This window comes from Anabrus simplex, chromosome X, assembly GCF_040414725.1.
Source record: "Anabrus simplex isolate iqAnaSimp1 chromosome X, ASM4041472v1, whole genome shotgun sequence".
NCBI lineage: Eukaryota > Metazoa > Arthropoda > Insecta > Orthoptera > Tettigoniidae > Anabrus > Anabrus simplex.
This window is the reverse complement of record NC_090279.1, coordinates 110,636,922-110,709,010: the sequence shown is the minus strand read 5'-3', so window position 1 is coordinate 110,709,010 and position 72,089 is coordinate 110,636,922. Positions and strand designations below refer to the sequence as shown.

Below are 72,089 nucleotides of genomic sequence, written 5' to 3'. Positions count from 1 at the left end.
ATCTGTTTTAAATTGTATTAACAGAGTTTGAATTGAAGAAAATATTACGGTTGGTGTTGCGGGTCCGGTATGCAATGTTAATATTGTGCTTTTTTAATGGTTTAGTGACATTGTGAATAGCTGGCTTGGTGAAAGTAAAAATAGCGATTTTTTTTTTTTTTTTTTTTTTTTTTTTTTTTTTTTTTTTTTTTTTTTTTTTTTTTTTTTCGGGAACTAATGTAGTTGTACTCTTTGTTCTAATTTTATCTATCTTAGGAATCAATGCTAAAAGTTTCATGAAGATTTCCCATTATAAATATGCTTTCAATCTTCCTGTAGTAACAACAGCAACAGTAGCCGCACCTACAACGCCTCCTAGCACTGCATCCCCTCCAATGGCCGACAACTCGCGCAACATCCCGCCTTCCTTTCCCTTTCCGCTAACTTCCCCGCCTCTACAGTCCAATTCGTACAACACACGTAGCAGCAAGTCAGTGACCATCAAACCTCCGTAACCACCAAGGGACTAATCTCCCCTCAATTAACACACGGGTAAGTGCCTTCAATTATTACCTTACAGTAGTACAGCCTTTAAATCCCAGCAACTGACACACATACTGTTCTTCCTTTCTCCTCTTTTTTACAGGATACACCCGATTTATGTTTTTTCACCTACGAGATCAGTAGTTCTCCAGTTGAAGCCCAATATTAACACACTACTACATAAATAATGTTTGAAACACAACGCGAGGCAGTCCCATAAGGTTATTTACGCTGATCCAGACGACGTTTTATCCATCAGTGGAGTTTGTTTTTCAACCAATATATGTGATTTTAGCATACCTCATCATGTTTATTTTATGAAACAACATCACAGTTCATTACAAAAGCTCACCCTTATGTGAATAAGTGTTTTTAATCACAAACAGTCTAATGCCATTGAGTGAAGATTATTATGGTCATTGTTTTATACGAACAACTTATCACTACATATTATAGTAACATTTTCAAGTCATTCATTCCACTTATATATATTACATACATACATTATCATTATAGACTGTTATGCCTTTCAGCGTTCAGTCTGCAAGCCTCTGTGAATTTACTAAACGTCGCCACAATCCTCGATTTGCAACTAGTGTTGTGGCCTCATTTAGTTCTATACCTCTTGTCTTTAAATCATTAGAAACCGAATCTAACCATTGTCGTATTGGTCTACCTCTACTTCTCTTACCCTCCATAGCAGAGTCCATTATTCTCCTAGGTAACCTATCCTCCTCCATTCGCCTCACATGACCCCTCCACCGAAGCCGGTTTATGCGTACAGCTTCATCCATCGAGTTCATTCCTAAATTAGCCTTTATCTCATTCTGAGTACCCTCTGCCATTGTTCCCACCTGTTTGTACCAGCAATAATTCTTGCTACTTTCATGTCCATTACTTCTAACTTATGAATAAGATATCCTGAGTCCACCCTCCCGTAAAGCAAAGTTGGTCTGAAAGCAGACCGATGTAAAGATACCTAGTTTCGTCTGGGTGCTGACTTCCTTCTTACAGAATACTGTTGATCGCAACTGTGAGCTCACTGCATTAGCTTTACGACACCTTGATTAAATCTCACTTACTATATTACCATCCTGGGAGAACACACAACCTAAATACTTGAAATTATCGACCTGTTCTAGCTTTGTATCACCAATCTGACATTCAATTCTGTTGAATTTCTTACCTACTGACATCAATTTAGTCTTCGAGAGGCTAAATTTCATACCATACTCATTGCACCTATTTTCAAGTTCCAAGATATTAGACTGTAAGCTTTCTGCACAATCTGCCATTAAGACCAAGTCGTCAGCATAGGCCAGACTGCTTACTACGTTTCCACCTAACTGAATCCCTCCCTGCCATTTTATACCTTTCAGCAGATGATCTATGTAAACTACAAACAGCAAAGGTGAAAGATTACAGCGTTGTTTAACCCCTGTAAGTACCCTGAACCAAGAACTCATTCTACCATCAATTCTCACTGAAGCCCAATTGTCAACATAAATGCCTTTGATTGCTTTTAATAATCTGCCTTTAATTCCATAGTCCCTCAATATGGCGAAGATCTTTTCCCTTGGTACTCTGTCATATGCTTTCTCTAGATCTACAAAACATAAACACAACTGCCTATTCCTCTCATAGCATTTTTCAATTACCTGGCGCATACTGAAAATCTGATCCTGGCAGCCCCTCTGTGGTCTGAAACCACACTGGTTTTCATCCAGCTTCCTCTCAACGACTGATCGCACCCTCCCTTCCAAGATGCCAGTGAATAGTTTGCCTGGTATACTAATCAATGAGATACCTCAATAGTTGTTGCAATCCTTCCTGTTCCCTTGCTTATAGATAGGTGCAAGTACTGCTTTTGCCCAATCTGAAGGTACCTTACCAACACTCCATACTAATTTTACTACTCTATGAAGCCATTTCATCCCTGCCTTCCCACTATACTTCACCATTTCAGGTCTAATTTCATCTATTCCTGCTGCCTTATGACAATGGAGTTTATTTACCATCCTTTCCACTTCCTCAAGCATAATTACACCAACATCATTTTCCTCCTCCCCATGAGCTTGGCTGTTCACAACACCACCAGGATGATTTCCTTTTACATTGAGAAGATGTTCAAAATATTCCCTCCACCTCTCCAGTGATTCCCTGGGATCTATTATGAGTTCACCTGAATTACTCAAAACACTGTTCATTTCCTTTTTCCCTCCCTTCCTAAGATTCTTTGTTACTGTCCAGAAAGTTTTCCCTGCTGCTTGACCTAGCCTTTCAAGGTTGTTACCAAAATCTTCCCATGACTTCTTTTTGGATTCAACAACTATTTTTTTCGCCCTGTTTCTTTCATCTGCATACAACTCCCTATCTGCCTCGGCCCTTGTTTGGAGCCATTTCTGATAAGCCTTCTTTTTACGTTTACAGGCTGCTCTCACTTCATCATTCCACCAAACTGTTCGCCTTTTCCCATCTTTACACACAGTTGTTCCTAGGCATTCCCTTGCTGTTTCTACTACAGCATCCCTGTATGCCACCCATTCACTTTCTATATCCTGAACCTGCTTACTGTCTACTGTTCGAAACTTCTCACTAATCATATCCATGTACTTCCGTCTAATTTCCTCGTCCTGGAGATTTTTTACCCTTATTCGTTTGCAGACAGATTTCACTTTCTCTACCCTAGGCCTAGGCCTAGAAATACTTAGTTCACTACAGATCAGATAGTGGTCTGTATCATCAAAAAATCTGTGAAAAACTTGTACATTCCTAACAGATTTCCTGAATTCAAAGTCTGTTAAGATATAGTCTATTATGGATCTGGTACCCCTAGCCTCCCATGTGTAGCGGTGAATAGCCTTATGCTTGAAGAATGTTTTCGTAACAGCTAAACCCATACTAGCACAGAAGTCCAGCAAATGCTTCCCATTCCCATAAGCTTCCATATCTTCCCCACATTTACCAATCATCCTTTCATATCCTTCAGCTCTATTCCCAACTCTCGCATTGAAATTGCCCATTAGCACTATTCTATCCTTGCTGTTGACCCTGACCACGATATCACTCAATGCTTCATAAAACTTGTCAACTTCATCCTCATCTGCACCCTCACATGGTGAATACATGGACACAATTCTAGTCCTAATTCCTCCAACTGACAAATCTACCCACATCATTCGCTCATGTACGTGCCTAACATAAACTATGTTCCATGCAATGGTATTCCTGATAAAGAGCCCTACCCCAGATTCTGCCCTTCCCTTTCTAACACCCGTCAGGTACACTTTATAATCTCCTATCTCTTCCTCATTATCTCCCCTTACCCGAATATCACTTACTCCTAGCACATTCAGATGCATCCTCTTTGCTGACTCAGCGAGTTCTACTTTCTTTCTTCCATAAGCTCCATTAATATTGATAGCTCCCCATCGAATTCCATTTCGTTCGCCAATTTGTTTCCAAGGAGTCCCTCACCTGTCAAATGGGAGTGGGACTCCGTTACTCCCATAGGTCCGAGGCTTGCTTAAAATGTTCTGAGCTCGGTCGATTCATGAAGCAGAATGCTACCCTACTTGCACATAGTCCAAGTGAGGATCTCTCCTCCAACGGGTTATGGACCACTTACATTTTAAGCAATTTTAAAGATCATTATTGCGCCGTTCCCGCGTCCAGGCATGGACGCAAGAGATCCAGACTAGCTCTAAGTACAACATTGATTCGATGGCTAAGATCTATGGGTTATGAGTTCTGTAAGAGAAAAACGCTCTGGTCAGTTAATGGCAGATTCTAACCAACGTTGGAAGACGTCTCTTACCCGTTACCAGTTAGATACCATATCCATATTGGTCATTAGAGAAATCGTTGTAGACTTAAGATAGTACGGTCTTACATCTAAAACTTATTCTAGGAAGACATAGAAAGGGTAATGAGGTTCTAATATCCCACATTTATTAAATTATTAAGTCAGACAGTAAAGGAAAATTCATCTTAAATTCAATCGAATGAATATTTCTTGAAGTAAATAACTCTGTATTATTCTTAAAGTCTGTGTTCATCACCAATGTTCCAGAAAGTCATTTCATCTAACCTCTACTGAATCATTAATTCACAGTACAGTGTCGTGACCTCGTTATATCAAAGGTAAGAATGGTTGAACCTACGAAGCTACCGTAATATAAACGCATTCTAGGGCTCCATCACTCCATTTTATAAGTCCTTTGGTCCCTCAAACCCGTAGAATATTAGAAGCAAAGTATTGTACAACATTAGGGAATTATTTATAAAATTAATGGTTTCATTCATATGCAATTCACCTAATAAGTTTGGTAATATTGAATTAAATTAATATAAATGAAATTAAAACATTCGAGTGAATGGTATTGACAAGAAATGAACATTAAAATCAATAACTTTAAAAGTGTTGGATGCATCCATTAAAATAAGAAATAAAGAATTATATCACTTACTATTTACAATGTCTCCGATTAAACTTTCTTGAGAAAAATAAATAACGCATTTGGAATCGTCAAGTAAGTATTCAGATAAGGATTGGAGTCTATGTTGCCTTGATATCAGTTATTCTTCGAACAAATGTGAAATTCAGTTCACTAATACCAACTTCCTACTCATTAAAATGATACATGTTATTAAAGTTACACTAAATGTTTGTATCCATACAGGTTAAAATTCTCAATGAAAATCATCACAATACTTCTCATGACCTGGATTGACTAGTACACTCTCATATACTTTGCCGTTTAAATATTCATATTCATATGCTCAATTGCCTCTTAGTCACTCATATTTCCTTGTGTTATTCACCGTAAGTTAAGCTATGTCCACTGGAAGTCGTAATCACCCTCAAAATAATGTTATCATAAGATTTAAATTATAGACTTAAGATAATATGACCTTAATTCAGGGATAAATATTAATTTAAGTTCGTATTTGGTTGTAAGAATCGTCATCACACATATCCTACTAAGTTATTATCAAACATACTACCAGTGGAAAATTTAGTTGGTTGGAAGACACTATCTTCGACTAAAAATCCTTGTGTGAATATATATGTCACCAGTGATCTGTCTAGTAGCTTGAATATTATCCGAAATAAGGTTATAAACTGTGAGAGTTGTCAAAATTATCCGAAATAATTCATTGAAGGCCTAAGTACAACCATGTCTACCTGCATGATTATTCAGATGATCTCAACATGGAAAATAGTGCTGCCCATCAGCGTCTAGATCATATCCTAAACTACGTGATTCTGCATAAGATTAAGAACTACCGTTTGGAATTGGCAAAGATTCAATGACAATCTCAGAAAACATCACTTGAAAATCACTTCATCTCACCTGTGACAACTATGACTATTCACGTAAAGAAAAATAAATAAATATGACCATCATCCTTACACCATTTCTATAATATGTCAATTATCACTCTTACTTCACGTATAAAAAATCTCTCACTATATTATATGCATATCAATTCATTAAACTGCACGCAAAATGTGCCACGACATTCTTAAAATATCACCTTACTTCCTACCGTCATAGTGTCAAATTTAACATTATAACTCTGAGCAGTACAATGCCTTATTCCTTCATAAACACTTTCTGTATACGATCTCGTACCATGTGACCTTAATTACATTAGTAAACACTCGTATTAATACAAACTTCACACTTTACTCTTCACTCATAATAATAACAACACTAATCATTTACTCTCACATACCACTGGAAACATTACGATCGGAATATCACTCAGTGACCACGCCTACTAATGGATCTGACGTTACACATAGATGAGTACCTACTTCCTACAACCTCACCTAGACGTTTGTCTACGCACTGTCTTCGCACGGAAGTACACATATCAACATTTAATTATAAAAGGTAATGTTCTCTTACTTACGAAAACGACTCAGATAATGGACTTAGCTTGTCTTAAGGTGGTCTCGATGTCTTCTCATCTCCGATCATCTGAGATTAGGATCTCGTCATCTGGTTCCTTCACGAGTGATTGGGTTCATCGTTGCTCCTCACAGCTGATTACTGGTCATCTGGGCTGATTAACATCGTATCGCCTCATCAAGGTCCAAGTAGCGTTGCCTTGCTTCTTTACAGGGTCATAGTGGAGTCTTGTATGTATGGAACAGAGCAACAACAAAATATGTGATTCATTGCAGTCATTCTTCAGTTAATATATCTCTTCGGAAGCTTAAATTGTGTAGGTCCTGTTATGGTACAGTTTAGTTCAATACGACAGCTTCAAATCGGCTAGGATAATTGCTAAGTATTTATTCTGTTTGGAAAATGAAGTTCGCTCCTCTATGTTTTGTTAGTGCAAGTGCACTCACCAGCTGATCAGTAGGTATGCTTACTATTGAGCAGTATCCGATAAATTTATATATGCTCTGCATCAATTCGTGACAATCTGGGTAATCTCCTTTTTATTGTATTTTAAATTTCGCGCAGCGATTAGATCTTGATAATAGATGTTATGCGTGTAGCCGCTGTTTGCTTCGGATAAGGAGATTCTTTCAATCTAGTTCGATGGCTTCTTGCTGCTTCAAGGTCTCATTGTGTAATGAATGATGAGAATTTTTTTTATAATAATAGGTTTAAATAATGTCCATTTGTCATTCTTTTCCTGCGCCTTCTAGACATGGTTCTTTCCGTAACCAACCGATGAAAATAACTACATTTCCGTCCTTATCGACGTTAAATGCATTCACATTAACATCTTAATCGCCGGGACTCCATATTTGTTCCCACCAGCTCGCATAAAGAACTGTGAAACGGCACAATATTTGTTTTAATAGACCAAACATAATCTTATTGATTATTTTTTAATTGTTAACATTCGTATTTTATCAATGTAATATTAGACGTTTTTTCGTTATATATACCGGGATCAGGACCCTGACCCACCATGGATTAAGTTATCCTTAGCTGATGATGCTCACTAAGATTGAGCGAAACATGTCCTACTTGTAATTTCTATTAATTGTTTTATCCTAAATATAAAGGACTATTGTGTATTGGAAAGGTGATTTTATTAATATAATAACTTCTTATTCTGAAATCCATTACAGATTTATAATGTGAAAAAAAAAACATAACTTGTAAACCCTAACAGTCGACTACAACGATGTATCTTAATATATTTTAACAGTACATTATGTTGTTTTCCAGTCCTTGGACTTCAAGTTGTGCAACGATTGAAGAACCACCCTTCTGCTCCCAGCTGAGGAAGGAAGGACCACAGGACCCACCATCAGCACAGAATCTTACAGAAAGCCCAAGATCGCCTTCAATTCAAAACAACGTTAAGCCGTACCCATGCATTATTTGTTCCAAGTATTTCCGGATCAAAAGTCTTTTGAAAGAACATATGCTGTCCCATTCAGAAGACAGACTTTATGTGTGTAGCGAATGTAGTGTGGGATTCAAGAGGAAAAGGAATTTTATTTGTCACATGGCAATTCATAACGGTATTAAGTTATTTAACTGCAGCACTTGTTTCAAAGATTTCCGGACTAAGAAAGACTTGACTGATCATTTGCGTAGCCATTCGGAAGAGAGATCATATACTTGTAATCAGTGTGGTAAGGAATTCAAGAATCGTAGCAGTATAATTTGTCACTTGAAAGTCCACAGTAGTAACCCTCAACTACTTTCGTGAGGTTCACGGAAATGTTTTAATTCGATCAGCCCACACCTCACTTGCATAAGTGGCCTTGAAAACCTGTGTGATTGTGTTACGATCACTCGGAAGAACAGATGTTCAATTAAAATATCGACAATAGCTCAGGGCCATCAAAGAGTAGATTGTTTGATCCATGTTTGGAGGACAAAGTGACTTGCGTTTTACAAAATATCTCAGAAGATGTGCGTAAACTATGATCCTCAGAAACTGAAGATGAAGATTATATCCACAGTGACCATGATGTAATGGAGGAAGAGTTGCCCAACAATCTTCAAACTACTTTGATTTAAGAAATTCCTTCAAATGGTCTTCGACAGAGCGTAAAAGAAATGTTCAAGTTCCAGCTCATAAAAAAGTGAAGATACCATCACTGTATTCCCATGTTTGGCAAAATGAAGAAATGGATCCACTTTCTGTCTGTAAGCTGATTTTGAGTGAAGATGGAACACACAAAATTCTAACCTGGACAAACAAGTAATTAGATATGGTCAGGCAAAAATATATCAAGGAAGACAGGGCAGAAATAAGACCATGTACTGCAGTGGAAATATGTGGTTTACTTGGACTGCTTGTGTATAGCTCAGTTTTCAAATCGAACAATGAGGACATCTGGCTATTTTCTGGTCTATTCTTAATACCCATGGTACAGGAAGAGAAATTTTTATGCTTGGTATGCCCTGTGGAAGGTTTTGGGTATTTTAGAACTGTCTAAAGGCCCTGCACACAGGGACAGTTATGTCAGCCAATGAAATGGGCAGACAGTACACTTACAACGACAGACAGTAATGGCTTCCATTATAATGTTCTAGTAGCAGTGAGAAGCCAGATTTGTGTGGATGTGGTGTGTGTCGGAGGATGCGTGAGAACATCTTGGAGTTCAAGGAAGCTGTTGATAAGGCTGTAAGGGGTATTGTACATAGTTTAAGTGAAGAGCTTCAAGAAATATTTACCAAAATAGGACGTGCTCAGTTAAAGACAGGTTGTGTCATGGAAATCAGCCAGGAGCTTCGTCTGCAATACTTCGGTAGCTTGCTGAGAAAAATCCTCTGGAATATAAAAGAATTATGAGAATGAATGCAGGGCAATTTAACAAACTGTTTAATTTAATTGAACATAAAATAGAAAAAAATGGTATGTTAATGAAAAACACAGTTCCTGCCCCTCCAGAAATAGAGGTTGCCTTATGATAATTACCTAGTGGCAAAAGTTAACAAACTCTAGCAATTACATTTCAAATATGAGCCAGCACCATTTCTAGTTTTATGCCAGAAGTACTTACAGCAATAACAACAGCTTTACAAGAATATGTGAAGGTAAGATCTCTTACAATGCTAACTTGTTAATTTATAGCACAGGGTAGTAGAAAATCCAGACTGGGCCTGTCTTTTGTATCATTTAATAAACATTTGTAAAAGAGTAGAAAATTCTTAGATTGTGTGCTGGTGAGTTCAGAGTAAATAAGTGCAGAATTGTGCATACCTTTTAGGGATAGTCACTCCCATCATCTATGCTAATCATAAAGAGGTGATTATATAAAAAATGTAAATTTTCTTTAGTATAATTTATTATTAAATTAATGTAATTATAATGCTTCCTAAAGTCACAAAACAATATTTGTTTGTCAGGTAATGTCATTTCATTGTAAATTTCTGTAAATAAGATCTCCTTTAGCTATAAATCACCAGCAAAGGATGAAGCTCCAGATAACATCAGAAAAGGTGGTAGGGATTCCAACAATTTCCATCCCTCTTTTGTTAGCATAGATTTAATATTATCCTTGCAAGTAAGTTTGTTCCATATGGGAAGGTCCCTCAACTGACCTGTAACATTTTTTCTGAATACGTCAACCTCCAATCTACGAAAACACTTTTCTGCCTTGTCAATACATCAATTTTATTATATTAACTCCCATTCATGTTTCAGTTGACTGATATGGCCTTGTAATAATACTCAACGTGGCTTAGCTGTGTTGATACTACAACACGGCTGAGAGCAATGGGAAACTTCATCCACATTTAACTCCCGAGGACATGCAGCTCCCACTTTATGAATGATGTATTGATGAAGGCTTCCTCCCGAGTAAAATATTCCAGAGGTGGGAACTACACAAGTGGGGGCGATCATCAGGAAGATGGATACTAACATTTTGCTAGTCGGTGCGTGGAGTGTTAGAAGTTTGAATCGTTGTGTTAGGTTAGAGAATATGAAAAGGGAGATTGATAGACAAAAGTTAGATGTAGTTGGTATAAGTTAAGTACGTTGGCAACAAGAGCAGGATTTTTGGTCAGGCAACTACAGAATTATCAACACAAGATCCAACATGGGAAATGCAGGAGTTGGTTTACTAATGAATATGAAATTAGGGCAGCGAGTAAGCTACTACCAGCGTAGTGAAAGGATTATTGTTGTCAAGATTGACACCAAACCAATGCCCACTACAATAGTGCAAGTCTCTATATGTTCAACGGATGATGAAGGAAATCAAAAGAATATATGAAGAGATAGAAGATTTAGTACAATATGTAAAAAAGCATTTGAGACTATTTCAAGGAAGATGTTGCACAAAGACTAAATGGAAAGGCTGATGGAAACACAGTAGAAGAAGAATGGCCAGTCATGAAGAATACGGTCACTAGGGCTGCTGAAGGGATGTTAGGAAGAAAGGAAAGATCAACTAAGAATCAAATGATAACTGATGATGATGATGATGATGATGATTGTTGTTTAAAGGGGCCTGACATCTAGGTCATCAGCCACTAATGGTACAAAAGAAGATGAAATGTAATGGCAAATTAAAAGTCCAAAATCCTCAACTGACCATAATTCAAAATGTGAGGACGAAGAATGAAGGGATAGATATGAATTTAAAACAATCAGTGGATCCGACCCGCGATGCCTCACATTCACAGAAACTGACGGGAAAAAAACAATAGTAGTACTCACCAAAGGACTGCTTCTGTAGCACAATACTGAATTGATGACTTGTATACTGTAAAGGGGGTCCAAAATCGACGTCATCGGCCCCTCTTAATGGTGCTTATTGCTAGGAAGGTAGAACCATTGAATTTGTCTAATTGAAAGTAGTGTAGACTCACGGTATTCCACACATTATGGTACTACTCACAGGTAATGAAATTAGCACATGTAATACAGACCTGTGGTGGTCACACCTTGCAGTGCCAGTTACAGGCAACGCAAACCTATGGTGTTCATCACGTACGTGTACTAACCACAGGGACTCACACTATCCCGTTGTGTTCCTCATCATAGGCAAGCCAGAACCCTGGTGTCGTTCATATAGTGGTACTAATCGCAGGTACTGTAAAAGCTGACAATGCACTCTGTTGCTACTAATCACAAACCTATTTTGTACCTAACATATTGGTACTACGAGCAAGTAAAAGCATCTCATGGTGTTCTCCACATGGTGGTACTAATTACAAGTAGTCTCATGGTTCTAATTCAATCATCCTTTGATTGCCCGTTTTAGTCACCTCTTATGACAAGCAGGGGATACCGTGGGTGTATTCTTCATCAGCGAGCCCCACCCACAGGGTTCAATGGGCAACTCAACAGATACTAGACCTGATTGATGAACGATGAAAATACAAGAATACAAAAATTAACAGGTCAGAAAAGAATACAGGCGACTAAAAATTAAGTGGATAGGAAGTGCAGGGCAGCTAAGGAAGAATAGCTGAAGGAGAAGTGCAAGATATTGAAAGTAGTATGGTCCTAGAAAAGGTAGATGCTGCATACAGGAAAATCAAGGAAACCTTTGGAGAAAGAAAAATTAGGTGTATGACTATTAAGCACTCAGATGGAAAACCATTTGTAGCAAAGGAAGACAAGGCAGAAAGATGGTAGGAAAATATCCAGCAGTTGTATCAAGGTAAGGACGTAGATGATATGGTTCAGGAACAAGAAGCGGCTGTTGATGGTGATTAAATGGGTGACCCAATTTTGAGGTCAGAATTCAACAGAGCTTTGAGAGATCTAAATAGGAACAAAGCACCTGAAATTGATGACATTCCTTCTAAATTACTGACTGCTTAAGGAGAAACCTGTATGGTGAGGTTATTCCATTTAGTGTGCAAGATGTATGAGAAGTGCCATCCGATTTTCTGCAGAATGTTGTTCTACCTATTCCTAAGAAAGCTGGTGCTGACAAGTGTGAAAACTACCGCACCATTAGTTTAGTATCTCTTGCCTGCAATACTCTAAGACGTATTATTTACAGAAGAATGGAAAGACAAGTTGAAACTGAGCTGTGACAAGATTGATTTGGCTTCAGAAGAAATGTAGGAAAATGTGAAGCAATCCTGACTTTACATCTGATCTTAGAGGATTGAATTAAGAAGGGCAAGCCCACATGCATGGTGTTCGTAGATATAGGAAATGCATTTCATAATGTTGATTAGTCCAAGCTATTTGAGATCCTCAAAGTGATTGTGATCAGATACCGAGAAGGAAGAGTTATCTACAATCTGTATTAAAATCAGTCTGCAGTGATAAGAATCAAGAGCGTTGAAAAAGAAGCAGCAATCCAGATACGAGTGAGGCAAGGTTGCAGTTTGTCCCACTCTACTTTTCAATGCTTATATAGAACAATCAGTAAAGGAAATCAAAGAAGAATTTGGGAAGGGAATCACAATCCAAGGAGAGGAAATCAAAACCCCGAGATTTGCCAATGTTATTTTATCTGAGACCGCAGAAGATCTGGAGAAGTTGCTGAATGGTATGGACAGAGTCTTGGTTGAAGAGTACAAGACAAAAATTAACAAGTCTGAAACAAAAGTAATGAAGTGCAATCGTACAAAGTCAGGTGATGCAGGAAATATTAGATTAGGAAATGAAGTCTTAAAGGAAGTGAATGAATATTGTTACTTGGGTAGTAAAATAACTAACAATGGCAGAAGTAAGGAGGACATAAGATGCAGACTAGCACAAGCAAGGAAGAGCTTTCCTAAGAAAAGAAATTTGCTCACTTCAAACATTGATATAGGAATTAGAAAAATTCTTTTGAAGACTCTTGTTTGTAGCGTGGCATTGTATGGGAGTGAAACATGGACAATAACTCACTCAGAGAGAAAGAGAATAGAAGTTTTTGAAATGTGGTGTTACAGAAGAATGCTGAAGGTGGGGTAGATAGATTGAATCACAAATGAAGAGATACTGATTCGAATTGGTGAGAGGAGATTGTCATGTCTAAACGGACCTAAAATGAGGTTTATAACATGTAATGTCTAAACTTGACGAGAAGAACAGGTAGAATGATAGGACAAAACTTAAGACAACCAGGACTTGTGCAATTAGTTTTTGAGGGAAGTGTAGGGGGTAGAATGGTAGGGGTAGACCAAGGTATGAATATTACCAGCAGATTAGAGCAGATGTAGGATGCAGCTGTTATATAGAAATAAAAATGTTAGCACAGGATAGGGTGGCATGGAGAGCTGCATCAAACCAGTCTATGGACTAATGACTCAAACAACACATGTTTTGAGAGCTCAACTGCTCCCTTCCTCAGTGACGCAAAACATTAAACATAAAAATCCTGAAACATGACACATTTGTACAATACAGTCATCAATAAAACAAATTACACAAAAAAATCCCTTTTGTGTCTAAAATGTTCACTTATTGTTACTATGTCATTTAGTAAGAACTTTAAAATTGTCAAAGGCTGTCTGCTCTGTTCTTGAAAACTTCTCCTTTCCTTATTTACATCTGAAAAAGAAACATTGTCCTTTACTACAAATCTAAATACCACCTTCATAAAATTGAAATAATAGGGATAATGGTCGGAGCTCGTGGGACTGTACCTCGCCACTTTGTCACCATGTGGAAGCGCTTCCTACTTCCAATGAAGCTCATCGCCAAAATTGTGACTCATCCTCTGAGGCTCCGTCAAGGTCATGTGACATCACGTGTACAGCTCTGAAATAGAGTTTTCTTCAATTAATAGAACTGTACAGAAAAATTTATATGTTTTACCTTGTTCTTTGTGGTAGCCTGTAAATAAGGGAGGTTGTTCCTAAATAAATAGAAATGTTTAATGTATACATTTCTTAATCACTAATTCAAATATCTCATTTGTATAATTTATTCCAAAAATTGTCAATTGACTTACTGCTAAAGTTCTAAGACCTTTCATATAAACTGGAATTTTTCCGCTAATCAGACCATGCAAGCCATTTTTAACCATCAAGTTCTGTTTAGATAAACAACCATCAAAAAACTTTAGAGATATTTTTACAAAAAAGATGACAACTCAAATGACTAGTGAACATTTTTATTACTTCACTTTCAACTACTACCAAATTTGTCAAAATTAAAACATTATACAGAGATGCCAACTTTCAAAAAAGGTAATTCGTAATGCAGCCGTTAGGGCACGGGGGGGGGGGGGTCGTGATCTTACTAACTTACATATCATTTAAAGCTTGTAGTTACTGTTTGGTAAACGTACACTGGTAACATCCTTTTTCTTTTCATATCATGTGCATCCTCTGCACTAACAGAGCACTTAACAGGTCGGAGTTCATATTAGCACGAAATTCAGTCTTGTTCATTTTCATCATGCGCATCCGAAACATCGCGGCTCTACACACTACAAAACACGTGCGATGAGATTTTGAGGAGCGCATTAAACTGGGTCATTCTTCCGAGTATACCTCCCAAAATTTTCAACTATATTTATTACTAGCGTCACTAGTCACGGTAACGTAATCAGCACAAGAAATCCCTTCATTATTTCAAACCTTTCGCATTTCGTAACACACGATTAGCATATATCCTAGAAGAGCAATATATGTAAATTTGGCAACTAAAATCGCAATAAATACTTCAACAGTCACACACACAGTATTCACCATTAAACGGAGTTTGTCACCACTTTACCGCCAAAACAAAGACAAAAGAACTCTCATACTTGCATGGAAGTCTGATCATGTGACGAACAAGGACAACAACTCCGCAAGATATGCCACTTCACAGGTGCCTAAATTTCCGGTACTGGAAGCACACACTGCGTCCAGCGCGTGAAAACTCGAAATATTCTTAAACGAACTACAGGAAAGGGGGATAAATTATTTCTGAGAAATCCGAGGATAATATTCTGAGAATTCACGCCGCCTTGTGTATCCTTCTGAACACTTCATACACTTAGATTTAAATATCAACAAAAAATCGTAATTTGTGGTGTGTGATTCGTAAAGGCGTAATTATGATGGGTAATTCGTAATTATTATGATTGAATTGTAATAGTTGGCATCTCTGACTGTTCTGAACCAAACAAACATGTCCTTGCACCTGTGCTTGCTTTCATTGACCTTACGAGGGTAGCTGCTACTTGGACGCTATGCTGCTAGTGAAGTATTGACAAGGCAGAAAAGTATTTACATAGATTTAACCCTAGACCGGGCGTGCTGGTTGTTTTTGTTAACCAGCCCTCTATTTTACGCCTTAATTCGTAGAACTGTCAGTCATTCACCATCTCTCAACTTATACCTATGCTCTCAGTCAAATTTCGACAACAGTGGAACCGATACGCGAGTAATTATTTCAAGCGAAATCTTGGAACCCGAACCTGGTTGACAAAGTCAACCGTGTGCCTGGCCATGTATATTTCTATTTTAGGTCTCATTTTGTCAGTGATTGAAGACGTACCTGACATTTTGAGCCTGTTGTCCGATGAAATAGAGGACTCTGCTTCGGATTTTTTGAATGGGGAGGAGGAAATTATAAACGTATTGGTTCAGGATCATAACAGTGATACGGAGGCTGAATCAGACAGTGAGATCTATGAAGATGATAGCGAAAGGAAATTTATCTTCGTGAGAAATGGAGGAACAATGTGGTTCACGACGGACTTTTCAAAACTTACTCGAGGATAAAAGCAAGGAATATTGTAAAAAATACTGCCAGGACCGGAAGGGGAGGCGAGGAAGATATCAACAGAAATTGACTGTTTCATGCAGTTGATATACGATGAGGTGGTCGATGAACTAGTGTACTGGACTAATTTGTACTTTTCTGCAAAGTGGGAGGAAGTGAATTACAGCCGTGAGGGCATGCTAAATTTGTGAACCACAGTGAAATTATGGCATTGCTCGGTGGATAAGGTGTGAAAGATTTCTTGGACATGGTAACAAAGTTTATTTTTCATCCAGTCATTGTTTGGCTCTTATATCTGATCATTTTGTTGTATAATTGTGCAAATATTAAAATATGACCATTATTTTAATTTAGTTATGTACCTACTGCTTAACTCATTTTAAACAGGCGCAGTATTCACGTCCATATCAGAATTAGTTCACGTGTTTGTGATTTTCCATTATAAGTACATTCATATTAATCACTAATACAGTACAAGTTTTTAATTTTATTTGAAGAATAACATTGAAACAAAAGATAAAACGCCGTTAAATGAAATATTTATGCAATTGGAAGCCTGTATACTACTGAAAACGTAACTGGTTGACAAAGTAAACCGCGCGCCCGGTAGTGTGACAGAATTTGGCGAACCCTCTCTAGGGTTAATGTAAGTCAATATGGACTAAATTGAATCATCCTGGTTAAAATAACCAATACGTCAACCTTGTAGGTCTGGACTTTATTTGGAGTAGATGGGCTACTCTGTTATTTTTTGTAATTTTTTAATTGCACCCTCAACTTTTGATAACTTGCTTACACACCATTTTTTGTATTAGGTGTTTGAAAAGCAGGCACAATTGGACGTTCTAATGCATCTTCATCAACTGATTTGTCAACATTTTTTTCGCTGTCAACACTTTGATTTTCAGAATTGCCAATTCCTTCATCCATCCCACCATCCTTACTGCTGGTAGCTGGTGTAACCTGAAATTAAGGGACAATCAGTAATTTACCTAACTCAATACTCTCTATGTTTGCGTAAATATTTTTGTTTGCATTTGCAGATATTAGTTTTTAACTAATATTTCTCTTAGGTTCTGCAAATATTAGAATAAATGGTGGAAATACCAAAAAAATGAAACAAAATGGGATTTTCATTTATGTTGTGGTGCTATTGATGTAAAGCGCATGGCAATGAAACATCTGTCTGGAAGTTGCTCTGAGTTTTACAACTACAAAGATGCAGTATATTTTGGCATTGGTAGATGCTGATTGTAAATTTCTATACAGAGATGTGAGGAACCAATTGAAGAGCCAATTATGCAAGTGTATTCCAGTTGTCCTCCCGTAAATCAGTTATAGAACATAGTAAGCTAAATTTTCCTAGTGACTACCTTGTATCTGGGTGATGAGACATTCCCTTTGTCACCAATTTTAATGAAGCCCTTTTCAGAAAGAAATATGACATTATTGGAACGTATATTCAACTATCATTTATTGTGTGCACGCAGATTGGTGGAAAACACATTTGATATAATGACAGCAAGATTTAGAAACTGTTTATGTGATTGCACTCTCCGCCACTAGTTGTAAATGAGTGGTTCAGTCCGGTGATATTTGAAAGTGCTCAAATACGTCAGCCTCATGTTGGTAGATTTACTGACATGCAAAAGAACTCCTGCTGGACTTAATTTGGGCATCTCAGTATCTCTGGCGTTCCACTGGGACAGCACTATCGTCATTCAGAGGAGCTCGCTCAACATGCACATTTACGAATAGAGCTTCAGAAACTTCAGCAGAGAAGGACATGTGATACAACAAATGTACTTAGGAAAGTGTTGTTCGGTGAATCATAAAATTTGTTTAAAATGTTAAGATTGCAAAACGTTTTGAAACACAATGGGTCCATATTTTTTTGATTTAGTCTAGTATCTCTTAATTTAATAAGAATTTCAGTTGATTTTTGAAAAAGGTTTTTTATTATTCTTTCTCTCCTTATATTTACGAATGTCTGTTGATTCTTTTTCTGTTTTGGCAACTAAGAAATGATATGACCTAACCCCTAGACAGGTCACAATTATTTGAATACCTGTTTATCTTGGCACACAGTTTTGACTTACATACTCTTACATAAGAAGTTAAATATCAAACTACCGGGCGAGTTGGCCGTGCGCGTAGAGGCGCGCGGCTGTGAGCTCGCATCCGGGAGATAGTAGGTTCAAATCCCACTATCGGCAGCCCTGAAGATGGTTTTCTGTGGTTTCCCATTTTCACACCAGGCAAATGCTGGGGCTGTACCTTAATTAAGGCCACGGCCGCTTCCTTCCAACTCCTAGGTCTTTCCTATCCCATCGTCGCCATAAGACCTATCAGTGTCAGTGCAACGTAAAGCCCCTAGCAAAAAAAAAATAAAATCAAACTAACCAAATTTGATGTTCACATCTCTCGAGGAACTGTCTGTTGTAGTAAACCATGGAAGTTTCAGTACAAAGATGTTGTCAGTGCCTGCTTCACATCCTTTCCACTCACTCACATTGTTTAAGGAACTCACCTCTGTACATGGCCTTTATAGCCTTTATAAGGGCTCTCAAAAATTGTAGTCGAGAACTGTGACACCTTTTAACTGTATCATTGAACTCTCCCTCTTTACCTTGTTGGAATAATCAGAATGATGAACATTCCATAGTAGTTCGAAGTTTATGTAAGTTTCTAAAAATGTATTGATATTGTCTGCACTCCATTTTACACTAGCAGTTTGTTTTGTCTTCGCTTCTTCAGATTGTGAACATATTTTGCTACGAAAGTAAATCGTAAAAGTAGAGTCTAGCGCTTTACTGGCTGCCAGTACCTTCAGAGACACGTCCAATAATGGCTGTCGCTAGGTCATGTGACCCTGTGGCATCCAGTAAACTCAAACCTGCTTGAGTTTTGTAGCCGCCAGTAACAGCTGGATGTTGAACCGGAAGACAGTAGTGGTGGCCAGTAATGGCTGCTACCCACGTACATGGGTCTCAATGTTTGACATTGCCGAAGACAGGTATGTCCATAAAATGACCAATCCTGCAGCAGCAGTATCAAATATAATGCAGAAATTTGCCATAAACTTCCAACAAGCCTGTGTTCGTTTCAAATGTTACTTTTGATGAAATGCTTGTGGCTATCGGGGGGAGGTGTAAACTTAAAATGTTCATTCCACATAAGCTAGAAAAATATGGATTGAAAATGCACTGCTTAGTTGATTTGAGGACCAGTTATCTCTGTAATTCAAAACTGTACTACAGAAAGGGGACAGTTAACTTAGGCCTTTTTCCTGAAGAGAAGAAACTCATAATTCCCAATCAGGCTATGGTTTGGCTATGCAAGCCATTGGAGGAAGTGATAGGAACATTACCACAGATAAAGAGTATACATCCATGGAACTTGCTAATGATATGGGAAAGAAGAGCTTGATGGCACGGTTTTTGGTGATGTCAATGTTCCAAAAATTTGTTTATATGTTAGTAAATCCACTGACATGAGGCTCGCATACATGAGCAGTGTTGGTGATGTGATCTGTGACTGATACATGTCTTTTGTATTGGTATTTATTTAAATTGCATCTTGTTATTCTTAAGTTTTTATGTGAAAATAAACATGGCTCTGCACAAAACATTTTGTGGTCCTCGAAAGGCAGGATTGTTCTGGAATTTGTTTAGAACTTGGAGTTTGGAGATCATTTTTTACATTATGTGGATAGTGTTGTTTGCTTTGGAATGTAAGCATCAAGATTTGAGAGTGCTTATTGATAAACCACTAAATCTTTTGTGATGTATGTATGTATGTGCAATGCATCTTCGAGAAACTGAATCATTGTGTGACGTCAGCCTGTGATACAATTATTGATCTCAATATATATCAATACAGTTCTCTGGATACAATCAACAACCTCTATTGCAGATTGGACCCAGTAGCCAAAGAGTACTACAGAACTATAACGAGAAAACATTAGAACGAGCCTACACAGAGCCATCTGTGTTGGACATCTGGGGTAGCTGTATTAGCACTAAGTACCTACGTGAGATAATCTGGTTTATTCCTTGTTTTTCAGTAGTCATTCCTTTCTATAATGGAAAAAGCTCAGAAGAGACTTATTACTGAAAGACAAGCTACTATCAAGGCCTGCGTAAATAGAATAGCTACATTTGTTGATCTCTCTGAGGGCTCTAATCTTAACGATATAAAAGCAAGACAGAAAAACTTGCAGAATAGTATAGAGGAGTACAGTACAATGAGATTCAGATGCAATTAAAAGTTAATGACCCCCAATTAACCCCATGATTCAGCTCGGGAAGGATTTGAAGAATTCTAATTCTAGCTGCACTCAAAAATGGAAACATTATTATTTTTTTTGTTTTGCTACTTGCTTTACGTCGCACCGACACAGATAGGTCTTATGGCGACGATGGGACAGGAAAGGGCTAGGAGTTGGAAGGAAGCGGCCGTGGCCTTAATTAAGGTACAGCTCCAGCATTTGCCTGGTGTGAAAATGGGAAACCACGGAAAACCATTTTCAGAGCTGCCGACAGTGGGGTTCGAACCTACTATCTCCCGAATACTGGATACTGGCCGCACTTAAGCGACTGCAGCTATCGAGCTCGGTGGAAACATTATTAGAGGTTAAACCACAGTCATCTATAAGTGAATGTAGTGACATAAGCCGTAACAATAACAGTGATCTGAAATTTCCTGCCATTTCTCTTCCTGAATATAATGGGCCACTGTCAGAGTTGCCACTATTTACTGTCGTGCTTATCAGATGAGCCACATAAGTTGATAGAGAATTTACAAGTTACACAAAATAACTTCAAATTAGCATGCGAATTGATCTGTAAACGATACAACAATCCTAGGTTGATTCTGGATGTGCATGTTAGACAGTTGTTATCGTTGCCCTCTGCCAAGAGTTATCATCCAAAGAAGCTGGGGGCACTAATACACCAAACGTGCAGTAATTTAAGTGCCATTGAAGTTCTGAAGATTCAAACCCCTTTGCATGAAATTATAATGTTGCATTACATTTTAGAACGAATCTGTATTAGTCTTAGAAAAAGATGGAAGGTTAAAACCTCAGGCCAACCGTATCCTAGGTTGAAAGAACTAAAATCATTCCTTGAAAGTAGTTGTCAAACTTTAGAGCTAGTCAGTACTAATAAACTAGTGAATGAAAGACAACCCCAAGCATCCAGATACAGCAGTAGTAAGAAGAAAAGTGGAGGGCAAGCCTTTGTGACCTCATCAGCAACATGTGATCTCCTCTGTGATGCTCCTCATCTCTTATTCCAGTGCTGTTACCTCTACTACAGGGGTAACACCAAACAAGGCACAAACAGAGTTAAAAGGGGAAGGTAAGAGCAAACTACACAATATAAGAAAACACTACACACTCAGAAAAACAGTAGCTGGCATTACTCAGATCTCCAACAAAACATGTACGATATATCAGTAGGGCCAACTAGTGAACAACGAACCGGGAAGATGAAAGGGCTGGGAACCTACCAAAAGCATGGACATGGCTTAGATAGCGGATTCTGAAATGAATCACCGTGATCCTTAGTTTTTAAAAATATTATTTACAAGATAATTTTACAAATACATTCCAAGTTATGAGCTATAAGTTCAGTGATATACATAGGTTATTCGTAGCAGTGTAAACTCAAATTTCAAAACAACTATACATCTAGTTACCAATATAGTTGTACAATGCAATATATAGTGATGTGAAAAAGGTTATACAAAACTTGGCGTATCTCAAGTGATACAGAACTACCAGAGGCAACCCCCAAGGAAAATAATGTTAAACTACAATATACATATTTTAGTGAAACAAGAAATGGGAATGCCTCGGAAACGAACAGGTAAGTCCAGCTGAAAAACTAAGGCGTCATAAGTAACTAATTTGGTGAATCTAGGCGAGGTTAGGGCAGACTCCTGTATGAAAAGCAAATTGGAACATTATGGAAATTTTAGCAGGAACAGAATTCAAGAGTGCTTACCCGAGGAGTGTGCCATCCCGGAAGCTGAGTGACGTCAACCAGATAGGCTGCTCGCAGACAGATAAACCGAGACCGACAGAATTCAGGATACAGAATTAATTCGAACACCGCCTCGCTCACTATATATAGGAAATTCCGGCCTTGGAGGCAGCCAATCAGCGTGCACGAGTTTCCTATCGCCACCTAGACTCACCAATCACAACCTTACTTTCGATCGCGAACTTTGACTAACATTCTAGAATACGCATGATCGCGAAAGTCGTATTTTTCCAGAATAGACAGAACACACTTTCTAGAACACATACCAACAAAGTAACATACCCTGTACAAAAGTTATGTAACTTTCTGGATCTTTCCAGGAACTATAGACAGAATTCTACTATTTACAAATGCCTATGTTACAACATTATACAGTACAGGTTAGGTCAATAAAAATAAAACATCATACAGTACTTCACCAATAAAGTCTTTAAAAACACTTTCCACTTGTACTACATATTTCGCTTGTAACAATGCAAAAGGGCATAAACTTTGTTAAAATTGCTTGAAAAGTGGTCATCAAACCAGCCACTGTTCCTCTTGAAACTGCGCAATAAAAAGCATCATATATCTACACAAGGATATTGGTAATATTTCCCAACAACAATCATATTGTTCTTTAAAGGGAAAATACCACGCCTGTGAAGTGTTGCTATCAACTGCAATCATTAGGGTTACTGACAGCCAAGGTCACACTCATGACTGTCACACTCTTCTGGATAGTGCCTCACAGATGAACTTCATATCGAAAAAGCTTGCTGATAGATTAGGATTAGCTCTCAGCCAACTCCACATTTCTTATTCAAGGAATTAGCAACTCAAGAGCTATAGAGTCGTCACACATTTGCCAAGTTCACATTTCATCTAGGATGCATCATTATTAGAGCCACCATATTGTTTGTTCAGTTTTGCCTACAATTACTGGACAGGTTCCTTCTTCTCACATCGACTGTACAGATTGGCATTTACCCCCTGACATTAGCTTGGCAGATCCAAGATTCAACAAACCAGGAGAAATTGATCTACTGCTAGGAGCGAGCGTATTTCTTGAAGTTTTGCGTCCAGACCAGTTCACCCAAGGACATCCTACCATCCAGAATACTGTATTTGGTTGGGTGCTGGCAGGTTGCATACCCACTACAAACATGAGTCAGAAAAGATCTGCTGCCATAAGTTGTGTAGCAACTCATGACTCTCTTCATACTAAGGTGGAACGTTTCTGGCAACAAGAAGAGTTTCAAGGTCCTCCACTCTCTCAGGAGGAGAAACTTTGTGAAAAACATTTTATGAAACACACGACTCGAGACGAAACGGGAAGATATACGGTGAAATTGCCTTTTCGAACCCAGCCAGAGCAACTTGGAGATTCCTTCAATATGGAAAGGAGACTGAAGTCCCAATCATCCATGAGGAAATCCTATGTTGAGTTCATGGATGAATATGCTGCATTAGGTCACATGGAACCGTTGAAGAATTTGGCAGTCAATCATCGTACTACATGCCACATCACGCTGTGATCAAGGAAGATAGTACCACCACAAAACTTCGTGTAATATTCTCATTAAATGACATTCTGATTGTGGACCCAACAGTACAAGAAGACCTGTTTTCCATTATTTTAAGATTTAGAATGCATAGATATGCTCTCACTGCAGACATTGATAAAATGTACAGAGGAATAAAGGTGCATCCAGAAGATCAAGATCTGCAAAGAATAATTTGGAGGTCATATCAAGAACCTATCAAATCTATAAATTGGACACCGTGACATACGGTACTGCAGCAGCTCCTTTCCTGGCAACCAGGTGCCATGTGCAGCTGGCTTATGACGAACAAGAAGTATATCCTTGGGCTGCAGAAATCCTGAAGAGAGACTTTTACGTGGGTGACCTACTTACAGGAGCGGACACAATTCAAAACACATTTGAGCTGCAAAAAGAGTTGTTGAGATTGCTTCACAGAGGGGCTTTCACACTTAAAAAATGGTGTGCCAACCATCCCGAGGTCACTGAAGCCATCCCTAAGGAATTTCAAGAAATTGGACTTCCATGAACTCATGACAGTAAAGAAGAACCCATAAAAAGCCTTGGTTTGTTATGGCATCTATCGAGTGATTGACTCCAATTTGTCGCCCCTAAGCATACACAAAATAAACAACTTGGACAAAACAGAAAATACTGGCCACTGAAGCCGCCATATATGATCCACTTGGCTTACTAGGTCCTGTCATAGTAAGATGCAAAATAATTCTTCAACATTTGTGGGATGAAACATCATGTGATGTCCTCCATGAACAGTGGCAGCTAATACACAACACATTTTTATCTCTTAGAGATATACAAATTCCTCGTTATTTTCTGTAATATAGTAATAGCACCCATACAGAGCTTCATGGACTTTCAGATACTTCAGAGAAGCCTATGGTGCTTCCATTTACTTGCAATGTGTACACACAATAGGAAACACAATTGTTTCATTGTTAACTGCACAATCTCGAGTGACACCATTGAGAAAAATATCCTCCCCACATCTTAAGCTGTGTGGTGCCTTACTCCTAGCTAGGCTGATGAAGAAGGTGAGGACTTTTATCAAAGACAGAGCAGAACGTGAATTCTATTGGACTGATTCTAATATAGTCTTAGCTTGGATAGCTGGACCACCTAACTCATGGACGTATAACTCTGAAATCATTTGAGCCATGAACTTGAATGTTTACCGCAAATCATTTCCACAATTTAGTAACAGGCTGAGAGGAAAAAAAAAGGATCCATTCACAAATTGAACGGTTGGGTGGAAGAAGGGCGTAACTCGAATTATGTCCTTTATCCATAAAATGACACTATATGCTCTCTGGCGATGTCTGCAGCAGCCCGTTAAAGCAGCTTTACACTAGCTCCCATAGATGGCAGTGCAGAGTCAATTCTCGTACATTGCTGAGTTGCGCCTGTCTTCCAGATCGCGGCTGTCTTGAGCAAGACAGGCGTAGGTAATCACAATGGCTGCTGTGTCATCACACGCACGTTCCAATGAAAGTGAATACAACTGTTCTGATGAAGGAAATAGTAGTGACAATTATTTATATGATAAGAAAAGAAGAACAAGGGTAGAAAACAATCAAGTTTTAAGAAATTGTGGAAGAAAGAGATCGTTAAGCGCCGAAGAAATTCGTGGAAAGCATACACAAGTACTTCAAGAAAATGGTGAGTATAATAGCCTACTTGTTAATATTGCACTGGCGAATGAATTGAGGGTACTACTAATGCAGGCTTATACTATAATATACCGTACATTAGATCTAGGTAAGCACTTAAATACTAGGTCTAAGTAATATTTTCCTGCAGGTTAACAAGAAAAATTTAAACCTGTCGAACAATGCTGCATGAAGAGATGCTATGAGATGTCTGCTGAAGACCAGGAAATTCTTCATGGAGGGTTTTGGGGAAGTGGAAGCAAAGAACAACAGGATACACTTCTTACGGGATACATGGAGTAGAGGAACATCAAGAAACGCCACGAATATTTCATGTTATTGTGATATTGTGAATATTTAATCTATTTCTTGCATTGCAGGTTTCTAGTAAACATAATGTTTTGTAAAAATGATTGTCATCGTAGTAAATATTATGCAGTATTATACCTCCACAAGAAATACGGTACATACAGTCCATTTGCAACATTACATTCATATGGTTTATTTTTTCAACGACCTTTTATGGAAGAAGGGCGTAATTAAAAAAATATTAAGGCTCTGGTCTTGCGGGTTTTTGAAACACTACCCTTAAAATTCACTGTAATCACATGAGGAAGTGTGTCTCTAAGACGTGCATGAATATTGTTACATTCCGGTAACAGATAAAAGGTCTAGGTAGTTTTCGTTGATTATCTCAAAACTATGTTTTCTAAGTTACGCCCTTCTTCCACCCAACCATTCAATTGTAAAAAGAGGAAAAGTTGAGGGAATATTTTTCTTTCAATCTATCGTAATGCTAATGAAACAAAAAACGTTACTTGGTAATAATACAGTTTGGGATTAATAATAATAATAATAATAATAATAATAATAATAATAATAATAATAATAATACATACTATATTAGCACTATTGTTAATATGGCTTTGGTATTTAATAATGATTACAATTTTTTAATATGTTCATAGTCTGATAAATATTTTCATTATTGAAGGTGAATGTGACATAGTTTTCTTTTTCTTCACTTTTGAAGGCTTGTTTCTTGATTTTATTCAGGATTTTGTAAACAAATACCATGGGAGGTGATTATTTTCAAAGAGAATAAGCTGTATTCTTGCATACATGTACAAACAAATCACAAAATCAAACATTTACTGTAACTTTTTATATCACAGGTTGTACATCATTTTCAAGAAGTACATTATTATGAAACACCATAGCATGGGCACAATGTTACAAATAGAGCCTTCCTTGCATGATCCGTTCTTCCATGTGAAGCAGTAGATATCAGACAAGAAGTTCTCGGCACTTTACACATGGCACAGGGCTAACTTTATTCGCTACTGTGACTGACTAGATGTCTCCTTAACACAAAGTTGGTTTTGAACCCCTTGCCACAGGTCGGGCAAAGGCAATTCCTCTCACCACCGTGAACCAATTGCTTATGATTCACAAGATGCTCCCTCATCTTGAACGACTTGTTACACAACGAACATTGGTAGTCACGCTTGGCACTATGAACGATAATATGCCTCTTCAATGCAAATTTTCCTCTGAATCCCTTACCACATGTTGGGCAAAGGCATGTTTTCTCACCACAATGTTTGGATTGTTTATGTTTATCAAGATTGTGTTGATTTAAGAAAAGCTTCAGGCATATATTACATTGAAAATTCTTATCTCTATGCACAATCAAGTGAGTCTGAAGTCTGTATCTATTGGTATATCCTGTATCACAAAATTTACACCAGTATAAGATATTCCGAGGATCAGTGGGCTTCTTGCAAATGTCGCAGCTTTTGCCAAGTAACATACTTTTTCTGCAGCATTTTTTCACCACGGGCTTGTTGCAAATGTCACAATCCTTGCCAAGTAACATATTCTGCCTGCAGCAATTTTTCACCATAGGCCTGTTGCAAATGTCACAATCCTTGCCAAGCAACATATTTTTTTTGCAGCAATATTTCATCTTCAAGAACTCTAATGATGCCTGTTCATCAGAGGCTGACGGATCTTGCTCCCTGGACAACAGAACGAAATTTGGAGTATCATCAACAGTGGACTTCTTGCAAATGCTGCAGTTCTTTCCAAGTAACATACTCTCCCTGCAGCAATCTTTCACCATGGGCTTGTTGCAAATGTCACAATTTTTGCCAAGTATCATACTCTGTCTGCAGCAATATTTCATCCTCAGGAACTCTAAGGGTGCCTGTTCATCAGAGGCTGATGGCTCTCGCTCCCTAGAAAACAGAATGAGTAACAAATCAAGCTGACTATAAGGAAGACAACTCATCTATGATGTTTCAATTATTACTACACATTTCCTTTAACACAAAGGAGACACAACCCATAGAAACTAAGGGTGCGCTATTTTGCTGCTGTTGATGGAAATTGGAGAATCTATGGGTACTAGAAATAGTAGCCATGTGACTTCAAGAAAATACTGTTGGATGCTTCTATAAGCATGAAATATACTAGTTTTGTAAATAAGTCGAAAGCTCTTGTTTCGAGGCATTAACAACACAGTGACATTTCTACATAACCTGTGGCTGTGTCATAGTTCACTTTCAGCTGTGAAACGAGCAGGAAATTATTTGTGCCTGGACAGGAAGTGTTCGAGAGGCAGGCTTGCTTGTGCCATTCATGTGAATATTTCGAATGTCTAATTCAACTGTATGAAATTTAGATGATTATGGAGTGTTGCCCCAGTTAATACAGGATGTGACCTTGAGCTCATGTGTCGCTCCTGGAAGCAGCTGCATGTCACTTTTTTGTTCTGTCTCGTCAGTGTGATTTAGAGCAATGATAGCCTCTACATTTAATCACACAGCCCATTCTTTTGCCTTGGCCTATTAAACCCTTATATCTAAACTAGGATTGTTCTCTTTATTCTTCAGGCTTCACGATTCCATGTTGGACTGAGAAACCTTAGCTTGCAGGTATATAACATTACCATCAAATTACATACGTGTAAAAAATAATATTGGAAGATGCTGCAGAGTACAAAAAGAGCACAGTGATTTTTCCCTTTAGTGACACCACACAGAGGGGTGCTTTTTTGCGTCCAACAAGATTTTAATGTGTACACCAAGTTTTTATCACATCCATAACCTGGCACTTGAAAGTGCTTCATCTAAAGAAGACTATTACATGATGAACGTGTTGTAAAAATATATCATCACATCATATATCATTCACACAAGACTTTTGTGAGTGCATACGCATTGCAAAAATATGCCAATATTTTATAAAACCCTCAAGTTTTTAAATGTGAAACTGTTGTCAAAAAATTAAAAGTGTCACTATGTTTATACATTGTTATCATACACTATTGTTTATCTTGCTAGATTTGTAATTCAGGCTGATGATGATGCTTATGAAATGGTCAAATCCTGTACAGCACACACTTTGTATTGAAAAGGTGGAACCCTCACTGAAATTTCAACTTTTGCAATCTCAGTTCAATACAGAACCATAATGAAGTTTATAAATTTATTTGTACAACTGAACAAGGAATATAATTAAAAACAAGAAAAGGATATTCAGTCATCCTAAGAGAGAAATTTAAAGACCTCAATCTGATAACAGAGCCTGAACAGTTTGCTAACAGCTATCCCAGTTCATACCAATGTTCGCTATTGCAGATTCACCACTCCACTTCATGTATTTTGAAACCAATCTGATGTTATTTCGGGTTTGTTGGATTGTAATGTCTTTCTTGATATCGTGTAGCCAATATGGTGTCCGAAAGTATACATTTGTCTGTTCTTGAAAAAAAAATGAATGTTTTCTCATAAATGGTGATTTTAGAGAGGAACTTCTTGAAGAGGAAGATGGAAAATATATGCAGGAGGTGACACTGAATTGCACAAAACTGTTGAAGTGCTAGAGGTGAATCTGATGAGGGATTTTTAACTCTTGCTGACAACAGGGTAAAGACATTGCACATTATAAATCAAGCCTCTTGATTTTCATTATTACTGATTTTGATTATTATTATTATTTTCATGACAACACTTCTGGAATCACCAATTTTATATTATACTCTCATAAGACGAGTAGTATCACCAAGCAAAGTAGCCGCATGTGTTAATGCACTACAGCTATGGAGCCAAGCAGGTTAGAAACTTTCTGCTGGCTGTCCTGAGATTGCTTTTCTGTGGTTTCCAATTTTCAGTTCCAGGACACTACTGGGGGCAGTTCCTGAGTCGACTGCTTCCACCTCTCATTCACCATCATTTCACCTTCAACAGTGTTCGGCACCAGGAAGAGCATGCCATCACATATCGTGTCATCTTGTTCGCTTGTTCGTTCACAACAAGATGTTCTTGAGCGCTCTCTGGGAACATGGCAGTGAAAAGGTTAAGTTCTTCTAGTCACATTCCTAACTGTTGTGCAAAACTTAAGGACGAGATAGATAAGGCAACATAAAATGTAAACTTCTCTGTGGAAATGAACAAAGGTTCGGCAACACATTGCCAGAGGTCTCCCATACATGCGTAGAAATGTGGCACAAGGTCAGCGCGACTATAGCACCAAATGCGTCTGGCCCCACAAAACGAGGCAGTTGAAGAAACGGAACAAGACCGTGTCGGTCAATCAGCTAGGTGTTACGGTGCACTTTGGTGATGTCATTCATTACAACATCGCCCGCAGAGAACATTCGGATGACTTCACGCGGCGAAGAATAATCGGGAAACAGGAAGAAGGATGAAGGATGAAGGCTGACGAGTGAAGTCCAGAAGTTTGGTACTGCTCACAGCATTGCTTCACATGCACAGAGAGCATTACGAATCACAGGCGCTGCTGCCCAAAGGCAAGGCAAGGTCGACCATGGTCAACTACAGCAGAAGATGACCGCTGCATTGTGCAACAGGCAACAAGAGACTCACGTCAGTAGTAAGCAAGTATGTTCAGGGTATTTCCATTTTCCGAAATTCCACTCCTGGCAGCCTCCACAAAATTGCCTATTTTCCCCAAAATTTACCAATTTTAGTTAAAATTGTCAATAGTGAATTTTATAGAAAAGTGAAAAATATCTCAAACATACCCATTTACTACAAAATAGAACTAAAAATACCAGAAATCTGTTTAAAAAGAAAATAAGTCGCTATCACAATTGCTATCACTGTCAACTTCATTAATGAAATCATTTTATGTACTTGCTTTTCAACTCCCAGATCATGTAAACCTTGATAAACAGGCATGAGTTTTGTGAATTATTTAATATCAATATCACTTTTAGTTAATTTTTGACTGAAACGATCCAGCAGGAATACCTGAAATTCTCCTTCCTTTCCTTGTAATTTAACAATTATGTGTTTTCCAAATTAAGTTTGAATTTCCTTCAGTTCTTTTATAGGAAATGTATCATCGACTTTTAAGTTTTTAGTTTAACTGTTGATGTGTTTTGACAATGACCTACTTATTTAATCTTTTTCGAAGGTGCCATTTATTAGAGAGGAAATCTAGAGAATAAACAACCATAGCGAACTGCATAAAAATTTGTAAGAATAACTCTCTTATCACATTGAAATGAAAAGTCTTTTTAACACTTTTATTAACTAATTTTTTTGTTTTTGTATCTCTCGTGAATTGATTATATGATAACTGTATTTTATTATTCTGAGAATTTTCTATCATACTGATCATTGCTTTTCCATTTAATTTTTGTATGTTTTGATAATTTAAAGTAAATCCTTTCATTTTTGTTACATGATTGCCATTATTGTTTCAAAATAACTTTAATCCGTTTACCACCTAACTCGTCAGTCCATTCTCGTAACATACAGCCTGTATCATTATCTTTACGTACTATTGAGTCGGCGTCAAAATATACGACGTTTTCACCTAACTTATCTAACATATCTTATAATCCTAATCTTGCATTAGATGTAGTAAAAGCTGCTATAAAGACGTTTGAATTCATATTATTTTCACTGTAATAATCTTTAAAGTTATGTGTTATTTGAACCATTTCTCCATTGATAAAGTTTATATTTATGCCATCTAACAAAATTTCACATAGGTAAAATTTGCATTGCGCTATGCTATCAACTATCCAGTTTCAACCACCTCTGGAAAAAAGCTACAAATATACTAAAAATTCAGCACATACATGTTAATAGTGATTTCTAAAGCTATTCCAACTATACTTTTCTCTCTCCCTAATAAATGGAGATGGATATTGGAAGTTCTACTACTACAAATAAATATTCTATTACAGAATTACTTGGGAAATAGAACAAAATCAACCAATGAAAGATTTTTTTAAAGAGAATAATATAATTATTCCAGAAAAATTCGAAACAATTAAAATAAAAGCTGATACCAGAATTCCGGTATCGTCCGTAATATTGTTTCTAAAAAACAACAAACACTAATCTTTCCTTTTTCTTATTTTGCTTTAAAATTTCCAGATAGGGAGTTCCATATAAAAACTCTAGAACTGTTCTATTTTATTAGAATTTTTTCTAGAATACACGTCTTTCTATATACATATATAGATATATATATGTATGGATAAACATCTTGAATGAGTTGTTTTTATTATAAATATTTATCAGTCTATGAAACAGACTCTCTTCTAATATTTATGGGGACTGGATTCCCCTTTAAAAGGTAACAAAAAAATTAATTTTTTAAAAATTCGACCACCATTGTGAGTTTCTATATCTTCTTCCTCTTCTGGAAATTTGCCTTTAGATTATTCTTTAGTATTTCCTTTGCCTTCTTTGCCAGAATTTGAACTCTCTTCATCCAAGTAACATTTGTTAATTGCCTTAAGAATCTTTTTTTATATATTTATTTCTTTTACATTTATTTAAATCTCTTAATTCGACATATTTATCTTTCTCTTTACCTTAAACAGTAATTTTTGCACAACCATTTTTAAGTAAAATTAAATCTAAACACTCTACTTGGTATTCTTCATCTAGTAAACTACTTTGTTTTTCTCCTGTTTCTTTTTAATGGGTTTTGTTCTCTTAAAATAAATCTATAATCTCTTAGTATGAGTTAAACCTAATTCTAATTATAATTCTTCTATATCTATGTCCTTAGAGATGGTAGAAAACAAACTATGGGATTTAGAAAAATATGTTTCTCCAGATTTAATGTGACATTTCTGGACTAAAGATATAATATTAGAGTTGTCCATATCTTCTAGATCTTTTATATAGTTAATTTTTTTTTTTTTTTTTTTTTTTTTTTTTTTTTTTTTTTTTTTGCTATTTACTTAACATCGCACCGATACAGATAGGTCTTATGGCAATGATGGGATAGGAAAGGCCTAGGAATTGGAAAGAAGCGGCCGTGGCTTTAATTAAGGTACAGCCCCAGCATTTGCCTGGTGTGAAAATGGGAAACCACAGAAAGCCATCTTCAGGGCTGCCGACAGTGGGAATCGAACCCATTATCTCCCGATTACTGGATACTGGTCGCACTTAAGGGACTGCAGCTATTGAGCTCGGTATATATAGTTAATGGGTAGATAATTACAACTATATGCAGATAAAACAAATTTAAGTAATTTTTCTCTTTCCTCTTGATTCTCTGGTAAATGAACTTGTATTACTGTTAATTTCTTTTTGTATTTTTACTTCCCCAGTAAACATATTGTAATAAATCTCTATAAGCAAGAAAACAACTGTTTTGTAGAATATTCATTAATTTTCCCCACATTTTAGCTAATGGAACAGAGTATAATGGCGCGTTTTGGAAATATACTCTCAATTTCCTAATAACTTTAAACAATTTGTATTGCATGAAATTCTTTTTGTTGTTGGAAATATTTGTTCGTGTAATTATAAATTGTTGCTTCCAAAACTGTTATTCCATTCTCTTTAGCTAATTTAGGAGAAAGTGGTTTTTTTTTTCAATTTTTTATCTGGACAACTTAGAAAATCTACTATATGGTTTCCTAGTTGTTTATTAACTCCAGGACTTGTTAATTGGCAAATAAATTTATTGTAGATTTTAACTCTAGAATTAGAATTTATCCAAGTAAAGCAGTCTATTCCAACAGAATTGTTATTGTTAACAATTACATTACGTTCTTCTTTATATTCTCCTTGTATTCTGAAATTAAAATTATTTATTAAATATTTAATCATATCTTCCTTGCTAAAAATAAAATCATGTGTTATATCTAAATCTAGTAGATAATAATGTTCTTTCTTAAGTTCTTCTAATATGTTTGGTAATTCTGTTAAAAGTGTATTTATTTTTACATCGGTTAATTCTACAGGGTCTTTTCTTTACCATGCTCGGCAGCACCACTGAGAGCAGGGCACGGCTGGTGCAATGACACTCGGTCGCTAGTCGGTATAATGCACGCTTCCCCCCCCCCCCCCCCCCCGCTACTCACGGCAATTCACACTTATAGAAATCCATTTCTAGTGAAACTATTAGTCTAAAACCTACCTGGCATTACATTTTGATGTTCAAAATGTTGTCCCTCAGCTGTCAAACACGCCTGACACCTCGTAAATAGGTTTTCAGACACTCGACGAATCTCAGCTCGTGTGATGTTCGAAATAACTTGTGTAATGTTCTCTTGTAGTTCTTCTCTTGTGTGAGGATTGTTCACATATACTTTTCCCTTCAGCATCCCCAACATGTAATAATCACAGGGATTTAAATCAGGAGATCTAGGTGGATAATTAACCACACGATCTTCGAAAACTTCCCGTATTACCTCCATAGACTGATTAGCAGTGTGTGCCGTCGCATTATCTTGCATAAAGTAACCATTACTCCTTCTGTCAGCTCTTGGATGAATGGTTTAAGAATGAGGTCTATATATCGATCAGCATGTATTGTTTTGTGGAAAAATATAGTTCTCTAATTCTTCAAGCACTTATTGGGTACCAAACTCCTATTTTTACATCATGAAGTGGACGGACATGCAGCTGGTGGGGATTTTCTGCACACCAGAAATGATTGTTTTGACTATTTACACAGCCATTTAAGTGTAGAAATGCTTTATCACTATAAAATAAAAGTTCTGGATCAACATACCCATCATGAACTGACTGAAGCAACCAGTAACAATACCGAACCCTAGCAAAACTGTCAGGTCCTCTTAAATATTGGGCAGGGGTGGGTTTGTACGGTTTTGCTTTTTACAGATTTATTGCTTTGTGGGCAGAAGATAATGACACATTAGCTTGTACGGCGAGACGCGGCAGGGATTTTGTTGGAGTTCTTTCCAAGAGAGCTCCTATTTCATCAAGCTTTTCCTCTGTTAAAACGGTTCGTCTCCTGCGCGATTTCTTGTTAAGAATGGACCCGGTGGTTCTTTACTAATCTACGTACTGTACTCCTATGGGGTGGGAGGATGCCAGGAAATTTGTGAATTCTGTATAAGAAGAATGCTTCACATAGCACAACACAGTGAATACATGCTGTTCTACTGTATACAATACTTGTTAAACACACAATTAGTATTCTTACAGAAACTACACTACTTTAAAGCGAACACACTGAACACGCTACCAATGCTGCAGATGAACTGAACTATTGCTGTGTGTGAAGCAATGGTTATCACTACCGTACTGCATTAGGTCACCTTAACGGTCAAGAAGCAATATATCTCTCTGCAAATGAGTCACTCGGCCGCACTATCGCCTTCCGTGCATGTTCTCCTGACACACGGAGCAGGCCATAAAAAAGACCCTGTACTTAATACAGAATAACAACTGGATTTGAGTATCTTTTATTTATAATATCCATATCTTTTATTAAAATCTGTTTAACACCTTTGATTGTTTATGTATTAGACTTTAATAAATATGGTATATTTGCTTTACTGCATGTCTTGCTAAATTACAATTAGAGAACTTACTTCTTAGATAACTATTAAAGGAACAACATGCCTCTTTTTTTATGAGAAATTTTCTGTTTATTAATTCTCCTTTGCAATCTGTAGAATCTGTAATTTTAACAACAATAATATTATTAGAAAAAGGTTCTGTAATTGGTTTATATTCTTGTAATTTTTGTTCTCCATTCATGTAATGAATATCTCCAATATTTGTAATATGATTTGAGTTGGGCCGATGACCTTAGACGTTAGGCCCCTTTAAACAACAAGCATCATCATCATTATCATCAAGAATTGAGTTGTTTAAATTTTCTGTTAGTAACCATAATCCAACTCTTTCGTTGGTTGGTTTTGTTTTATTTCCAAGTAATTCTGTAATAGAGTATTTATTTGTAGTAGTAGAACTTCCAATATCCATCTCCATTTATTAGGGAGAGAGAAAAGTATAGTTGGAATAGCTTTAGAAATCACTATTAACATGTATGTGCTGAATTTTTAGTATATTTGTAGCTTTTTTCCAGAGGTGGTTGAAACTGGATAGTTGATAGCATAGCGCAATGCAAATTTTACCTATGTGAAATTTTGTTAGATGGCATAAATATAAACTTTATCAATGGAGAAATGGTTCAAATAACACATAACTTTAAAGATTATTACAGTGAAAATAATATGAATTCAAACGTCTTTATAGCAGCTTTTACTACATCTAATGCAAGATTAGGATTATAAGATATGTTAACGTCGTATATTTTGACGCCGACTCAATAGTACATAAAGATAATGGTACAGGCTGTATGTTACGAGAATGGACTGACGAGTTAGGTGGTAAACGGATTAAAGTTATTTTGAAACAATAATGGCAATCATGAAACAAAAATGAAAGGATTTACTTTAAATTATCAAAACATACAAAAATTAAATGGAAAAGCAATGATCAGTATGATAGAAAATTCTCAGAATAATAAAATACAGTTATCATATAATCAAATCACGAGAGATACAGAAACAAAAAATTTAGTTAATAAAAGTGTTAAAAAGACTTTTCATTTCAATGTGATAAAAGAGTTATTCTTACAACTTTTTTTATGCAGTTCCCTATGGTTATTTATTCTGTAGATTTCCTCTCTAATAAATGGCACCTTCGAAAAAGATTAACAAGAAGGTCATTGTCAAAACATATCAACAATTAAACTAAAAAACTTAAAAGTCGAAGATACATTTCCTATAAAAGAATTGAAGGAAATTCAAACTTAATTCGGGAAATGCACATACTTGTTAAATTACAATGAAAGGAAGGAGAATTTCAGGTATTCCTGCTGGATTTTTCCAGTCAAAAATTAACTAAAAGTTATATTGAACAGTTAAATAATTCACAAAAACTCATGCCTGTTTATCAAGGTTTACGTGATCTAGGAGATGACAGGCAAGTACATAAAATTGATTTCATTTATGATGAATTTGACAGTGATAGCAATAGTGATGGTGACTAATCTTTTTTTTAATAGATATCTGGGATTTTTTGTCCTATTTTGTTGTAAATGGCTATGTTTGGTGTATTTTCCACTTTTCTATAAAATTCACTTTTCACAGTTTTACCTAAAATGGGTAATTTTGGGGGAAAACAGGCATTTTTTTGGAGGGCGCCAGGAGTGGAATTTCGGAAAATTGCAAATACCCTGAACATACCCACTTTTTACTCACATCGAACAGCGGGTGCAATTGCAACCACACCTAACAGGACTGCAAGGCATCCAATCTCACGCTCCACCGTGGCACGGCGACTGCATGGAAGTAGTCTATTTGACCAAGAACCATTACATTATGTTCCATTTACACCCACCAACCGGCAGCACCGTTTGCTATGGTGCCATGAGCATCAGGTCTGGACAGATAAGGAGTTGGAGGGTCACGTGCTCTCAGATGAGAGCAGATTCAGTCTGAGTAGTGATTCTCGACTTACCCTCATCTGGCAAGAGATGGGAACACATAATTCAACCAGGAACAATGTTGACATGACCATTTTGGTGGTCCAAATGTTATGGTTTGGGGAGGCATAATGTTGCACGGGCGTACCGACCTCCTATCTTTGGAAGACAGGAAACCCACGGGGTACTCTCACTGGTCAACGTTATTGTGACTGCACTCCTTCCCCATAACACATGCGGAGTGCAGTCAGTCCAACTTCATTTTTATGGATGACAATGCACGACCACATCAAACAACGCAGGTGGAGGAGCTCTTGGTACAAGACAATATTTGGAAAACGGACTGTTCTGCCCGTTCCCTTGACTTAAATCCCATCGAGCACGTGTGATACATACTGGGCAGCCATATTGCAGTATGTCTACATGCAACAACGACCATCCAGCAGTTGCCAACCTTGCTGGTGGAGGAATGGGATGTCCTACCACAAGAACTCCTTACCAATCTTGTGGCCAGCATGGGAATATGTTGCAGAGCATGCATCGCTGTCCATGGTGATCACACATGCTTTTGAGAACCATGTCCCCTCTTTTGTGATGTCCAGGGGAGCATCATGAGTCGCAGTGACTTACGTATAAAATAGACATTTCTGTTCATCTCATTGCATATTCCTTTCCATTGACTACTGAATCATACTGTAGCAGTTCTTCCTATGTATGGTTTAAGTTTTATCGAGCTATGTTACCTGCCAGTGACACAACATGCAAAAGTTCTGCACAGCAGTGTATATAAAACTAAATATACACACTTATTCTACCTACCTCTTGGCCTCACACACAGATTTTACATCCTGTAACTCGGTTTCCTCTTCATTGTTTCCTTCATTTCCATTTCTCAGACTCTATAATATGAGACGAATGAACACAAAATTACAAATGAGCAATATATTTGGATGAGCATACAATAAAGAGTATGTACAGAGACGGTGTGCATTATCCAAAGCCTAACACTGAAATATATTTAAAAATCCCAAAATCACAGACACAATGCAAATGGGAAGAATTCAATTCATGGGACACTTAGAAAGAACAGACCAGAACAGACTAATACACAAAACACATACATTCATAAAGAACAAGGATACTAGACCAAATTGGTACAAGATTGCAGAAAAAGACCTGAAGGCTTTAGGATCACCAAACCTACTTGACCAGAATGAAATAATAAAAATCACTTACACACAGGGTTTTGAGGAAGATGAGAAGACTACACAACATACATGGTCAGAGCAATGAAAACAGATCCAATCGTTGCGATGAAGGAATAGTGGGCCAACAAGAAGGCCAGAAAATGTTGATTTTGTGTGGTCCTAAGTGAATATTAGAAAAAGAATGTTAGAAGTAGCTGATGGTTTCAAACCATCTTTTATTTTAAAACAAAAGTGAATGAGAATGTTAAGGCTGTAGATTAGACACTTTTTTTTTTTTTACAATTTGATTAACATCGCACTGATGCAGATAGGTCTTATGGCAAACATGGGACAGGAGTGGGGAGGAGGCGGCCATTGCCTTAATTAAGATACAGCCCTTTGTCAAAATGGGAAACCATAGAAAACCATCTTCAGGGCTAACAGTGGTGGGGTTCGAAACACTGTCTCCCAAAAGGAAACTCACAGCAGCGCACCCCAAACAGCACAGCCACATCAGGAATATTCTTACAGGTAATATATGTATCACTTGGCTTACTCATCAGCACACTGCATATTACAGGACAAAAATAATTAAAAACACAAATCAACTTTCCATTCTTCTACATTTTTACACAACATTACACTCGCTGATACATATTGACAGGTTGAGTGAGATCACTGAATGTTATGTAATGAAAATGAGTGTTATAAAGAGTAAGACAATGGTGTTGAATAAAAAAAAGGCACAAAACCTTGAAATTGTGGAGAGCTTGGAGTACAGGGTAAGCAAACTCGTGCAGTCTGCAGACCCGGACAAGGAGATCAGTGTGTGAGGAACTTGGTGTGCAGGAATGAAGTAGACACTGAACAAAAGACAAGAGAATAAAATCCAAGCCAGTGAAATTAAGTGTCTCAGAAGTAGGAAAGACAAGAAAAGACAGAGTAGAAAATGAGAACATAAGGAAGGAAATCAGACCGGAAAAGTTTCACGACACAATGGAGACAATCTGGACATGTTAAGAGGATGCTGAAGCAATGATGGGAGACTCAGACTGAACGAGGAACAATGGTGGATGAACAGAGGGGCCACAAACATGCAAACCCAATGGGAGCTGGATGAGGGAAAGGGATGATGACGATGATGAGTATCGGATAAAGTCAAATGTACAGCTAAACTTCCCATTCTTCTACATTTCTATATGCAGATATGTGTACAGCAATGGATTTACTCACGTAATTTTTCCTCCCTGAGTTTTAGAATGAAAATTTGGGGGGGAAAATAAAATTGCATAATTTCCCTCCTTTGTTTTATCTATGGTTTCCACTAGTTGCAAACCACGGATTTATCTCATCTTCATGATTCATGTCGATGTACGGAACTCAGAAATTTGTTTGGAAATTCCAGTTCATGTTCCCCATGCTAGGAGAGGAGGAAGTGACCGATTACTCAACATTCCAGCGCCCGGGGCCAGAACACGTGTGACGGCTAGCCTTAACACAGCTGTGACTCCCACCCGTACAGTAATCGCTTTGAACAGTGTTCTTACGTGTGAATTGTTGTGCGAAGTGTTTGTTAGTGACGTGATGGGAAAGATGCACACTTTAAATTGTCTGTAACAGAATTTGCCAAAAATAACAGCAATCATGCTGTATCTCTTGAATTTTCCATAGCACCATCACACTGGCAGAAGCAGAAAGAAGAAATACAGTGTACCAAGAAAGCAACTTTATCATTTCGGGGACCAAGAACCAGGAAGCATCCAGAAATTGAAAAGAAAGTTGTTTTTCTACATAAATCAATTGAGAAATGTTGGCTTTCCAGTTTCTCACAAGATGCTCCAGTTAAAGTCTGTAGAAGTAGCAAAAATCTTGAAAATTCCTCATTTTAAAGCAAGCAGAGGGTGGTTTTGTCTGTTTATGAAAAGGAACAATCTATGTCTTCGAAGAAGGACATCTCTATGCCAGCGACTTCCGAAAGACCTCAGTAGAAAAGCCGTGCAGATTACTGCATCTGGGAGATGGAAGAAAATGGGAGTGACTCATCGCAGATGACTTCAGAAGAAAGCGACGATGAATGACATGGTAAGTCTATTTCCTTGAAGTTAAATACATATTAGCATAGGCAATTCTACAGACTTTTACTCTAATACATTATTCTAATTTGTTTCAGGTTTGTGGCTCCTATCTTCAGCGAATTCTTGCATAACATTAAAAGACAATGGTTTCTGTATAATTATTGCTAGGGAATGTATTATTGCCTTTGAAATTTTATTAAAATTAAAGATTGTGTTATACACAGGAGGGCATACTATATTGTTTCGCACTTTATTTTTTGTACATCCAGGTATGGTTCACATTTCACTTTTGAAGGTGGTAACATGTAACTAGTGTCCTGTTCCACCATTTGGTAGCAGCACACGCACAGGGACCAACGAATGCACTCGTCATAGACATTTCATAGTATAGATAAGAAAAGTGTTTTTCCACCAATCAATACACAATTTATTTTAAATAGATTAAACTAGTACTGGTTTCGGCTCTCTAACGGCCATCATCAGCTAGTACATGATTTGCTTCCAGCCATTAGACAATTCACAAGTTGTTATTGTATTAGACATCCGGATGTCTAATGGGGGATGGAAATGTAATTAAAATATCAGTAGTCAAGGTAAAAAGTTACAATAAGTTAGAACATGAGTATGTAGGACATATTAAAACATATGGGTCATAATATAAAACACTTAAAAAGTTTTTAACACATTAAAATTTGGTAAGTATAGGTAGACACAGCTAAAATCAACATAACATAAAAGCAAAGGAAGTACACAGAAGATAGAAGAGTAGAACCTATGTAACATGAACTAAAAATTTTTAACAAGTGTCTACCTATACTTACCAAATTTTAATGTAATACAGATGTTGATTCCCATAAGGAATTTAAAATATTTGTCCCGAATGAGTAAATTTATAATACCAATATAATGGTCCATTATTGGACATTATAAATTTTCCAGCTAACTCATTCTTGGTTGCCTGGGTGCATAGTGCATTGGCACTGCTGGTGGCTTCAAGTAGCCTATGCAGTGGCCTCCACAGTATGCACTAGCCTTGCGTCTTGGGTGGTGTGCTAAGTCCCAACTGATGAGCCTAACTTAGCACACGAGGGCGAAACGCAGGCAACCAAGAATGAGTTAGCTAGAAAATTTATAATGTCCACTAACGGACCATTATATTGGTATTATAAATTTTAATGTGTTAAAACTTTTTAAGTGTTTTATATTATGACCCATATGTTTTAATATGTCCGACATACTCATGTTCTAACTTATTGTAACTTTTTACCTTGACTACTGATATTTTAATTACATGCTACTATATACATTTCCATCCCCCATTAGACATCCGGATATCTAATACAATAACAAGTTGTGAATTGTCTAATGGCTGGAAACAAATCATGTACTAGCTGATGATGGCCGTTAAAGAGCCGAAACTGGTACTAGTTTAATCTATTTAAAATAAATTGTGTATTGAATGGTGGAAAAACACTTTTCTTATCTATACTTTGAATCTGTCAATACGGAAAATGAAATTTATAAATAATAATAGACATTTCGTAACAACACTGTCAATGTAGGAGCAGACAGCATGGAAAGCAACCATCGGGGACAACGCTATAAGACTTGGTTCCTATGGAAAAAAGGTGTGACCACTGCAGAAATTCGTCGGCGCTTGGTGGCAGTCTGCGGAGAACATGCACTGTCATGGAAAACATTGGTGGACAACAGAACCAGTTCTGGAAGGAATATGACAGTGTCAACACCATCCATATTGCGTGGGTCGAACAGGCCATCCAAGGAAACAAATGCATCACATTTACAGAAATGGAGGCAGCCACGGGAATTAGCCAAAACACCTGCAGCAGATCGTGCATGGCCACTTACTATCGGGGAAGTTGTCATCCACGTGGGTGCCTAGACTCTTGCCTGCAGACGAAAAGCAGAGGCGAGAGGACGTGTGCAGAGAACTTTTGCAATGCAATGATTAAGATCCAGCCGACTTAATGGCTGGGCTTGTGACTGGTGATGAGGTATGGCTCCACCGCTGCCATTGATCAAATGGGATTCATGCTGCTGCCACACCCACCATACTCTCCCGACTTGGCACCAAGTGATTATCACCTGTTCGGGAACATGAAGAAACCTCTGCTTGGTCACCGTTTTGCGGATTTTGCAGAACTGGAAACAGCTGTCAAGGTACAGGTACACAGAACTCTGCAAGGATGGTTTCAGGAAGGTCTGGAGAGACTGACACATCGATGGCAAAAGTGCATACAGTTACAAGGAGATTATGTTGAGAAGGTGGACGTAACAACTGATGTGTAATGTAATTCATTTGGGTAGAAAAAAATAAAGTGTAAAACAATTTAGTATGCCCTTTGTATTTTGGATAATTTTGTACTATTTTAGTCCTAAATGAACTTCTTAACCTATGCAAGATAATTATGTTTGATTTTTCATTTCCATTTTTAATTTAGATTTACATAATTTTCTTCCCAGTTTTATAGGTAAAAAGAAAAAGTAAAATAAGGGGGGAAATTACGCGAGTAAATACTGCATTTCTATAAAATATCTCAGGAAGCCTTAGGTATACCCCTGCCTTCTGGATCACACCACTACCTCAAACACAATACAGAATCAAAGGCAGAATATTCACTGTACTACCGTTGCATTTTGAGTAGAAAGATTATCACCTCCATAAAAATATCTGAGGATTCAGTCTCACCTCATTTTCTGCCATGCACTCATCTGATGAATCTGGGCTGATCTCAGGCTGTACTTTCCGCTCTTCTTTGATCTCCTGTTTAACCCATACCTGTGGTATTGCCTTGTGTTCATTGATCTCGCCTTCCTAGTGAACAATGTAGAACAGTAAAGTATGAATGGAAATAACATCCTTTGAATTTCTACTTTGTAACAGAAGCAACTGTAGGAAATATTCACATTTCACAAACACTTTGCTGTGCATCATCAGAAAAACTCAAGCAGCTATGATTATGACACTTCTTCTAGCATTATTTGACAGTAAAGTTAGACCTGATGATATATGGACAGTGGTGGATGAGGTCGATCCATCATCAGCTACTGATTTGAAGGTTGTGTCAGTATTCTTGGAAGGACACTTTCTCCCTATAGCCATAGCTGACCAGATGCCTCACAACACATCCAACATCATACCACCTGCTTAATATTTCCCAAATCTCCTTCAACATTTTCCTTGTACCTTAACATTTAGTGTTAAAGATATCTATTATGTCCACAAAAACTACAGGCCATCACTTTGAAAACACATTGTTCACTAGGTGAAAACTGCTTATATTTGTGCACATATTCTGTTTCTTTCCTAAGCTTAATTTTCAATCCTCACTCTAGTAGTAGGTACTAATTTTCTATTGCCTCTGGCTTGCTTGCTTTGTAGGTAATTAAAAGTGTCTGACATTACTGTACAGCATAAGATTTATTCTGAAGCCTCCACCTTATCAATACATTTGTTTACATACTAACATTCACAGTACCGGTTTCGACCCTTCAAGGGTCATCCTCAGCTGACAATTTCAAATATAGTTCTTAAAAAAGCATCACAATGGGAAATATTGTAGTCGTGACAATCGTCCAATTCAACAGACAATCTAAAACAAATGATACAATTAAAATAATAAAATAAGTCCTCTTTTCCTGGATTATAAAAGTATTACGTAGTATAAAAAGACATGTCATTTGCAAATGTTTTTGTTATTTTGATCAGCGTAAAAATTGGAACTTGGAATGTTATGTATGCAATGATAGTAGTATTCTTGAAGTGTCCACTATTTTTGCATTAAAACTTATGGCTAATTGATTAAAACGTTTCGGATGTTTATTCTTGCGATAACTATATCGTTTATTTCACCATGTTCCTCTGCTGGTAGTATGAGCATCTTGGAATGACTTGGACACTTTTTTTGAGAAATTGGGTAGTTGTCTAGTGTTCACTTCAAGGCATTGTCAATATATATGTACAAGATTCATAATATATACTAATGCTGAGTTGATAGTAAAATGCGTTTTTAAGAATAAAAACTTTATTTTTAGTGACGTGCTTCTTAATTTGATGTATAATTTTGTCAAGTGTCAATTTGTTTTACAATACTTGAAGTCTTGAATTTTGAAAGATAGCGTGAAGGTTTTTTCCCTTTTATGTTGTAGGCCGTATTTATCTGTAAGTAGAAATGAAGTGTGTGAGAAGTTGCGTCTACTACATTTTAAGTTAGAGGTAAAAGAGTGTGCGTTGTACTTACAGTAGATATTGACACTGTTGTGCATTACACAGCAGCACGTCGAGTACTGTTGGGTGTTTGTCTAGAGCTGCTGCTTGTGGCTGCGCAGGGGAAGTTTGAAGGGGTAGAAGGAGCAGCTGCTGGGAGAGTGGGACTGGAGTGGAGGGTATCTCTTGGCGGTTCTTTTATGTGTATTGGGTGTTGCTTCTTAACTCTTTTTAGGTAATTATTTTTTAAGAGGGGGAGGCATCAAAATGAATGTTGGTTTTTTCTGTGATTTTGTTCAAATTAAAATTTGGGTTGACATACTGATCTAGGTTTATATAAAATTCTTCCATTATATTGACTAAGGGGCTCTTGGGGTTAGTACTTAGAAGTTGCATGTCATTTTCAACATTTGTAAATTTGTGTTTGTAATCTTCAATATGTTGTCCTATGGCTGAAAAATGACTATGTTTTATTGCATTGGTATGCTCATTGTATTGTATCTGGAAGTTCCTCCCAGTACGTCCAATGTAACTGGCTTCACAGTCGTTGCACTTCATGTGATAGACTCCTGAGTGGCTGTATTGATTTTTATTGTTAATAGATTTGGAATTGTGTAGGATGCTAATATTACTGTGTGTAGTTTTATAGGCTATTTTTAGGCCTCCTTTCTTGAAGATGTTTGTTATGGGATATGTATGGGTGTTGTTGTAGGTGAATAGTACGTTATCTTTCTTGGGTTTTTTTTCTGATTAATTTGGATTTGGATTGATTTTTTATTTTGTATATGATTTTGTTGATCATTTCTTTTTTATATCCGTTTTGTCTGGCTATTTCATGGATCAAGTTGAGTTCTTTATTTAGTTCTTCTTTTGTTAGTGGTATATTAAAGACTCTATATGTCATACTATAGTATGCTGCTTTCTTGTGTGCGTTGGGGTGGGTGGAGTCTATTTTTATTGTATTGGATGTATGTGTGGGCTTTCTGTATATTTTGTATGATAAATGATTATCGTGCCTAGTTATAGATATGTCTAAGTAGTTTATGGTGTGATTGTTTTCTGTGTCTATGGTGAATTTTATATGCGGGTCTATTGCATTTAATTGTTCTAAAATTTTGGTTTCATTGGTGTATCTATTGTCTATTATGACAAATATATCATCCACAAATCTACACCAAAATAGAATATTATCTATTTTTTGGATTTCTTGGTGTTCTATATAATCTATATAGATTTCAGCTAATATACCTGATGTTGGGGATCCCATTGGTAAACCTTGCTGGTGATATATGGTGTCATGAAATTTAAAATAGTTGTTGTTGATAGCAAAATGGAGTAATTTAATGAACTCTTCTATTTCTAGGGTACTGAGTTTGCTGTGGTATTTGAGATTACATTCTATTATTTTTTGGTTTTTTGCATGGGTATGTTAGGGTACATGTTTATTCTATCATATGATGCTAGTCTGTGTTGTTGTTCTATTTTTATTTCTTTTGTGGTGTTGCAGAATTCTATTGAATTTTGTATTGTTTTTTTAGCTAAAAATATGTAGTGTTTTTTAAGGAATGTTTGGTTAAATTGTGACAGTTTGTAAGTTGGACTTGGTCTGTAGTTTATTATAGGCCTCATTGGGACGTTGTCTTTGTGAATTTTCGGGTATGCTTTAGCGGTTGGTAGTTCTGGGTTCATTGTAATGAGTTTTGCAGTTTCTTGTTCGTTTAGAAGAAAATGGGTGTTTTTTAGTAACGTTTTTAGGTTTCTTTGGATGCTGTTAATAGGGTCTTTGTTTTTGATTTGGAAAGTTTCATCTTGAAAACAGATTTTGGTTTTGGCTATGTATTCGTTTTTGTCCATGATAACAGTTGTGTTGCCTTTATCTGCTTTAGTTATTAGTAAATTGTTCTGTTTGATTTTGTTCTTGAGTTTTTAATCTGTATAATGTTCTTGGTACCTTTGTTGCTGTTCTCCTTACTGATTTTGTTAATATACTGTGGTAATCTTTTCCTAATTTCGTATCTAATTTCATTGCGTTGTTCATGAGGTATTTTATTTATGGCATTCTAAGTTTTTGTGATGATTGTAGTGATATTTTGGAAAATAATATAATGGATTCTGTTTCATCGAATGTCGTATTTGTTAGATTTTTCATTGGTGGATGAAATGTATGTTGGTTGCTATCGTTAGGTCTCATCAAATGGTGTCTATTGGGGGCATTACTCTGCATATCCTGGCTGTGTGATTGTTTCAATGCGTGTTCTGGTTTTGGATTGAGATAAGATTTCATTCATTTTTGGGAGGTAGTGTTTTGTCTGCAAATGAAACAATTCCTTGCCCTTGAGTAACTTCTGTAAGACAGGCAATGCCTACGGTACAAACTTCTTCAGTTTGAGACCTCGCTCTTCATTGCTGGTAGTGTTCGATCATGTGGCTCCTTGGCTGAAATGTTCAGAGGGCCCCTGCTTCAATTCATAGCCATATTCCTCAGACTTGGGAACTGGGTGTTTATGCACCGCTCTTCATCTGCCGCAGTTTCTCCACATAGAGTCGGGGACAAGTTCCAACCACTGTAAGTTGGAAAAAATGTTGAAAAGGAGAACTTAATATTTCTGTATCTTTAGCCATATCACATATCCACCTTTCAGTTGTATCATTACACGATAGAATGTCTTCCATTTTAGTTACCACAGCGTGGCCAGCAAAGTGTAGCTTCCAATGAACACCCAGTCTCATGTGACAATATGGAAGCTGTTGGGGTGTGGGTAGTGCTGAGTAATGACATTAGAGCACAACTAGTGTGTCTGTGTGTTGCTCATAGAGTTAGCACAGTCAGGCCCAGTGTGGAAAGCAAGGGCAAACTACATCATCATGCCTAGTATGCCTCATTTTGGTGCTCGCATTGGTTTTTGTGGTTTCCCTATAGCTGCATAGCCTTCGGTGGCGCTATTTTAGGATCCAACCAGCTGATGACCTGACAGACAGACATTATTGGTCAAGTCTTTGCGCATCACAGACGTGTCTTGTGTTCACAGTCATCGTGTTACAGGTGTATGCTTAGAGATGTGTAGCTCTGTGTGCAGAAGAAACCAAAACCCCTACTTGTTGTGCTCGAGTGATTTATTTGGTGACCGTTCACGATTTTGCATGCTTTTTATTGAACAATGAGCTGTTAGTATCAAACTCATTTACTGTTACATGAATCTGTGCATGTGAAGGTGGCCCTTCAACAGGAAATAGTCAAACAAATGCATCGCGAATCCACATCGAGCAGACTTGTACTTAAAATAACTTTTACATACAAAAATACAGTGTTGCAATGATAACTGTCTCACCATGTGAACAGCCGAGATTCCGACTGGCTACTGATGCTAAGTCGAACACGTGCATGCTCCTTGCGTGCGCCTCCCGTACAGATGCTTAGGTCTTGGAGAGTAAAAACACTGCTGAATGGTCTGGATTTATAAGAGAGAACCTGCACCGAGTTTTCTCACAAGATGTCCTCTCAGTGAAATAAACTATGTTTTGAACTAGGTAAAAACCCATTCTTGTTAGAATACATTACTTTAGTTACCCCACTTTCACGATACATTATTTTCTCATCCTGTATTTGAAGGACGCTCCACGTACTGTAGGCTCTGAGCTTTAGATGGTGCTCAATATCAAAGTAAGGGGATGGGACCTCAATGCCTGATTTGTTTTTGCGAGGTTCATTCCATCCAGAAGATCTTGATCTGTGACATGTTGTGATGCTTGGTTTTTATATTTACAGGTACAATAGATCTTCTTTTCCAGGTATTTTCTAAATTTTATTTAATCACAAGTTAGTTTCGACAGACTGAAGAACGTAAAACAAATGGCTTCCACTACTCCGCAATACTTCGCATCGCCCAACAAACATGTCTGGAAAATCCTGGGATGCCAATTTCGGCAGCCAGGGAGTTTACATGACCCACAGAACCACTTTCAACAAATACGGACAGATATCTCCTTGTCCACTCGTATCGAAGGTAGAAGTGGTTCCACAGAACACTAGAGTCTCTTTCTCTCATACTGTAATCAGTTAATCATATCAATGTCACAGTCACCCATATTAAGTTGTGTGCAATTCCAACAACTGTTTCTTTGTGCGTAATTATTTTTGCAAATGAGTGAACCTTGAAAATGGTCAGGAGTATAATTGGTTCCCACTGATAGGCAATTCCTCCCCAAGGAATTAGTCATAAACAGGGATCGGAAGTTCATGCATTCGCATATATTCTTTCACCGTTGTAAGAATATCTTGGTAAATTACTTATGCAAATCATTAATATCTGAACCTCTTTTATTGTGCATAAAAATAAATATTTTGTCTTCTTTCATAGATGCAGCATATTTTGCGGGTTTTGCCCTACAACGGCTTATTAAAACGATATCATTTTTTTGCTTATATATGCATGGCCTGGCATTTTCCAGGAATGTATAATATGTTCTGCAAGTGCAAGGAATGTGATTGATGACAATGACTCAGAGATGAGAGGACTCATTCAGGTCAGAAATGAGCAGTATGAACGAGCGGGAAATATGCTTCAGCAAGGAGCAGCAAGATAGTGAGCGTGGAAGCGTGAGGCTGGTGTTCCCCCACACCCATTTGGGAACCATTGTTGCCAATCTTGCTACGAGTTATCGATTAGCTACAAGAAATTGCTTGTATAACGAATTAACAAGACCTTTAGATACAAAAAGAATTGATTTATCAGCATCTGTGAATGCATCTTTCACTTTGTGCGAAGAAGAACAGACATTGCAAAGAGAGATGAAGATTGATCATGGACAACATCCTCCACTTTCTAGTTGTCAAATGCGGCTGGCATAATGACTTAAGTTAGAGATAATTATTATCAGATCTATCATGCATATTTTGGTACTGTTAGGGCCATAAGCCATCTCAAACAGTTTCATGCAAAATAAAGGGAAATGAAGATGTACAATTGTGCTGCACCTGGCAGATATAATGTGAGTTTTCATTTTATTTATATTATTTTCCAGACCATGTACTCATTTCAAAACATTCACCCTTTGTCAGAAAAGTTGTGGGACAAGTGTTGTATTGCTGAGGTCGCAATGCGAACAAAGGAACAAACGTTGGTCTTATGTTACCTGGCATGTGTACGTTATGAGATGGCCATGCACATGCTCTAAGTGGCAGGGCTGTCCTTATCAACACTCTGGTTGACACAATGGACGCTGAATATAAACAAAGAGTGAACATTAAGTTTTGCGGGAAAACCCCTGGTGAAACGGTGACAATGATTACACAAGCAAACGGAGGCGATGCACTGTCGAGAAGTCACGTGTTCGAGTGGTAAAAAAGTTTCGGGAAGGCAAAGATTCAGTGCAAGATAATCCCAGAACAGGCTGCCCGTCTACAGCACATTCCAATGCAAATTTGAGTGTGTAAGGCAATTATTGCAAGAAGACCGTCGTGTAACTGTGTGTGCGATATCAGGTGGTGGTGGTGGTGATTATTGTTTTAAGAGGAAGTACAACTAGGCAACCATCCTCTATATAACACTAATCAGACGGAAAAAATGGAAGGGGTCCGACACTTCGAAAAATGAAGATATCGGCCAAAGGAAGACAAGGGCCACGAAGGGCGTGAAAATGAAGGACTCCCTAGCCCTCGCAAACCTAATAGCGTCGGGGTCGGAAAAGAACAAGAGTTGACCAAGAGAGGTCGGATAGGATAGATGAAAGTGAGGAGCCTGACACAAGTAAGTGGAAGCAATGCCAGGACTCAGCTGAGGGCCCCGTGGTTGCCAACCCATGCTCCACAGTTCAGAGCCCCTGAGGCCCCTTTTAGTCACCTCCTACGACAGGCAGGGGATACCGTGGGTGTTATTCTACTGCCCCCACCCACAGGGGGAAGATGCGATATCAGGAGAGCTTAATTTGAATCGTAACGCGCGTCATAAGATTTTACGCAATGATTTAGGCAAACGGAAACCGAATGCAAAAACCCATCCCGCACACCCTAACAGACAACCAGAAAGAGGAAAAATGAAGAATTTCTGCAGAGCTACTGGATACAGCGAGATGTGATCCCACACTTTCAACAAAGATTATTGCTGGGGATTAGAGTTGATGTTATCAGTATGACCCCCACACGAAGAATCAAAGTGCAGAATGGCAGAGTCCTGGATACCAAACCCAAAAAAAGCCAAACGTCAACCTTCAAGAATAAAGACAATGTTGATCGCATCCTCTTTGACAATAAAGGGTTAGTTCACCATGAGTATGTTCCACCAGGTGAAACAGTGAACCAAACACTTCACATCGAAGTCTTGAAACGTTTGTGACAAGCAATTCGACGTTGCCACCCTGATTTGTGACAGTCGCAGGATTGATTCTTACTGCAAGACCTCACACTGCTTTATCTGTTACCGAGTATCTAACCAGACATTCTGTCACTGTCGTCCCACATCCACCATATTCACCCGACCTCTTGCTTTGCGTTTTTTTCTTGTTTCCGCGAGTGAAATTGCGACCGAAAGGAAAGCTAAATCCAATGGGCTGCGACAGTTCCACTCCCTGCTTTCAAGGTGCTGGCCAAGGTTCACACCTTCAATATCATCTTCACACTGTAGCCAAGGTGACTACAATGACAGGAGATAAGATCATTACTTGGTAAGTGCAACTTTTCTATATTTTACAACCTCAGTCCTGGAACTTTTCTGACATAGGTTATATTATTCAGTACAAAATTCAACAATAAAATTCAGCATTAAAGTAAGAAGAGGAAGAAGAAGAAGGAGAAGAAGAAGAAGAAGAAGAAGAAGAAGAAGAAGAAGAAGAAGAAGAAGAAGAAGAAGAAGAAGAAGAAGGGGAGGTTGTTGTGTTCTTAAATCGTCTTCCTTCCAATTTTGGTCTGCAGGTAAATATTGATTGGTTTAACTCTTTCCAGTCTAACTGAGAGCATAGCTCGCATTGGCCATAATCATGTCAATGCTGTGCTAAGAGCATAGCCTGTAGCAAGGTTGACAATTCACTAAAAATTGAGAACAAACTATGCACGCATTCTGGCAGATACATCATGTTTCTTCATGTATTAGATACAAGAGTATTTCAACAAATATCTGCTGAAGTCAGAGAATTTATGATATTATCACAGTGTGTCCATTAATAGATGTCACTCAATGTGCTCTAAAACAAACAAGTGCTTCATGAAAGTGATATTGTTGATATTTTATGTAATCGTAATCCCCCATATCTAGAAAAAGACAGAAAAATTTACCAATACTTAAATATGAAATGCGCAGGAACATGTGGTAGGCTGTAAAATGAATTCCCATAATAATGAAATGCAAAATGTTGTTTCGAATTCATATCCGGATGTCAATAATATTTCCTTTTGTGCATAAAATTATAACTACACACCTTCAATATCATCTTCACACTGAGTATCTTCGCTAAGATCACCTTCCGAGCCACTGTCGTCACATAAAAATATATAAATTATATTTCATTAAGAGCTCCAATTTTCGTTATTGTAATTAAAGAATTCTTATGTTTATATCATTTGCATTATTGCTGTTGTATTGTAATTGCAATTCCATTTTACATTACCAAAATAGGGGAAATATAATAGTATTTCAGAAATCCGTACTTACTTAGTAATTCGCCAGACTTCACTTCGTTCACAAACATGGTATAGTATATTAACCCGTAGAGAGCCAGACAACGATATATCGTTGTTTCGTATATATGCGTAAAGTGCCAACCACGATATATCGTTGTTTGGGTAGCGTGCAATTCTATACGAGTTAGTACAACTTGGGCTGTCAGATTGCGACATCTTATGTGTCAAGTCCTTAGATAATTGTCATTAGATTTTAATTACGCCGCTAGATAGTGCGTAAATTCATACGCTATCATGCACTGAATTTCTAAAGTCCGTGTTCATCTACGACGTATGATCTCCATGCCGCGTGAGTAAAATGGCGGCTAGCGGGAGAAGTTATTTTGTTAACGATGACGAACTGGCTGTATATCTTAATATTTTTAGTGAAGAAGAAGATGATGAAGACTCTGATGAGGAATTCATTCCTCCAACAAGTGAGGAAGGGTAAAGTGAAAGTGTTATTGGGACTGATAACGGCGAGTTTTCTGTAAACACTCAACCACGTGCTCATTGTCCCAACCACGTGCTCATTGTCCGAATGTAAACACTGGAAGTGGTAATGACCATCTGAGTGACAGTACTGACGATGATGACGGCTGTAACAATATCCGACAGCAACAATTTCCTGTTTTCCGTGAAATTCAATTAGGTCAAGATGCAAAATACCAACCCTAACCAGATTATTATGATACCCCTAGCCCGAGACACGCCCCTTCGTCAGACGCAAACCTATAGCGTATTTTTATTTTATTTTTCACGGCTCAGTTATTGAATCTTATAAATACAGAGACAAGCAGATAAGAGAAATCATGTCTTGTCACCATATGCCAGAGCACAGCAGTGGCGCCCGGTTACATTGACTGAAATGAAGGCTTTCATTGCTGTTTTTTTGGCCGAGCATATTTTCTTATTGGGTCAAAAATTCCCGTTAAATTCCGTGGTTTGGAAATATGCTCTCAAGAAACAGATTCCAATTGATCTTGAGATTCTTTCATCTTGTGAACAATGATAATGTATCACTATCTGGTCACCGTGACTACAACCCATGTGCCAGGTTCGATCCCATTGTTGAACATGGCAATTGTATATTACAATACCATTGTACATAACTCTTAAACTATTGAAGATAAAAATGTAAAACTTTACATGTTTATTCATCTAAAATAGGACATTTCAAAGAAGTCATCAATATTTACCATTGAGTTGAATTTTCTGTTTTTTTCTGTTTTGTTTCTGATTTTTAATTTTTGGTGTTTTGAAATTGTTTGGAAAATATTTTTTCAAAATACCCAAGAGCATTTTAGTGCTGTAATTTAGTTCAGCAGTAAGAATGTCTTCTTGGTAACATTTAATAAAAATTTCATGTCATAGTTATAATATTTGTGAACTATATAGTCCACAGAGTGAGAACCTGCAAAATTCTCTAAATCTGTCTGGCACTCTTGGCATACTGTGAGCAATCGGGCCTGGCACTAAGAGGGTTAAAAAATCTTAAGTGATAGCTGACATGAAACAAATAACATTTTTTGAAACTAAATGCTCAAACAAGCACAAAGAAGAACGAATCATGCAAATACCTCCTATAGGTACAGATATATGAATATTTTTAAATCCTTAAAAATACTCAGTCCAGAACATTTGTTAGGGATATTCAGGCTCAGACCGGAACTACAGAAAATTAAATGAAAGGTTCTCCATTACAAAGAAGTCAAATACCTTAGTTAGAAGTTTCCTTAGAATGTCACCTTCCTGTCTGTCTGAAGTCTCCCCCTTTATGGCAGCACCAAGAAGTAGAGAATATGGTTCAGTCTTGATGTCCAGGGGGTTCTCCACTTTAGTCTCCTGAAACATGAATTAAAACTTACTACTTGTTAGAAGCAGAGGTACAGGAAACCTTCTTCACGGTATTGGGGTTTGAATCCATCAACTCCTTAATACAAAATGACAGCTACACCATCTGAACCATGCAGCCAGCTTGTTTGCATCAATTTTTAATGCAATGTTGCCATCCTGAAAGAATTTGGTGCAAATGCATCTGAATTTGTAAATTAAAGGCTTATTATATATTTTGTGAAATAAAAAGTAATTTTCAATTCACTGAACATACCGCAGTTACCAACTTTCTGTAACAGAGGCAAAGGAGTTTGATAAATATATCACATATTTTCTAAGCAAGTATCTTGAAATTCATCCTCCGCGAACCATGTGACCTTGCCGTGGTGGTGCATCCCACTGAAGTAGATAGCCAAGCCATGGGTGCAACCATTTAGACTAATGAATGGTTCATCGAAATGGGGCAGCAGGCTTTCAGAATTTATAAGTGTGTCAGCCTGAATGATTGACTTATATGGTTTGCATGTTTAGCTATGTTGATATTGCAACACGGCTGAAAGCAACGGAGATTACAGCCATAACTCACTCTCAAGGACATGCAGCACTCTCTGCACAAATGATGTACTGATGATGGCTTATGGCTTCCTCCAGGATAAAATAGTCCACAATTCAGATTTCCAGGCGGGGACTACAAGAGAAGAGCAATCATGAGGAAGATGAATACTGACATTCTTCAATTCGGAACATGGAATCTTAGAAGTTTGAATTGCCAGGCTGAGTGGCTTAGACGGTTGAGGCGCTGTCCTTCTGACCCCAACTCGGCAGGTTCGATCCTGGCTCAGTCCGGTTGTATTTGAAGGTGCTCAAATACGTCAGCCTCATGTCGGTAGATTTACTGGCACGTAAAAGAACTCCTGCGGGACTAAATTCTGGCACCTCTGCGTCTCTGAAGACCAAAAAAGTAGTTAGTGGGACATAAAGCAAATAGCATTATTATTAGAAGTTTGAAATGTTGTGGTAGGTTAGGGAATACAAAAAGTGAAATGGATAGATTAACGTTAGATAAAGTCCGTATAAGTAAAGTACGTTGGTAGGAAGAGCAAATTTTTTGGTCAGGAGACTACAGAACTATCAGCACAAAATCAAACAAGGGAAATGCAGATGTTGGTTAAATAATCAGTAAGAAATTAAGCAGCGAATAAGCTACTACAACCAGCACAGAGAACGAATTAACGAATTAACACCACAATAATGCACGTCTGTATGCCTACTAGCGAATGGTGATGAAATCTTAAGAATATATGAAGAGAGAAAAGTTTTAATACAATAAGTAAAAGGCTATGGGAGACTGGAATGCAGTGGTAGGCCAAGGAGGTGAATTTAAACAGGGACAAAGCAATGAAAGACAATGCTGGCTGGTTGAATTCTGCACTGATCATAATTTAATCCTTATTAATACTTGGATCAAACACTAGTAATTACGGCTGTAAACACGGACGAGACCTGGCGATGGTGGAAGTTATCAAATAGAATTCATTATGATTAGGCATAGATTCAGGAACCAGGTGTTGGATAGTGAGACCTTCCCAGGAGCAGATGGGGACTCTGACCTCAACTTGGCAGTCATGAAATGCCACTGGAACCAGAATAAATTGAAGAAAAGCATGTATAGACATAGGATCCAGATAAGTTGAGAGAAAAGTGTGTGAGGGATTGTTTCAAGGACCATGTTGACAAGGACCAAATGAAACACAATAGATGAAGGGTGGACAGTCATGAAGAATGAGAAGTACGAGAGTAAGGCTACTAAACATAGGTTAGAAAGAAAGGTAAGAATCCTTGGATAACTTGGGAGATATAATACCTGACTGATGAATGGCAAAAGCACAAGAATGGAAGAGAATGAGGAGGGCAGAAAAGAATACAGGCGATTAAAGAACGAAGTAGATAGAGAGTGAGAAACCATCTTCAGGACTGCCAATAGTGCGCACCATAACCGCATGGCCGACTCACTCTTATCATAGACAACTGGGTGCCTCACCATTTACAGCACGTGGAGGTTTTATTCTCGACTCCAAATACTACCCCTATTCTGCAGTCAATGGATCAGCAAGGCAGCATTATAGACCTCATGTGGGCTCGTGCAGTCCGGCGTATGCCGAGTAATGTTGCCTCGGAGAGAGAAATTAATACAGACACGTTGGAAGCAATGCAGATGTCCAATGCTGCATCGAGATTACCGAAAGAAGAAATAATATGCTGATGACATCACAGAAAATGGAGCGTTAGATGACGCAGTAACTGTATTTGTGCGCCGACTGACTGTGATGTGATAGACAGTATGAGTGACAGAAATCCATGTGATGATCAGGTGGAAGATGAAGGAATGTCTGACAGTGCAGGCAACAAACATGGCATGTAGTCTTCAAGATTTTATTCTGTCTTATATACCTATTCTGACGTATGCAGCCGAGACATGGGTAATGAGGCAGAGAGCCGTGAATAGCATACAGGCAAGTGAAATGAAATTTCTGAGAAACACAACAGGAGTGACAAGATGGGATAAGATGAGAAATGAGAAGGTTCAAGATATAGTAAAAGAAGAGCCACTACGGAATAGGATAGAGGCATCTAGACTTGGATGGTACGGACACATGAAGAGAAAGACAGAGGAGGATGCATGAAATGGATATAACAGGCAAACGGCCAAGGGGAAGACCAAGAGGCAGGTGTGGAAGAGTGCGTACAGAGAGGAGGAGAGGACTGGGCAAGAGTGACTAGGGAGAAGTGGTGAGGAGATGGAGCTGGAAACTGCAGATGATGATGATGATGATCATGATGATGGAGAGATGTGACAGAATCTGTCTTAAATTCATTTTGCAGTGGCTGGTTGAATGTTCTTTCATGTCTTGAAGTGTTCAGAAGAAAATCACAGACTTTTTTCAGAACATAGTGGATATACTGAACATTTACAGAAAACTTCCTGCAATTACTACATATCATTGCTTATATAACTCAATTTTCCTACCATCTAATAAATATTAAGCTTTATGATCTGTTGATTCATGCTGAAGTAATATAGATCCTGCTACAGATATATCAACAGGAGAGTTCTTATTAATTTACTTATTTCAGTATAACAAAATTCCACTATAACAAATTGATTTCTGAGGTCCCCTAAATGTGGTCATATTGGTATTTTACTTGCGTAGTAGAATAACTAGTGAAGGCAGAGGCAGGTCTTTCTGCTCACTTGAAACACTGATATAAGAATGTTTTTGAAGTCTTCTGACTGTCATTGTAAGGAAGTGAAACATGGATGACAACTAGTTCAGAAAGAAAGACAGTAGAAGCTTTTGAAATGTGGTGTTAATGAAGAATGCTGAAGGTGAGATGATGAGATCGAATCACGAATGAAGAGATAAAATGAAAGACAAATCTTAAGACACTCATGACTTGCTCAGATGGATTTTGAGGGAAAAGTAAACTAAGCTATGAATATGACAAGCAGATTAGACTAGATTTAGGCTGCATAGTTCAGTTCTTATGAGTTTCGACTTGACATTTCAATACAAAAGAATTATGTTTTCCAGTTTCAATTACAACATTTTAATTTTAATTTGGTTACTCGGTACCGGTTTTGACGTTGTTAGACGCCATCATCAGCCGATCATTGAATACGGTAAATATACAAGGAATATTCACAATATAAAATACAATACATAACCCTTTACAATTAAAAGATCACTAATTAGATAAAATACAAGAAATGACTGTGCTTGAAGGCAAAGGCCCTCTATTTATAACAAGATGAAATCTTGATAGTCAATGTAAAACAATGAAAATGAAAACACTTAAATGTTGATTTTTGTTTAAGTCTCTGCCATGTTTGAGGTCATGTGTGACGTTATTAGTCACAATGTCAAATTGACCTTTCTATGAGGGTTTTAGTTTAAAACTTGAATACATGTTATTTAATAATAATAATGTTATTTGCTTTACGTCCCACTAACTACTTTTTCAGTTTTCGGAGACGCCAAGGTGCCGGAATTTCGACCCGCGGGAGTTCTTTTACGTACCAGTAAATCTACCGACATGAGGCTCACGTATTTGAGCACCTTCAAATACCACCGGACTGAGCGAGGATCGAACCTGCCACGTTGGGGTCAGAAGGCCAGCGCCTCAACCGTCTGAGCCACTCAGCCTGGCAAAACATGTTTTTTTAAAAGGTTCTTCTGTGGAAAGATGAGTTAATTGTGGAAAAACACAACCGTGAATAACAACACTAGATATATAGTGTATCGTAATTGACCAGGTGGATCATATTACAAGCAAGGTCGTTGAAGATACTGTGTGACCAGAGTTTCCCAGTCCAATGCGAGACCAGAAGCATGAAAAGAGATAAGGAACCCATTAAAAAATGAGAAGATCTAAAGGATGAAAGTAAGACAAGAAAGTTGTCGTTTAGTAAGAGACGCACCTCGTTCAGCTTGCTCTAGACACGGAGTGTGAAGAGGAACTGAGGGCTGGGACATGCATGGATCAAGGGCAAGATGTAAGCTTAGGTAGAAGAGGGGGAGAGGAGAGATGGGTCTGAGGAAGGGGAGTGGCGAAAGTGTGAGTGGAGTTGGGGGGCGTTGCGGTAGGGGAGCATACAGTGAAAAGGTGTTGCGTGCGACACGAAAGACTGAGCTATTATTTGGAAGTATGATGTTTGTAAAAACTGTAATGAAGATGTCTAAATGAATTTTAGGTCTTTCAGAAATGTCATTCAGATTTAGGTTGGAATTGAAATATTGGTCCAGATGTATGTAGCAATTTTCAGTGGTGCCAAGTAAAAGGCCTTTATCTCTATGTCTTGATCTATACTAATAAATTTGTGTTTTAAATCCTGTACGTGTTGGCCCACTGCTGAAAACCTCTTGTACTTAATTGCGTTAACATGCTCCATTCAGTTTGACCGATATATGAACAATTACAATCATTACAATGATACCTGTAGACTCCTGATTTTTAGAAAGGGTTGGTTTTGTTTACTGAAGTGAAATTATACAAGACATCTGTATTTCTGTTGTTGGTGCTGAAGGAGATGTTGACGTTATGTTTTCTGAAGATGCTGTATATGTCTATATTGAAAACATACTAGGATAAGGTTTGTCTTTTTGTAATGTTGATTTAGGACGATGTCTGAATTTGTTAATTATGTGTTGAATAATTGCCTTGTTAAAACTGTTAAATCTAGCAATAGAGTTTGGTCATAGGAATTTTGAAGGTGTGATCGACCAAACTATTGTATGCGGCACATTTATGGGTTTCAGGCTGTGATGAATCTTATCATTGTTGCTGTGTGGGTAGGTTTTCTATAAATCTTGTATGAGAAGGAAGAGGGAAGTCTAGTTGTCGTTAAATCTAGGATTAGTTTCTGATTCTAGGGTGAATTTAATATGAGGCTTGCTGGCGTGCTCCTAGTCTATTGTCGAGCGCCATGAATGTTGGGAGTGTTATGTGGTGGCTCCTCTGTAGAACGTCGTTTTATCTTGACGTTCCTGGATAGCACATAACGGATGAGGGCTAATGCCCTCAAGTTTTTCTTTCTTCTTTATCATTTACTTGAAGTGGACGTCTGCAGTTTATTTTTGCCAGATCTTATGTTCTTGTAATTTGTAAGAAAATGTGATCTCTCCTGACGCCACGCGTATCTCCTTCCAAAGACTCAAGCAAGTCACCTTGAGCCTTAGTTACATTTTTCTGCCTGGAGCTGAGAATCTTTAATTGATGGATTTTTTGCCGTCCTGTGGATATCTACCTATCATTGTGACCTGTTTCCATCTTTGGACATGCGTTCAGTTGATGTTAATTAATTTTCCAGTTGTACCTATTGTGATCCAGTTCTTGAAAGAATCTCGCGGCCTCACTTTACTACGTTATCAACTAATGTGAACAAAAGAATTCCTGGGAAAGGTGGATTTAATTATTAGTTTACGAGTAAATATCTGAAAGAACAAGGTACTTGTCTTTGAGCCCTTCAGGCAGGTAGTAATGCTAGTCCATGGACATTTTCTTTTGGAAAACTAATTATCTTGTAATTTGATCTTGTTCTTAATCTATCAATCTATCTGGTATTGTTTAATTCAGAGGACGTTCGTCACTTTGTTCCACTTAGCGCAATTAATTACACAATTACCCCAAGTGACAGCACAAATGCTCTGACCATATACAAAAGGTACAGATCGGAGTTGTGGAAACGTATGAGTCCTACAAATATCAAATAAGAAAAATGAACAAGTACTCACCATTTAATAAATTGGTAACACCAGAGGGGGGGATAAAATGGAGACCTGGTCATCTTAAAATGTTTACCCTTTTTCAAATAAACACAACCACTTACTTGGAAACAAAGAGAGATTTAATGGTAGACCATAAGATGCTTACACTTTAATTAAAATAATCCTCGCTGGAAATAAACCCAAAAACTTAGTTCTCAAAGATTTTTTATAAAATCTATGGTCAACCGTTTCATTAGAAATTAATTAAATTAATTAATTAATTAATTAAGACCATACGCCATACTGAAACACTTCTTCCACCTTTAGATATCCTATAAATACCGATAAATTTTACTCCATGTTTCATATCACCATCAAACAATGTTCACTTAATTGCCTTTTCTTTTTTAATAATCAGAAATGTTATGTGGAGTACATCCCAAGCAGTTCCTACAAGGAAAGGTGTAATATCACGATCAAGTTTCAAGAAAAGTTTACCCCAAAACAATAACAAAAATCAGGACCGCGACACGGGTAGGAAAACTTGCCAACAGGGAGAGAAAAACAGGTTGAACCACCCACAATACTAATATTATAACAGGGACATCAATTCATTTCCATCAACATTCATAAAAAATCAGCATCACCAACAACAAAATTAGCATCTCCATAGCAACGAAAACACGCTAGGTCAGTTAATGGAAAGGGCCAATCACAGGCTCCCAATCAACAATAGGTTTATTTATTTATTCGTATCAGAAGCAATGCATCATATAAATTGTTAGTTAAAAGAGAAATAATTAAATATGCCTAACTGGTAAAAAAAAAAATAATAATAATAATACTAGAGGTACATTCTAAATAACAATTATACCATATCGGACCAGAATTTGGCAAGATCTCGACAATTTGGTGCGGCCTTCACTAAATCTTGCATGGTGCAAACGAGAGGGCAGGAGTTGCAACTAAGGAGGTGCACCATGGTTTGTTCTTCCTCGCAGGCACAGAGGGTTGACTTTTCAGATAGACCCCACTTCTTCATATTGTTCTTAGATCGACCGACCCCAGACCGTAGCCTGTTCAGACTCTTCCATGTAGACCATGACTCTTCATAACCGGCTGGAAGAGTTTCAGATGGATCCATCCATCCATTGAGATGAAGGTTTCTGGATCTCCAGGAAGTTAGTCTTGATGATTGAGATGATTCTGAAAGGCACTCAGTAGAATGAAGAAAACTTTTCCTCAATTTCAATCGTTGTTGAGCAACAGGACACTGAAAAACCACGAAAATACTAAGCAAATTAATAATACAATTTAATTAAGAAGTCAGAAATGACGTTAGAATGGGAATAGAATACGAACGTAAACCCCACACCCTTGCAGCAACTCGCTTGGTTAGTGACATTGCCAAAACATTGCGTTAACCCCTACCTATCAGGCCTATAAGGCCACAGCTAATCATTAAGTATTGAATTAACAATTTTCAAGGATAAGAATTAACATTAATTTACAGTAGACGCAAGTCCCTAGTTAACATACGCTTTCTTTTTTTTAAGCGGAAAAAATGTTTGAAATTCACAAGGCTAAAATACAGAATTTAGATGATGCAAAGCTTCATTATGTTCTGGAGTGCACTTCACTTTTCGAAATATTCAGTTCACCACACAGAATCAGTAAAAGGAGCGTAGTAAAAACACTTATGTTGCACCAGCTTGCTGTAGTAGAGAAGTAGTTCCAGCCTCATATGCTTACTTACGTATGGCAGAGGAAATCCTTAAAAGCACACAGAATTTCCAGACGAGGAAGATGAAATAATAATAAAATTTTTAAAAAACTTCAAAGTTCACAAGGGCATAAGCCCTATCGAATTAACTTCACCCAGGGTCCATTTTAAATACCAAATCCATGCCGCCAAGCAGAGAAGCAGGCCACCCTTCCATGTCACTTCACTCTCAAAACAATAACGGCGATTACCCAGGAGCCTCCGTTCAGTGCAGAGCCACAATGATGACGTGCGCATACACACCCAGTGGAGGGGGAGCGAGTGACAAAATAGTTCACACCTACGACACTAGAATGCAGGAGAATACAGGAAAAGGCACCGTCTGGGCATACACTAGAGATGGGCATCTTAATAACCTTTCAAGCCAGTGGAAGTTCCTGTTTATAAGTATAGAAAACCATGGTATCTGTGACCATGAATTACTTGATGAATACATAGCAGCAAACCACTCTAAAGACACGAATTTCAATAGCCAAGTAGCCAGTCCTAAAGTATTTCCGGAGAGAGTATAAATTATTACGCCGATAATAACTTCTAGGTAAAGTATTTTTGATCTCAATTCAGTCTTAATTTCATTAATTAATTATTTCTTTAATTAATTTGACTTTACCTTAAGAAGGTGCACCATAGATTTTAAGGGGTTTTGTCTCAATCAAATATAATTTCTTTTCACGATAGTATTTAATTAAATTATTTTGATTTTTCAGAGAAACTACGTGTGTTTTTCTTTCAAGATTTCTGTTTATTTCCTAGCGTGCAAAATCCTTTTGGTTTGGTCCGTGTGGCCTCTGGTTCATGTCTACTTGCTTCACATACTTGGTGAGTATTTGCTGTTAATTTTTAAATGATTTTCTTGGGTATTTGCTACCTATGTTTATGTGTTTACTTATACCTGAAATCGTTGGTACGGCTGGTATAGCAGTGTTGAAGGATTGTTCCTACATGATGCTTTTTTTTATCCACAAATTGTGTCGTTGAATAAGAAAGCAGGTAAGTCAGGTTTGCCAGCTTTCCACTCGCACCATGGATTTGGGGGAGCATCTCTACCTCCACGTTAATTTTCAGTATCACTCTGTTCACTTTCAGTTATATTATTCAGTATTAAATCATCAACGTCACTACCATTGTCCACCAACCATTCTAAAATATGAGTTTCTGTGAGTGAAGATGAAGGAGTAACCATGTTTAATTCAATCTTTACCATCAGTAAACTTTCATTAACATTCAAGAATAACAGAGGTTAGAAAGTCATAACAATTTCCACGAACTATAATAAATGGGAAAAAATGTTCTCTCAATAACCGTTAGATAGCTCTACAATACTGGAGCAGAGCACAGTTATCATACGAATGCTGCAAGAACAAGCTACTGTCATGCCGAGCGCAAGTCTAAAATTTTAATGACGAGCCCCACTAGACATACAGAATAATGAATGAATTCTCAGTATTGTTCCTATTAATCCAGATGAAGGTGTCCTCCCAAAGTCATGGACTTCTATGTTTGTTGGCACCATGTAGGCATCTATACAGTAACTCAATAAGTACTCTCTTTCAGTCCATGAGATGGTGTTACTCGGTGAAGTAGGCTACAGATTACTACAGGCTATTAAATTTCCTGTTTTTAACAGTCCACTTACGCACTTAATGTCTTCTTCTGTGTCCCACAAACAGCCAGGCTCACATCTGACAAAAGCTGGATACTCCATGGTCTCGGCAACCTACGAAGAGAAGACGACAGTGGTTTCAATAAAACGGACAGCAAGCAACAATGTGGTCGTTTTACGAGGAGGTAAAACTGCATTTTGAATGCTAATCCATGGGAAAAGTGAACAACTCTGATCTTTCCAAGAATGAAGGTATCAACAAAAGGGTTGTGATGGTGTGAAAACTTTTACCATTGGGGTCAAAATAAAACAATAACCTAGGCAAGGTCAGACAGGAAGCAATACCAGACTGAGCATGAGGACCAGCGGCTCCCAAGTTGACAGCCCCTTTCAACACACTCAACGTTCACGTGAGCACTGACCAGCGCTCCCAAGTTGATAGCCCTTTCAACATACTCAACGTTCACATGAGCACTGACCAGCCCGTCAACTCAAATGACAAGATATTCATGCACCATGCCAAATCATATGGACTAGGATTTACCCTTTACAAACTTCTATGAATAGAACAGGAATGTGACTTGTTTAGAGCTGTCATTCTAAGAACTTATACCATAATCTGTTGTGCAATTGTAACCTCTTCAACAGGTGTCAGTCAGGACCCTAGCAATGGCTCCAGGCAGAGTAAAGGCTATTGCTGAGTTAATTGAAAGTGTTTTAGACAGTAATTCAGAGGACAGTGATGATGACGATGATTATGATAATATTGAAGAAGAGATTTTATATGAAAGTGACACTTCGTCTCATACGAGTGACTGTAATCATACCTAAAGCCCTGTGTATGAAAGCAAAACATAGTGACTTGGTGTAGGTCAGTAACAGTGACAACCAACCAATTATTCATCACTGTACAGTGTTTACACGAGAACTGAGAAACAAATATTTAGATGATTCTGTATCGGAGTTGTCTGTTTTTGTAGTTTATGAACCCACTGCTTTCCCAAAATGTGTGGGGGGGGGGGGGGGGGGAGGAAACATTTATGCTACGGAAAAATTACCGGAATCAGATTGGAAATAAAGAGTAGACGATAACAAGTGGTTTTGACACCAATGAGGATACCGTATGTCAGGTTCATAAGCCTCGTCATTTGCTTTACGTCGCACCAACACAACTAGGTCACATGGCGACGATGGGATATGAAGGGCCTAGGAATGGCAAGGAAGCGGCCGTGGCCTTAAGGTGTGAAAATGGGAAACCATGGTAAACCACCTTCAGGGCTGCCGACAGTGCGGTTCGAACCCACTGTCCCCGGATGTAAGCTAACAGCCGCATGGCCAACTTGCCCAGTCACCCAATTATATTCCAGCTAAAATAAATGAATTGGCACCCCAAAAATTGTGATGTGCCTGTTCATATACCCAAATGTTTCCAGATTTACCATACAGAATCTTTGTTCCAACATTATTTTTGGTGAGAAATATTATTTTTAATGCTTCACTGTAAACTCTGCATGAAAATTCTGGTTGCTGTTCCATTTATGGCGGTGCACAGTAGTTCTGGTTTACTCATGCTGAGGTTGATCTAAGTGAGTGTGCAGGACAATTAAAGCTGAAGCGATTGGGTTAAGTCATTTCTTATGACAAGCATGGAGTACCATGCAGGTATTCCAGCATCCCCATCTACAGAGGGATAAAATTACTCTGAAATAGAAAAAAATGCATACGTACAAAGTACGATATAGACAAATATCATGCAACTTCAAAAGCATGTAGTCAAAACTATTACTATAAAATAACTATGTTTGTACTGTCATCTGTAAATCTATTGGACAGATTTTGAGGATATTTCCCTCAATACAGGCTAGGTATTATTTTTACTTGATATAAATACAGTGTTATTTACTGTCCATAAAAGAGACAAAAGCTGTAGAATTTTAAGTTATAAAGGAGAAGTCTGTTCAGTTAAGTACCTCATCCACAGTTATATCTGTAAACAACTTTATCAGGAATCATTCTCCATGTTTCAAGGTTTCTTAGCTTCGAGTGTTTTCAAGTTCTCAACGTATGTGATTGCTGCCTCAACCTGTTATCTGTTATCTTCAGAACCCATGTTACAATATATACAAGTTATCACAAATGCCCAAAATAAAACAGAATTTACCTACAAAGTCCTTCTAACCAAGGATTATGAAGGGCCATTAAGCATCGATAAACCAAAGGTAGGAACTGGAACAACCTAAATCCACTCGTGTGTAATGAGACCAGCATCTCACTGTCTTCCAGTTTCTATTTAGAGATCTTCAACTTTGTGTAAAATTATATTTTTTCATCGCTATCAATAAATCACAAGATGAAGCGTTCAATTAATAAAGCATATTGAATCATTAAATTACACTGCATTTTAAATTTCATCAGAAGTATCTGGAGGCAAGAAGTATTTCATTATGACTTCGACTTAGAGTAGGTGGAGTTCTGTTGTTATAATTTGCTGTACGTTGCACCGACACAGATGAGTCTAGTGGGCTGGGAATGGCCTTAATTAAGCTACAGTGGTATGAAAATGGGAAAACATGGAAAAACATCTTCCCGGTTGCCAACAGAGGATTTTATATAACAATTATATTATTGTCTTTCCAGTTTCTGGAGACTCCGAGCTGCTGGAATTTAGTCCTGGATTAGTTCTTTTATGTGCCAGTAAGTCTACAGACATGAGGCTGATGTATTTGAGTACCTTCAAATATGACTGGACTGGGCCAGGATCAAAACTCCCAAGTTTGTGTCAGAAGGCCAGCACTTCATCCGTCTGAGCCACTCAGCCCAGCACGGCAGAATTCAAACCCACCATGTCCTAAATGCAAGCTCACAGCTAAATGACCCTAACCACACAGCCAACTCTCTCTCCTTCAACAGACAGGTGGTCCTAGACTGATCTTCTCAGCGATCAGTCTGTGTCAAATGCCAAATAATTTATTTACTACTGACATTTTGTTACATCCTCAAGAGTGGAAAAAAAAAAAAAATTGTGTCAATAATGGTTTTAATATTTCTTCACTTCATTCCATAACCTTTCTGTAGTGTTTTCAGGTTGTTCTGATAATAGGGTTCTACATACAGTACATGAGAAATAAATCAATAATATTTGAGTAAATGGTCTGAAAGAAACAGAAGACTGCGTGCACGACTCAACCATTACGTATTGTTCTGAAATATACCAACAGAGAGCAATTAAAGCAATGTGATGTAATAATTGCTGTCACAAAACCAAATCTCTCACAAAAATCAGTGAAAAAGTGAGGGACTGTCTCACCGGCTTCTATCACTAAATCAGTGACAGTTGTAGACTTGAGATATTTTTCTCAAAAGTCATTAAAAATAGCTTCATAGATATGTTGCAACATTGTAAAAAATACTTTGGGTCCCTTGTGAGTCTTGAATCTGAGAGAGAGAGAAGGGTGGATGCAAAAGCACATTTGTCTTCATGGTCGTCATTTCTCCTCCAATGCATTAGTGAAAGATAATCTGGCTGTACGACAATGCAAGTTCTCCACAGGAGTACTCTGAACATGGGAAAGTCCTTCAATCTGTCTGTGGCAAAATTCATTTGAAATTCTAGGAATTTCCCAGATTCTATTCTTTTATTCTTCATTGTTTGGGCCAACTGAGGACTACAGCGCTCACATCACCTTGTTTTCTCCTCTTCCAGTACTCCTTCATTTTCTGGCCGTGAGCCAGCTTTCTTTCCTCCGTCCAATTAAGTCTGCTGGTCCCTGTGTTCTTCCTACTCGTAAATGAGGTTACAAAAATTCCCCTTTGAATGGCTTGGGCGGTAATGTATGGACTCATATGGGATCCCCAGTTGTTCCAGATCCGACTTGACCAAAAAGATCCACTTATTCCTGGATGCCTTCCCTCCACCTGCCACAGCAAAGATTCTGTTGGTAAGTCCGCAGGGGTTCATGGTGGTTAGGTTTGTACAGCTCATCGTTGTAACAAATTCTGTAGATCCCTCCCTCTTCTTTTAAGGGTCCCAGTATTCTCCTCAGAATCATGAGTTCTAGTTTCCTGGCCATCACAAGACACTGTATGCTGCATATGAACTGTGATACATGTTCCAACAAACTTACTTCATCTTCATATTCTTATAATTTTATGAATCTGGAACCTACTGTATACAATCACTCTCTACACAAGTACCTACTTATTAAGATATTAATTTAGAAGGGCATGCTGTACAAATCTTAAAAACCAACACCATTTATAACTGCCACTGACCTATTAAATGTGGCTTACAGAAAGCTAATGTCAAACCCAGAAATGATCATTTTTGACAGGAACTTTTCTATGAATACACAAAATATTATGAAAATTGCCTAATGTAAGGTAAATAAAATCATGCACCTCATAAATCCTTTGTTGGTGTTTGATGACACAGCAGCTTGTACTGCCAATGCGAGAAGTGTTCCAGTACCAGTAGTCCTTCTTCACATTTCAATCCACGAATCAATATCTCGTTTTTGAAATGGTGTACTACTACTCAAGCAAATGTAGAAACTTGCAGGGCACAGCAATTTCAACCTCTTTATAAAATCTCAGAATCAGATGTATAACAGTACCGTACCATCCCCCAATTCTCTCAGCTAAAATGTCTTAATCAATGTCTAATGATGGAATTACATACTAAACATTTTATGAGATGGCGAGAATCCATTTCCCATCTCTGGCCTCTTCTTAATGGCACAAAAATGTGGGCAGAATTCCACCTACAATGATATCATAATTAAAGCAAAAAATATTCCCTAGCCATTTAAATAAATGTTGGTTGAAAAATGGTTTTCCAAAATCCATTACTACCACAGTCATACGCTGCCTATTATCTGCATTACCTGAGAACAGTACTGCACATAGCTTTCAGCAGGTCCTATTAAATCAAATGAGAAATGTAATAACCAGTAAAACTTGAATTCTGGCAGAATCAAATTCAATTAAAGCCAGGATCTTAAGCGCACTATACAAATAGGAACGTGGCTCGACGAACTTGGTTCCTAAAGTTTGCTTCTGCTTCGCCACACACATTCATCCAGCATTAAGAACTCAATCTCACACTTGTAGTGGAAATTAGCGTTTTCAAATTTGCGGCTGCCAATATCGTGCTAGACGAGTTGGGTTGTGTTACGAAGAAGAGGAAGAAAAGGAGTACGTGGTGTAAGGACTGGTTATAGGAAGGAGATATGTGGTCACATATGAATCTTTTGAACATGTTAAAACATACAAGTGAAAAGGACTTTCAAAATCTTCTGTGAATGTCAGATACAGAAAACCTGTTAAAAGTAGTTGCGCTGTTGATCACAAAGCAAGATACCCATATGAGAAAAGCGATCATGGTAGAAGTATGGCTCACACTAAAATTCGGTACTTGGCTAAGGGAAAAAGTAAGGAAGATTTGAAGTTTTCAGCAGCAATTTCCCCTTAAGCTCTGGGAAAGATAGTTCCATAAACTTGCAAAGCTGCCTACGAGGTCCTCAAGGATGAGTATCTAAATGCGAGTATTAGAATTATTGTATTCTTGCTTACGTAAAACTATTAGGCTATTATATATACGTGTGTTTAGCCCTCTAAAGAGCACACAGAATCATATTGTTCTTATCAACTGCTCGCTCCCAATGCCTGGTCTTATGTTATCAACTCAGCCAGTCATAACCGGATTGTACAGTCAACTTGAAGACCACGTTCGCACCACTTAATAAACACGCTAACTGGAAACTCCATAAACCAAGTTTTCCAACTCAACAGAAACAATGTTCGTAATCTTTGACCTTTTGCCTGGTTGGCTACGGTATCGTAATCTATAATCTTCATATCCGTATTGACGAATTACACATCTTTAAATAGGAAAGGAATTTCACCTTATCAACAGTTGTTTATTGTAATTATTATACTACACTACCAGTTTCGACATTCACATATAGTACATAAAGCAATGATTTTATAATTGCGAAACGATGTTCGTCGCACGAACATGGTTTGTGTGACAACACACACAAGCGATCTTCACTCGCAAACTTTGAAAAAGACCAGGTTCGCGAAACCATGCTTGTATGTGTATAGGGCTCTGTAGGTGTTTTGTTTCTAGGAATTTTCTAACAACAAAATCTAACTGGCATGCAAAATGTTCTCTATTCATCGAAGGAAGTGAAATACCTCGAGCATAAATTTTAAATTTCTGCTCTCTCTCTAAATTTTTAGAATGATATTGAGTAATAAGAAACAATTACTGTTCACTCATCGAAAAAAGTACGGTACCCTTGCACTTCAACCAATAACCAACTATGAGTTTCAACAACCAAGTACCCAAAACAGAACCATTATTCAGTTTTATCAATTAGGGATATTACTGTACAGCAATAGTGAGTACTAGTGCTATGTCACTGCATTGTCGTACAATGGAAGCTTGTGGCCAGCAGCATCTTGGAAAGGTATCTGTAAAATTAACTGCAAGTAATTTTTAAAATCTTTAGCTGAAGTATTATTATTTGAAATAATTGTGATACAGTGGAACTTGGACAATTCAACCCTCAAGGGACCATTAAAAAATTTGAAATATCCACAAATTCCAATTAAACAAAATGGTTACAAAAATAACTCAAACATTAGATTTTGCAAAAGAAACTTCATCTTAGGTATTATTGGCAAACATATCCATATTTTACAACCTACTTATCTGTTTATAGATACAGTACAGTATTTAGATTTTAGAAATTATGTAGATACAGAATATACCATGTGTGAAATATTCTTAATGTATGTTGGATGCTAATTAGTTTATCATATCACCTATTCAATACATTAAAATTTTAAATAATTTGAAATTTATCTTTATTTCCACATAAGACATCTTCTGCCTTTCATGGAAGGCATCATCAGTCACAGTACTACCTCAAGGCATCAATCAGGTACCTGATTTGGATTTAAATTGTAATTACTAAGAAATAATATTGACATATTACAGTAGGGATAGTCAATGAGAAAAACAATGTGCAGTGATAATATGGATACCAACATATCAGCCGATTACCAGTTGTGAAGGATAACAGCGTCAAAATGTTAGGGCATGTCTTACAAAGGTTAACGTAACATATTTACATGGGGGCAGTGACTGGCACCAACAGGTAAGACCACAGGGTATTTAACAGCAGTGGTCCGTATGAAATATTCACGTTACTCTATCAGAAATGTTAGGAAAATAATTACTAAATGTCAATGAGAAAAACAATGTTCATTAATAATATGGAGTTAAAAAGGATTGTTGTTGTTTGAGTCATCAGTCCATAGACTGGTTTGATGCAGCCCTCCGTGCCACCCTATCCTGTGCTAACCTTTTCATTTCTACGTAACTATTGCATCCTACATCTGCTCTAATCTGCTTGTCATATTCATACCTTGGTCTACCCCTACTGTTCTTACCACCTACACTTCCTTCAAAAACCAGCTGAACAAGTCCTGGGTGTCTTAAGATGTGTCCTATCATTCTATCTCTTCTTCTCGTCAAATTTAGCCAAATCGATCTCTTCTCACCAATTCGATTCAGTATCTCTTCATTTGTGATTCCATCTATCCATCTCACCTTCAGCATTCTTCTGTAACACCACATTTCAAAAGCTTCTATTCTCTTTCTTTCTGAGCTAGTTATCATCCATGTTTCACTTCCATACAATGCCACGCTCCACAAGAAAGTCTTCAAAAACATCTTTCTAATTCCGATATCAATGTTTGAAGTAAGCAAATTTCTTTTCTTAAGAAAGCTCTTCCTTGCTTGTGCTAGACTGCATTTTATGTCCTCCTTACTTCTGCCATCATTAGTTATTTTACTACCCAAGTAACAATATTCCTCTACTTCCTTTAAGACTTCATTTCCTAATCTATATTTCCTACATCACCTGCCTTCGTTCGACTGCACTCCATTACTTTTGTTTTGGACTTATTTATTTTCATCTTGTACTCCTTACCCAAGACTACATCCATACCATTCAGCAACTTCTCAAGATCTTCTGCAGTCTCAGATAAAATAACAATATCATCGGCAAATCTCAAGGTTTTGATTTCCTCTCCTTGGACTGTGATTCCTTTTCCAAATTTCTCTTTGATTTCCTTTACTGCCTGTTCTATGTAAACATTGAAAAGGAGAGGGGACAAACTGCAGCCTTGCCTCACTCATTTCTGGATAGCTGCTTCTTTTTCAAAGCCCTCGATTCTTATCACTGCAGACTGATTTTTATACAGATTGTAGATAATTCTTCGTTCTCGGTATCTGATCCCTATCATCTTCAGAATCATA

At 37.6% G+C, this 72,089-nt stretch overlaps 1 protein-coding gene across 1 annotated transcript; it reads right to left on the bottom strand.

Moving 5' to 3' along the window:
* Positions 1–26,274: 26,274 nt before the first annotated feature.
* Positions 26,275–68,731, bottom strand: LOC136886808 (zinc finger protein 311). The gene is made up of 6 exons (XM_067159634.2): positions 68,641–68,731; positions 63,791–63,871; positions 53,989–54,114; positions 43,101–43,226; positions 37,948–38,027; positions 26,275–27,617 (listed from the first exon to the last, which is right to left on the bottom strand). Exons 2-6 carry the CDS (start codon positions 63,857–63,859, stop codon positions 26,711–26,713), a joined length of 1,308 nt encoding a protein of 435 aa, XP_067015735.2. The 5' UTR covers positions 63,860–63,871; positions 68,641–68,731; the 3' UTR covers positions 26,275–26,710.
* Between the last annotated feature and the right edge of the window lie 3,358 nt (positions 68,732–72,089).

Bases quoted from the DNA above. Each gene is read 5' to 3' on its own strand.
- LOC136886808 (XM_067159634.2), bottom strand. From the start codon at position 63,859: ATGGAGTATCCAGCTTTTGTCAGATGTGAGCCTGGCTGTTTGTGGGAC. The intron at 54,115-63,790 runs GTAAGTGGACTG...TTCATGTTTCAG, and splicing joins CAGAAGAAGACATTAAGTGC to GAGACTAAAGTGGAGAACCC. The intron at 43,227-53,988 runs GTATTTGACTTC...ATTGTTCACTAG, and splicing joins TAAGGAAACTTCTAACTAAG to GAAGGCGAGATCAATGAACA.